The 72,089-nt window shown below is 38.2% G+C and overlaps 1 protein-coding gene across 1 annotated transcript; it reads left to right on the top strand.

Annotated features, from left to right (window-relative positions):
- The first annotated feature begins 34,601 nt into the window (after positions 1–34,601).
- Positions 34,602–66,326, top strand: LOC141405678 (uncharacterized). Its single transcript, XM_073990288.1, has 3 exons — positions 34,602–34,883; positions 54,711–55,494; positions 62,516–66,326. The coding sequence occupies exons 2-3, from the start codon at positions 54,718–54,720 to the stop codon at positions 66,185–66,187; spliced, it is 4,449 nt and encodes a 1,482-aa protein (XP_073846389.1). The 5' UTR covers positions 34,602–34,883; positions 54,711–54,717; the 3' UTR covers positions 66,188–66,326.
- The last annotated feature ends 5,763 nt before the right edge of the window (positions 66,327–72,089 follow it).

Below are 72,089 nucleotides of genomic sequence, written 5' to 3'. Positions count from 1 at the left end.
TACTCTACAGTAGACGACCCAATGGGTCATCTACTCTATAGTAGACGACCCAGTGGGTCATCGAATTTACAGAAGACGACCCAATGGACCATCTACACTACAGTAGCCGACCAAATGGGCCACGTAGTTTACAGTAGACCACCCAATGGGCCATCTGCTCTACAGTAGACGACCAAATGGGCCTTCTAGTTTACAGTAGACCACCCAATGGGCCATCTGCTCTACAGTAGACGAACCAATGGGCCATCTACTCTACAGTAGACCACCCAATGGGCCATCTGCTCTACAGTAGACGAACCAATGGGCCATCTACTCTACAGTAGACGACCCAATGGGTTATCAACACTACAGTAGTCGACCCAATGGGTCATTTACTCGACAGTAGACGACCCAAGGGCCCATATTTTTAACAGCAAACTGCCCTGTGGATGTTCTCAACTGCAATAGACAACAACATGGGCTATTTATTTTACAGTAGACGATCCAGCAGGTCATTTATCCTACAGTGGACGACCCTGTTAGTCATTTGGTCTACAGTAGACGACAATATGGATCAAATGGGCCTTCTAGTTTACAGTAGACCACCCAATGGGCCATCTGCTCTACAGTAGACGAACCAATGGGCCATCTACTCTACAGTAGGCGACCCAATGGGCCATCTACTCTACCGTAGACGACCCAATGGGTCATCAACACTACAGTAGACGACCCAATGGGTTATCAACACTACAGTAGTCGACCCAATGGGTCATTTACTCGACAGTAGACGACCCAAGGGCCCATATTTTTAACAGCAAACTGCCCTGTGGATGTTCTCAACTGCAATAGACAACACCATGGGCTATTTATTTTACAGTAGACGATCCAGCAGGTCATTTATCCTACAGTGGACGACCCTGAGAGTCATTTGGTCTACAGTAGACGACAATATGGGTCATATACTCTGCAGAAAAGGTCCTGTTGACCATCCACTCTGCAGTATATTAATCTATGGATCATCTAAGCTGCCATAGGTGTCCCTATGAACTATATACTCTACGCTTTATGAACGAATGGACCATCTACCCTGCACTGTATTACCCTATTGCCGATCTGCTCCACAATATACGCCCCAATGGACCATCTACTCCACAAAGAATGATCAAGGGGGCCATCTGCTCAACAGAAGACGACTTAATGGGCAATGTACCAATGAGTCAACTACAGAAGAGTAGATTCAATATATGGCCTCCTAAATATTATAGAGAAAACCTTTTGTAACACCCTGACAAGAAATCTGGCCAACGACCACACTTAAAAAGTCTATATTTAATTTAAATAACAACTTTACTTTATAATTTTGGCTGTTATAGAAAATGTTATCCATAATATAACCGCCTTACTCCCCTTCCCCCTTCTCTAACTTCCCGCCATAGAAAATATGCCTCATTTGTTTTGTGGATATTTTAATTGTGGCAACATTTATATGACAATGATCAATAATAATTAACATATATTTTTATCAATTTATTTATGTAGGTTTTTTGTTTTTGGTTTTTTTTTTGCATATAGGTATTATGTTATTGTCGTCGTTGTTGTTGGTATCTTCTGCTGTGCATATAATTAATACCAGACAAACCGCAATTCCAATTAAAAGCAGTTTTTTCTGTTGAAAAGCTTTCGGTTTCAATGGATTGTTGCAGCTGTATTCATCCATTGGTGGTGTTGCCATACTATCGAATATTTCTCTAACCGCACTTGGCTGTTGTTTGTTTGCTTAACACACAAACACACGCACACAGAGACAAAAAAAAATAGTTTATTAATACGATTTGTAACCGACAAAGAAGAAAAATGTTGATGATGATGGCAAAGAAGGAAAGAAATGCAACAGCAACAAGCAATTGCAATTGCACAAACAACAGCAACAACAACAACGAAGCCACCACACACATCAATATTATATAATATGGCATTATGGCGAAAAAAACTATAACAATCATAAACTGATTGAAATGAAATAAAAAATAGAAAAGCGTATGAAAAAAGAAATTAAAAAATTGAATAATTCCAGAAAAAACAACAACAGCAAAGCATTTCATAAGTGCCAATGATGATGTGGTTGTTGATGAATCTCATCTCGGTGTGTGGTAATATTTTTTGCATCAAAACATCAGGCAGCTGGACAGACAGATAAACGAACATAAAATTAGACAGGCTGGCAGACAGTCAATACTCTACTCAGTCAATACGACTTATTCATATGGGTGTTGAAAACTTCACTTCCTTTTCATTTGAGATTGCTCTAGAAAACGCCATATATTTATCCAGGTGGAAAACGCAACCAACAAATTGGGTGTTTTTGCTGTGCTTTAATATGGAACACTTTGTCCATGTTGATGATTTCTCTTCCGTTTGAAAACTAGATTATGTGTTTTTTTCTTTTTGTTTTTCCTCGTCGTACGTGCAGGTGATTTTCTTATGTTGGTCAGTATTTGGTTAATGGTCCGGGTGAGTTGCCTCTTTGGCCATTTGGGAATCTGGTGTAACAGGAAGGAAATGTTTTCTATTTTGGCAAAACATTGTCTCAAGGTGGTTCCACATTTCCTTTTACAACTTTGTTGGCAGGAAAAAATGAATTGGATTAATTTTTATAGAAAGAAATCGTGTAGTAATATAAGGCATTGGGACTTGTATGGAAATGTAGAGTTCAAATGAAGGTTATTGATCCATCCCATCCTGATATAATGTAATATAATAGGCTGCTAGGTAAAATATTAACAGAACAGCTAAAATTCGTTGGAATACTATTATCATTGCGACAGATTGTCTAGTCAACTTTGTACTCCTATTATTCACGAACATCACTTAAGAGCAGTACACATTGTCAGTTTTGAATGTCGATATTTCGCAGTTATCACAGTTATCAAAACATTTTGTGGTTGCATGACGAATGACAAAAATGAACGGCCACACTAGCAAGCACCAACAAAGCTGTCATTCAAAACTGGCAATGTGTACTTAGCTTTACTTACTCCCTTAGCTGACCCATTACAGAACACTTGCTCCATAGGCCGAACTAAGAAAAGATCTCCTATTCTCTCTGTTTAGTGCTTCGCTTTTTGGAATACCGCGTCTTGTCATCTCGTCATCCACTTGTTTGCTTCATCTATTCTTTGGCCTGCCAATTCTGCGTGCACCGCCATGTGGCTCGAATTTTTTCGCCTTTTTAGCGGGTGCATCAGCGTTCATTCTTATTTTATGGCCTAGCTAACGCAATCGTTGCATCTCGATATGTTTAACTATATTGATGTCGTTGTATAGCAGATACAGCTCGCGGTTCATACGACGTCGATATTCACCGTCAACGCAGATCGGTCTGTAGATTTTTCGAAGAATTTTTCTCTCAAACACGCAAAGCACTGCCTTATCTGCTTGCGCAAGTACCCATGCTTCGGAACCATACATCAGCACGGGTAGTATCAGTGTTTTGTAAAGCGTTATTTTTGTTTGACGAGTTGTGGCTTTGTTTTTACAGTGCTTACTTAAGCCAAAGTAGCATCTGTTGTCCAATACAATTCTTCTTTTTATTTCACAACTGATGTCGTTTGTTGTGTTTACGACGGTGCCGAGGTATACGAAGTCTTTTACTACATCAGAATTATAGGAACCAACTTCAAAAGTTGGTCCGATCTCAATGTACCCATAGCGCGTCGACACCATCAGCTTGGTTTTATCGCCGTTTACCGCCAGACCCACTTTAGCAGATTCTCCTTCGACCTTCATAAAGGTATCGGTTTTTTCTTTTACTGATCGTGCCATGATGTCTATATCATCAGCATAAGCAAGTAACATGTGGCTATTGGTGTAGATTGTGCCACTTTTTTTGACGTTTGCCTCTCGTATAACCGTTTCTTCGGATGTTGAAAAGATCACAAGAAAGGCTGTCTCCTTGCCTGAAACCTCTTTTGGTGCAAAACTCTTCGGAGAGGTTCTTTCCTATTTTAACTGAAGATCTTGTGTCAGATAGAGTCACTTTACAAAGCCGAATGAGCTTTGCGGGGATACCAAATTCAGACATTGCTTCGAATACCTTTGAACGTAGCGGACTGTCGAAGGCTGCTTTTTAATCGACAAAAAGGTGGTAGGTGTCGATCTGCATCTCTTGGGTTTTCCCCAGGATTTGCCGCAGGGTAAATATCTGGGCAAGGGTGGACTTGCCAGGTCTAAAGCCGCATTAGTATGGTCCAATTATTTCGTTGAACATGGGCTTTAGTCATTCGCACAATATCCCTGACACTATCTTGTAGGCAATAGGGAGTAGACTTATGCCCCTATAGTTAGAGCATACAGTCTAATCTGCCTTCTTGTGGACGGGGCACAGGCTACTCAGGTTCCAATCGTCGGTTACTCGTTCTTCCTGCCAGATGGTGCTAACTAGCTGATGAATACACCTTATCAGCGTGTCGCCTCTGGTTGTAAACAGCTCGGCTGGTAGGCCATCAGCTCCTGCTGCCCTATTATTCTTCAGCCGGTTTATTGCTTTCTTTACCTCATCTTGGCCGGGTGGAATACATTCAATACCATCTTCTGGGATTGGATCTGTGGTATCTTCGTCGACTTCGCTACTATTGGATACCAACAGTTTGGAAAAATGCTCTTCCCATATCATGAGCACACTATCTGTATCAGTTACCAAATTACCTTACTGGTCTCTACAGGAGGAAGTGCCAGTTCCAATGGCATCAGTTTGATGTTTCACTCTTTGGTAGAATTTTCGGACTTCACTCTGTCTCCTGTACATCTCGATTTGTTCACACTCCCGCTTTTCCATCTCTCTATTTTATCCTGCGGAAAAGACGTTTCTCCTCTCTGCTTTTCTCCCGATACCTCTCTCATGCGCTACGAGTTGCTACTGATTGTAAAGTAGCCCTATATGCCGCATTTTTCTCTTCGGTAGCAGCACGACACTCCTGGTCATACAATGAATTCCTTGGTGAAGGTCTCTGGTATCTAAGTACTGATTTTGCAGCTGTTTGCATCGAGTGGGCAATGTTTTGCCATTGTCCTGATATATTATCGGGACGAGAAGCGCTTTCATTAAGCAATTGCGTCAGTTGAGTGGAATATACTGTGGCTATCTGTTGTGTTTGCAGCTTAGCGATGTCCAACTTTCGTGTTGTGTCTGTCCGTGCTTTATTTGCAACGTTTAGACGGGTACGTACCTTTGCTGCAACGAGGTAATGGTCCGAATCTATGTTTGCTCCTCGGAACGATCGTTCATCCAACACGCTCGATGAATGTCTTCCATCTATCACAACATGATCAATTTGATTTCTTATTATGAATATCGAGATGCTTAAATCTGGTACTGCTAACTACCATGTTTTTTTGCAGCTGCAAAGTCTATCAGCCTCATACCATTGTTAGATGTTTCACTGTGGAGACTGAATTTCCCGACTGTTGGGCCAAAGATATTCTCCTTTCCAATTTTGGCATTAAAATCGCCTAGTATAATTTTAATGCCATGGGCAGGGCAACGGTCATAAGTTTCTTCTAAGCGCTCGTAAAATATATCTTTGGTCTGTTCGTCCTTGTCTTCAGTGGGAGCATGAGCGTAAATAAAGCTGATGTTGAAGAATTTTGCTTTTAATCGAATTGCAGAGGGTCTTTCATTCACTGGAGTGAAGCTGGAGACCAGGTGTTTTAACCTCCGACCAACTACAAATCCGCAACCAAACTCATGCCTTGTGTCATGGCAGCTATAATACAGTGCGTCACCTTTAGGTGATGTGGTGACGCCTTTCCCGTTCCATCGTATTTCCTGTATGGCAGTAATGTCGGCCTTGTACTTTTCAAGTACATCTGCCAATGGCTAAACTGCACCTTCTCTATAAAGGGTGCGAAAATTCCAGGTGCAGATTCGCAGATCAAGGTCCTTAAAACGTTTGCGGGGTTCGTCAACTTTAGAGGGGTTTGTTTTTCTTTTCTTTCGGTTTTTCATAGTAGGCTGTTTTTTCTAGGGGAGGGTTAAAAACCCGACGCCCAAACCCAGGTTTTTAACATTCTTATGGGCGAACGCGCGGCACATGTTAGCTTACTACCTTTAACGGGTGTTAAAGGCAGTTCCTCAGGTGACACCACGGGGAGGTCAGTGTCCACTTTAGATGAAAGAGGGACCAAGATAAATCCTGGGGTTTGCCATGTTAATGCCGGTCAGGACCGCTCCTTGATATCTTCCATCCCTTACGTCACCCATTCACGATCATCACAGAAAGGAAAAAACATTTAGATTTTAAATAACGTATCCCTATTTGTGGTTCACATAAGACATCCTCCTCGACTAGAGGTAGATGTATATTGTCTCATATGTCATCACGAATTATATCTTGGCAAAATATCGACTTATTAGTTTGAGCCTCAATTCGTTCGTTGTCCTCTAGTGTGACGCCATTGCTTCCTTAAGGTACGTGAGAGCAGCTGCAACCTGTAGGCCTATTCTGTAACTTTTATCGAATGAAAAGTTTTTAACATTTCTTTTGTTTTTGTGACAACTACAAAGCAAACAAATGAAATTATTGTAAAATAAACAAGGAGTCATGTTGTTAAAAAGTTACTGAATAGGGGGGCTGAGGTGAGTTCTGCTTGTCATTTGAGAGATCCTTTCTTTATATCTATAACAGGTAGCAGGGTCTAACAAGTTTATCCCCAGCCCATGAATGTACACAAAAAAAGAATGACAAGAGAGGTTAATCTAAGTGTCTTTTATAAGGTCCCGATCATTTTCGTATGTGGAAAAAGAAGAGTTGGAAGCTTCTAGTGTAGATTTTTAGGTGTTTGTGAGGTACGAACAATAAATAGGGGGTCTAATTATTAAATGTGGCCTTTAGAGCAATTTCGTGTAAATTCACCTTTGGTCCCATACAAATGAAATGGAAATTTGGAGGCCCCAGTGGCAATTGTTAACATCATCCAAACTTTGGCAATCGAAAATCCAACAAAACTAATCATTTTAGGGGTAAACATACTGATTTTGTTAACGAGTTTGCTTTAAAATCTGTATGTACCGTAATGTGGGGCTATACCAAATCATTGACATATACCAAACGTTTTTAGTCACCAAACTTCTTCATAAAGGACTCGAAATATTAAATTACGTTCAACTAAGATCGAAAGCAATTTTTGAAAAAGTTTTAGAGCTATCTTGCACAATATCCATTTTAGTATGCTTACTTCTCTTCTCAGGAAGTATTGACATACTCTGGAAAATGATTTCAAAACGATCAAAGAGGAGCTCTTAAACTTCACTTTATCCGAATTTTGTGTGGAAGGCCCATATTCCAACCTGACACATGATAACCAGAAACTCCCTGCGAGAATTATCTTGCGGATTTGCCATTTCGGTTGGTGCCGTCAGAGTTTCTTAGAACTTTTAGGCCAATATCTCAGGAAGTATGGGCTTGCGCAAGAAAAAAGTGTACCGTCGTAAAGTCAGCGGCAATGACAACTTCCTGAAACAAATTTCAAAACGATCCGAGAGGAGCTCTTAAACTTCACTTTATCCGAATTGTGTGGGAGGTACCCGAAGGAGTGGACCGATATAGCCCATATTCCAACCTGATACATGACTGGATGCAATAATATGATGTGCAAAGTCTGCACCAATCAGAAAATCATTGCGAGAATTATCTTGCGGATTTGCCATTTTGGTTGGTGCCGTCAGGGTTTCTTAGAACTTTTAGGCCAATATCTCAGGAAGTATGGACTTGCGCAAGAAAAAATTTGTACCGTCGTAAAGGGAGCCTAATGACAACTTACTGAAACAAATTTCAAAACGATCCGAGAGGAGCTCTTAAACTTCACTTTATCCGAATTTGTGCTGGAGGTACCCGACGGAGTGGACCGATATAGCCCATATTCCAACCTGATGCATGACTGGATACAATAATACGATGTGCAAAGTCTGCACCAATCAGAAAATCCCTGCGAGAATTATCTTGCGGATTTGCTATTTCGGTTGGTGCCGTCAGGGTTTCTCAAGAAAAAAATTTAACCGTCATAAAGACTGCCACAATAACAACTTCCTGAAACAAATTTCAAAACGATCCGAGAGGAGCTCTTAAACTTCACTTTATCCGAATTTTGTGTGGGAGGTACCCGAAGGAGTGGGCCATATAGCCCATACTGCAACCTGATACATGACTGGATGAAATAATATGATGTGCAAAGTCTGCACCAATCAGAAACGCCCTGCCAAATTTGTTGGTGCCGTCAGGGTTTCTTATAAATTTTAGGCCAATACTTTAGAAAGTATAGACTTGCGCAAGAAAAAATTGTACCGTCGTAAAGTCAGCCTCAATGACAACTTCCTGAAACTAATTTCAAAATGATCCGAGAGGAGCTCTTGAACTTCACTTTATCCGAACCCGATCTATATCTGAAAGGAATAATACGATGTGCAAAGTTTGGACCAAATCGATAGTTTTGTTGTCCATTTTAGAACTGAAACTAATTTTGGACAAAATATGACGAAGACCAAATTTTTGACAAAATCGACAGATCCGTTCGAGAGTTATCTTGCGCTGCAACCAGTACTCACGGTGTCATGGGGTTTTTGCAACTTTCAGGATATTTTCTCAGGAAGTATGGACTTCCCCCTGATGAAACTGGTACCGTCGTATGGAGGGCAGTGAATACAAGTTGCCACAGCAAAAATCAAAGCGATTCGAGTGCAGGTCCTAAACTGCACTTTTCTGAAATTTTGTGTGGGAAGTAACCGAACGAGTGGACCGATTTAGTCCATATTGGAACCTCATCTAATTCTGTTGGAAATTTTACGATGAACAAAGTATGGACCAATTCGGTTTCTGCCTTCAAGAGTTATCGTGCGCACAAATTTTCCGAACATTTTCGAACTTTTGTGGGGGAGGTACCGGAAGAAGTGGACCGTGTGCAACAACCAGGCAGACAGACGTGCTGCGCTAAATCAATCCCGAATGGTCCGAAACCAATTACGTTCGAACGTAGTTGAGCTCTAGACACCGTTACATAGACTAGACAAAGTATACCCTCGTCAGCATAAAGACTGGGGGTTGATTCAGTCCTTAATGAGTAACAAAAATGTTAATCGGAAGAGATCCTTGACAACTATAGTTACCGGTACCGACCAATGGTGCTGTATAAACCGCCTCAACCTATTGAGTTCTTTTATAGTCAGAAGATATCTTGAGAGAGAAACCTCTCGATGTCTTCTATAGACAGAAGACCTTTTGAGGTATTCCATAGGCAGAATACCTCTTGAGAACTTCTATAGAGCATTCTGGAGGTCTTCTTAGACAAATAGATAGAAGACCTTTTGATGGTTTCTATAGGCAGAGGACCTATTGTGGCCTTCTATAGACAGAAGACCTCTGGAGGCCTTCTATAGACAGTGTAACGACACGTTTCCCGCCCGTTGCTTGAGTATACTCAGGGGGGGCAGGATTCGTCACAGAAATTTATATTCTGCAGTGACGGAGAGGGAAAGACTTTCAGATTTAGTTTACGAATTCAATCTTTATTTCATTTGTAATAATATTCATTCACAGATACTTCAACAAACGGTTTCAGCTGGCTTCGGTCGTGGACACCTGATAGCGTTTCCGAACGTCCTCCTCTGGAATAGTCGTCTTCTTCCACCGCTTCCCTGGAGTAGCACCGTCTCTTTGCTAACCCGTCGTATGTCCCTCGATACCCGATACCTATTGATGGTTGCTGTGGCGGAACCTGTAGCCACTCGATGCCCTGGATGTATTATGGCGCTGATGCCTGGGACCCCACGGCCCTCTGACTCCAGCTCAGCCCTAATTAGTAGGACCAATCGACCCCCTTGGGGACAGAATGCTCGGATACACTATACGGACCTTACTTTGGAGATACCAATCCGACCTTTTTGGAGACAGGGTACCAATGCGAGCATGCGGTCCTCGGGTGTACCGGGTAAGCACTATTCAGGAGACCGAATCGGCCCTCGACTGCACCAACTAGGTCCTAGTTCATGAGACCTTTCGGCCCTCTTTTGATACTAGATGCTAATGAGACCTTTCGGCCCTCGACTGCACCAACTAAGTCCTAATGCACGAGACCTGTCGGCCCTCTTCGACACCAGATGCTAATGAGACCTTTCGGCCCTCCTTTGACACTAGATTCTAATGAGACCTTTCGGCCCTCGACTGCACCAACTAAGTCCTAAATGCACGAGACCTTTCGGCCCTCTTTTTGACACTAGATGCTAATGAGACCTTTCGGCCCTCGACTGCACCAACTAAGTCCTAATGCACGAGACCTGTCGGCCCTCTTCGACACTAGATGCTAATGAGACCTTTCGGCCCTCCTTTGACACTAGATTCTAATGAGACCTTTCGGCCCTCGACTGCACCAACTAAGTCCTAAATGCACGAGACCTTTCGGCCCTCTTTTTGACACTAGATGCTAATGAGACCTTTCGGCCCTCGACTGCACCAACTAAGTCCTAATGCACGAGACCTGTCGGCCCTCTTCGACACTAGATGCTAATGAGACCTTTCGGCCCTCCTTTGACACTAGATTCTAATGAGACCTTTCGGCCCTCCTTTGACACTAGATGCTAATGAGACCTTTCGGCCCTCGACTGCACCAACTAAGTCCTAAATGCACGAGACCTGTCGGCCCTCTTTTGACACTAGATGCTAATGAGACCTTTCGGCCCTCCTTTGACACTAGATGCTAATGAGACCTTTCGTCCCTCGACTGCACCAACTAAGTCCTAAATGCACGAGACCTGTCGGCCCTCTTTTGACACTAGATGCTAATGAGACCTTTCGGCCCTCTTTTGACACTAGATGTTAATGAGACCTTTCGGCCCTCGACTGCACCCACTAAGTCCTAATTCATGAGACCTTTCGGCCCTCCTTTGACACTAGATGCTAATGAGACCTTTCGGCCCTCGACTGCACCAACTAAGTCCTAATGCCCGAGACCTGTCGGCCCTCTTTTGACACTAGATGCTAATGGGACCTTTCGGCCCTCCTTTGACACTAGATGCTAATGGGACCTTTCGGCCCTCGACTACGCACTCAAAACTTCCTTGAACTTGAGACCAACCAGCCCTCTTGTCCTTGAAACTGTCCAAGATCTATCGACCCTCGGTTATGTACTGGAAACCCAACTGAACTTGAGACCGGTCGGCCCTCTTGTCCTTGGAACTATTCAAGACCTATCGGCCCTCGGTTACGTACTCAAAACTGGTTGATTTGTGAGACCGGTCGGCCCTCACGTAGTTGACACTAATTGCGACCCAACGATCTTTTATAATACACAAATTCCCTTTAGGTGGGCTTGCACTCACCCCAACTTTAGATTTACACTTGGGAGGGGGTATGGTTTCATAAAAAAAATAAGATCACAAACTCCGGGTACTTACGTCTACTGCCGCACGGGAAAATCCCACACCAATCACCAGTCAATCCGCTCACTGTTAATTTTCGTTACCACTCACGTACGACCACGTACCACGCACTTGACTCACTCCGACTTCGATCCGCGCTCGATCACCGTTCGACACTGACTGACCCATCCACTCACAACGTATGTTCTATTATCGTGGTTTGGCCGCGGCGAATTCGCCGCTTCACTGTTGTCGCTCTTTCTCTCTATTCAGCAGTTGAGTACCGCTGCCGCCGTTGGGCAGTGTCCGTTGGGAGTCGTCGTTGCCCAACGGTACCTTGTTTACCAGTTTTGTTATTTACCTACCCATGCTCTTGTGATCAACTGTACACACAACGTTGTTACTCAAAATTCCTTCACCCCCCCGAAATGAGAGAAAACAACGCAGTGATCCTTTTATCCATACGGATATATATTTAGTGCTACAAGAAAAAAAACAACAAAACAAAATGAAAACTAAAGGCCTTCGTGGCAAAAGATGGAATTACGGGGGAAAACAAAACAAAAAACAAATTCACTTCCAGCTGAAGCTCGTCAAGCCAGTTCAAGTGTGGGGCAAACGAGGGCTACCGACTTTCCCCTTCACACCGCTCTCCTCTCCCGGGGAATCACAATGGCGTCTCCTCGTCGGTTTATGTAGATGCGGTATGACTGCCCATCTGGTAAAAATACTACCGTCTTGTACCGGCGGTGTGGCCGATGCACTCCCAGGGCCTTTTGGACCAATGGTTCAAGCTGTCGTATGGTCTCTGCTGACAAATGGGACCGGCACTCGAAGTTGGTTGGTTGTGTCGACACAGATGTGTCGCCATCGCTGAAGACCTGGTCCGACTGAGTAGCAACCCCTGATGCCGCGGACGGGGAGGTGGTATAAAGCGACATCACGGACGTAGAGGATCTGGAGCCCAACAGTAAAAGGGATCGCTCGAATTCCGATGCAGAGCTTATAGGGGAGTAAGAAGTAGCGCGTGGTGGCCAGTCGTTGTTGTGCTCACCGGTTGAAATCGGGGCTAGTTGTGACGTCCGCTCTCCCCCTTCATCGGAGGACACTGTACCTTCCACTGGGACCACTGGTGAATTTATGTGACCGACGTTCTCCTCCTCGATCGACACACGTGGGGAAGGCGATGGAGGTCTTCTCGGGGTGGCAATGGTGTCTTCGTCGCTAGAAATCTCTATTACCGTCGAGATGGGTGACGTCATCGGGCAGTAGGGTTCGCATGTATCCGTACTTCCCATCAGGTACCGGGTAATCTCCTCCTCTGTCAGTCGTTCTACCACCACATAGCACGGGGGAAGTAGGTTTCGTAATGGGGTTACCCTTTGGAGTCTGACCTTCAGGCCCTGTGTCTCGAGTTGGCGCCAACGCTCTTTGTAGAACGCCTTGGTTTTTGGTGTTTCCGTCATCTTTTCCTATTGATTCTTCGTCAACCTACAAGAAAAAAACAGCATTACCGTATGATTGTGTTGAAAGAGGGGTAGAGGGATGGTTAGGATTTTTGGGAATCGACAAAGGGCTTGATCTCGCTGAGGTGCGCACTCCGATATACTTCGGTGTTCACTTCTTTTACACGTACAATAACAGGCGAGGAGAAACTCACTACGACGTACGGTCCCCCGTACTTGGGTGCTAATTTCGCGGCAAAACTCTCCCCGGCTTTAGACAGCGGATGTTGTTTTACCAGTACATGGTCCCCGACTTGTGGTGACCATGTCCGACGTCGCAAATTATAATACCGCCGTTGGTCCTCACCGGCCCTACCCAGATTGTGTCGTACGATCTTAAAGATTTCCTGCAGTTCATTCGCCTTGGACATCGGGTCGCGCTGAGTCACACCAGTTCCCAGTACGACTTCGTCGAAGAGAGCGTTCGGTAGCCGTGGCTCCCGCCCTTGGACCAAATACGCTGGACTGTATCCCGTTGATTCCGACGTACTGGAATTCACCGCCAGCATTATTTCTGGTATCCATTCATCCCAGGTATTATGGCGATTTTTTACAAGCTGGGCCATCATTGTCTTAACAGTCCGATTAGCTCGTTCCGTCGGATTCTCTTGCGGGGTATAAGGAGCCGTGAATTGATGCCGCACGCCAATACCTTCCAAAAATTTCCTCACAATATTACTGGTAAACTGGCTACCGTTATCCGTAACGAAGACCTTGGGAGTGCCAAAGCGTGCTAGAATCCGTTCCCTAAACGATTTCACCACCCCTTCAGCCGTGGCCTTGCGCAGGGGTACTAACTCTGTCCATTTGGAAAACCTATCGAAAAATACCAGGAGCACGGTACTTCCATGTTTGGTTCGGGGTAATGGGCCTACAAAATCAGCACAGACTGACGCCCACGGTTCCTCCGGTACCGTAATAAGCATCTCCCCGGCGGGAGCCATTTGGCTTGGCTTGAACTCTTGGCACAAACGGCAGCCTCGAACAAAGGTCGCCACATCTCTTGCTATACCAGGCCAGTAATATCGATTATACACCCTGTTCGTCGTCTTTCGGATTCCCAAATGTCCCGCAGACGGTTGGCAATGATTTTCCGCTAATACCCGCTCTCGTAGATGTGTCGGTACGCACAACTTCCACGGTGCGGAGTCATCGTCTTTCGGGTGCTTCGCAACGTGCCGGAACAGTTGTCCATCTATGATGGCGAAATCGGCAAACCTCTGTGGATTGGCTTTGACCTCCTCCATTTTCTTCCGCAACCACGGACACGATTCTTTGGCATCGACGACTACCCGCTGTAACAACTCCAAAGGTTGTCGCGACAGTGCGTCTGCGACGACATTGTGTCTACCCTTCCGGTACTGCACGGTGAACTTATACTGCTGCAATTCCAGAGTCCATCGGGCCAATCTCCCTGTGGGGTTATCGATTGCATTAAGCCATTTTAAAGACAGGTGATCAGTCACCACAAGAAATTCATAACCCTCCAAATATGGTCTCATCTTTCGTATACCCCACACAATGGCCAAACACTCCTTCTCGGTGGCCGAGTAGTTTCTTTCGGCGTCATTTAGGGTTCTACTGGCATAAGCTATCACGCGTTCCCCTTCATCGAATTCCTGAGTCAAAACTGCACCTAGCCCGTGGTCGCTGGCATCCGTCTGTAACTTAAAAATCCTTGTAAAATCCGGACACGCAAGAACTGGAGCTTGTGTGAGCCGTGCCTTTAGTATTTCGAAAACCGTTTGTTGCTCCTCTGTCCACTTCCAATGCTTCCCTTTCTTGAGCTGTGATGTGAGGGGATATGCGAGTGTAGCGAACTCGGGTACAAACCGCCGATACCACGATACGACTCCCAGAAATCTGCGTAACTCCTTAATATTTCTAGGAGCAGGCATTTCTTCAATGGCGGCCACCTTGTCTGGATCAGTGTGAATGCCCTCGCCACTGACGACATGTCCTAGGTACTTAGTTTCCCGTTTGAAGAACTGACATTTCTCCGGATTAATTTTTAAATTGGCAGCCCTTAGTCTCCGGAACACTTCGCCCAAATTCCTCACATGCTCATCCAGCGTCTTTCCAATCACGATTATGTCGTCGAGGTATGCAAATGCGTGTGGTTCTAATTCTGGGCCGATTACGCTGTCAAGGGCTCTTTGGAACGTTGCCGGCGCCGAATGTAATCCAAAAGGCATAACCCGCCATTGATACAGTCCCCTTCCGGCAACTGTAAAGGCCGTATATTTCTTGCTCCCCTCCTCCATCGGGATCTGCCAGTAGCCGTCCTTCAGGTCCAAACTGCTGACGTAGCGGGCTTCCCTTAGTCTGTCCAATATTGATGATATTCGAGGCAATGGATACGCATCAGGATCGGTCTTCCGATTCAGGTGTCGGAAATCCATACACAATCGCCACGTGCCATTTTTCTTTTTCGCTAGCGTTATCGGGGAGCTGTAGGCACTTGTAGATGGCTCGATGTATCCGTTGGCTAATAGTTCATTGATTTTTCCGTCGATAACCGTCTGCATTGCTGGATTCCGCGAGGCATATCGCAACTTGAACGGTCTATCATCAGTGAGTACGATTCTGTGTTTGGCCGCAGTCGATAGTCCGTGAAGCTCCCTAAACTTCTGTAACTCTTCCTCCAAAAACTTGTGTATCCTCTGTTGGTCTTCCGGATCATGATCAGTTAATAGCATATTCCCGCCTTGGGAAGGTACATTTATGTTCTCCTCCACGGAAATGTCTTCCGCAGTAGGGTGCTCTGGCCGACAAATGGTGGACGTCAGCTGACGGGCTGCCGTCCAAGTGTTACCATTTCCACTTACCTTCGCTTCGAACCTGCACGTCAACCCCGCACACGTTATTTCTGCATTGCACTTCACAAGGCAATCCAAACCAAGGAGCACATCTTCGGTCGCATCTTTCATCACCAGCAGTCTCTCTCTAATCGTCGCGTTCCCGATACCGATGTCCGTTTCCAAAGCATGATCAATATGTCGTTGAGAGCCATCCGCAAGGGTCACCACTAATCGCTCCGGATATCGCACACTAACATCCGCTATCGAGAGCGCGAACTCCTCACTTATAAAGCATCGGGTGGCTCCGGTGTCAACCGTAGCATCTACCTGCAGGCCGCCGATGTCAATGGTAGCTACTAGGCGGGTGGAGTCCAGGCGGAGGGACGTATTTACTGTCGGGATGGTGTCTCCCCTGGACTCGTAACCCCTCCTTGCATACGAGTCCGTTCTTCGTTTCCCTGGCGACGCCGGCAACACTGGTTTGATCTTACATTTCTACGGCCACACACCCAACAGAATATGACCTGCTCTCGTTGACAATCCCGTGCAAAATGGCCGTCCTGACTACAGCGTCTACAAGCAGTTCTGGGATTTATGGAAGTGACTTGCGGTTGGCTTTCGTCCGGAGTCACCCTGCGATGTTGCTCTCGGGACTGAGTCGGCAAAGCCGGTATGCTCTCCATCTCTTCTGCCATGTCCAAAAGCTCATGTAGTGTGAGGAAATCACGTCTTCTTACATACCACTGGTATTCTGGCAATGCGTTCCTAAAAATTCTCTCCAGTTTCTGTTCCTCGTTCATTTCGCTATGTCTCATGAGATTTTGCATGTGGAGAGAGTAATTTTTAAATGTCTCCCGGGGTTTTTGTCTTCTCTTACGAATTTCATCATCCAGGTTCTCGAAGTAGCGCCGGGGAAGGAAGAATTTTAGTATATCCTGTTTAAAACTTAACCACGTTTTCCAATTCCGATTATTATTGCGGAACCAAATCAGGGCTTTCCCTACGAGCACCTCTGGCATTACTGCCGGCAGTAAATCCTGGCCAATATCGTACATGGTAGCCAGTTCTTCCAATCGCTCCAGGAATTCCCATGGCTCACACTCCCCATCGTACGAAACTTGCCATTTACGGACTTGTTCCGCTATTCCTTTCATAACAGAATTTTGTGGGCTCTGTGATACGACCTGGGTTAGGTCCGTTTGTGTTTGACCTGTTGTGCTCTTCTTTGAGTGCTGCAAACCTTCTCCGACAAATCTTGAGTCCTGTTCATTTTGCCTGTTCAACTGCTCCAACCGACTTTCGGTCTTTGTCGGGGATAGCTCAGTGCCCTCTGGGGTGGTCAGTTTTATCACTGGCGATTTTCCCGGTGAACTTGGTCTGGAGGATGGTTCGTGTTTTCCCTGGAGTATGAGGAGTTTAGCTAGATCTTTCGGTTCATGTTGCTCACCGAGAAATTGAGAAAATCTCTTCCTTAGCTCTTCAACAGTGCCACTTGTGTCGCGATTATATTCGGACAAATATGTCACCAGCTCTTCTTTACGCAGGCTATATGCCCAAGAAACACGTAAAGTGCCTTCCATATTCGACTAAGAAATCAATTTGAATTGTAAACTCCTTTTGTAACAGTTTATTTCACCTCTGCACGTCCCTGCTCGGGCGCCACTGTAACGACACGTTTCCCGCCCGTTGCTTGAGTATACTCAGGGGGGGCAGGATTCGTCACAGAAATTTATATTCTGCAGTGACGGAGAGGGAAAGACTTTCAGATTTAGTTTACGAATTCAATCTTTATTTCATTTGTAATAATATTCATTCACAGATACTTCAACAAACGGTTTCAGCTGGCTTCGGTCGTGGACACCTGATAGCGTTTCCGAACGTCCTCCTCTGGAATAGTCGTCTTCTTCCACCGCTTCCCTGGAGTAGCACCGTCTCTTTGCTAACCCGTCGTATGTCCCTCGATACCCGATACCTATTGATGGTTGCTGTGGCGGAACCTGTAGCCACTCGATGCCCTGGATGTATTATGGCGCTGATGCCTGGGACCCCACGGCCCTCTGACTCCAGCTCAGCCCTAATTAGTAGGACCAATCGACCCCCTTGGGGACAGAATGCTCGGATACACTATACGGACCTTACTTTGGAGATACCAATCCGACCTTTTTGGAGACAGGGTACCAATGCGAGCATGCGGTCCTCGGGTGTACCGGGTAAGCACTATTCAGGAGACCGAATCGGCCCTCGACTGCACCAACTAGGTCCTAGTTCATGAGACCTTTCGGCCCTCTTTTGATACTAGATGCTAATGAGACCTTTCGGCCCTCGACTGCACCAACTAAGTCCTAATGCACGAGACCTGTCGGCCCTCTTCGACACCAGATGCTAATGAGACCTTTCGGCCCTCCTTTGACACTAGATTCTAATGAGACCTTTCGGCCCTCGACTGCACCAACTAAGTCCTAAATGCACGAGACCTTTCGGCCCTCTTTTTGACACTAGATGCTAATGAGACCTTTCGGCCCTCGACTGCACCAACTAAGTCCTAATGCACGAGACCTGTCGGCCCTCTTCGACACTAGATGCTAATGAGACCTTTCGGCCCTCCTTTGACACTAGATTCTAATGAGACCTTTCGGCCCTCGACTGCACCAACTAAGTCCTAAATGCACGAGACCTTTCGGCCCTCTTTTTGACACTAGATGCTAATGAGACCTTTCGGCCCTCGACTGCACCAACTAAGTCCTAATGCACGAGACCTGTCGGCCCTCTTCGACACTAGATGCTAATGAGACCTTTCGGCCCTCCTTTGACACTAGATTCTAATGAGACCTTTCGGCCCTCCTTTGACACTAGATGCTAATGAGACCTTTCGGCCCTCGACTGCACCAACTAAGTCCTAAATGCACGAGACCTGTCGGCCCTCTTTTGACACTAGATGCTAATGAGACCTTTCGGCCCTCCTTTGACACTAGATGCTAATGAGACCTTTCGGCCCTCGACTGCACCAACTAAGTCCTAAATGCACGAGACCTGTCGGCCCTCTTTTGACACTAGATGCTAATGAGACCTTTCGGCCCTCTTTTGACACTAGATGTTAATGAGACCTTTCGGCCCTCGACTGCACCCACTAAGTCCTAATTCATGAGACCTTTCGGCCCTCCTTTGACACTAGATGCTAATGAGACCTTTCGGCCCTCGACTGCACCAACTAAGTCCTAATGCCCGAGACCTGTCGGCCCTCTTTTGACACTAGATGCTAATGGGACCTTTCGGCCCTCCTTTGACACTAGATGCTAATGGGACCTTTCGGCCCTCGACTACGCACTCAAAACTTCCTTGAACTTGAGACCAACCAGCCCTCTTGTCCTTGAAACTGTCCAAGATCTATCGACCCTCGGTTATGTACTGGAAACCCAACTGAACTTGAGACCGGTCGGCCCTCTTGTCCTTGGAACTATTCAAGACCTATCGGCCCTCGGTTACGTACTCAAAACTGGTTGATTTGTGAGACCGGTCGGCCCTCACGTAGTTGACACTAATTGCGACCCAACGATCTTTTATAATACACAAATTCCCTTTAGGTGGGCTTGCACTCACCCCAACTTTAGATTTACACTTGGGAGGGGGTATGGTTTCATAAAAAAAATAAGATCACAAACTCCGGGTACTTACGTCTACTGCCGCACGGGAAAATCCCACACCAATCACCAGTCAATCCGCTCACTGTTAATTTTCGTTACCACTCACGTACGACCACGTACCACGCACTTGACTCACTCCGACTTCGATCCGCGCTCGATCACCGTTCGACACTGACTGACCCATCCACTCACAACGTATGTTCTATTATCGTGGTTTGGCCGCGGCGAATTCGCCGCTTCACTGTTGTCGCTCTTTCTCTCTATTCAGCAGTTGAGTACCGCTGCCGCCGTTGGGCAGTGTCCGTTGGGAGTCGTCGTTGCCCAACGGTACCTTGTTTACCAGTTTTGTTATTTACCTACCCATGCTCTTGTGATCAACTGTACACACAACGTTGTTACTCAAAATTCCTTCACCCCCCCGAAATGAGAGAAAACAACGCAGTGATCCTTTTATCCATACGGATATATATTTAGTGCTACAAGAAAAAAAACAACAAAACAAAATGAAAACTAAAGGCCTTCGTGGCAAAAGATGGAATTACGGGGGAAAACAAAACAAAAAAACAAATTCACTTCCAGCTGAAGCTCGTCAAGCCAGTTCAAGTGTGGGGCAAACGAGGGCTACCGACTTTCCCCTTCACAACAGTGGGCCTCTTGAGCTCTTCTACAGACAGAAGACTTCTTGAAGTCCTCTATAGGCAGAAGACCTCTTGAGGTCCTCTATAGACAGATCCCTCGAAGTTTAAACAGAAGACTTCTCGAGGAGTTCGGTAGACAGAATAGTTCGTCTCTACAGAGAGAAGACCTCTTGAGGTCTTCTATAGACGGGAAACTTCTTGAGTTCTTCTATAGACAGAAAATTTCTTGAGGTCTTCTATAGACAGAAAACTTCTTCTATAGACAGAAGACCTTATGAGGTCTTCTATAGGCAGAAGACCTTTTGAGGGTTTCCTCATCGGGCTACACTAAATCAATCCCGAATGGTCCGAAACCAATTTCGTTCCAACGTAGTTGAGCTCTAGACACCGTTACATGATAAGGTATACCCTTGTCAGCATAAAGACTGGGGGTTGATTCAGAGCTTAACGAGCAACAAAAAATTTTAGTACCAACCATTCATCGGAACAGATCCTTGACAACTATAGTTACCGGTACCGACTAATGGTGCTGTATAAACCGCCTCAACCTATTGAGTTATTTTATAGTCAGAAGATATCTTGAGAGAGAAACCTCTTGATGTCTTCCATAGACAGAAGACCTTTTGAGGTATTCCATAGGCAGAAGACCTCTTGAGAACTTCTATAGAGAACTCTGGAGGTCTTCTATAGACAGAAGACCTTTTGATGGTTTCTATAGTCAGAGGGCCTATTGAGCTCTTCTACAGACAGAAGACCTCTGGAGGCCTTCTATAGCCAGTGGGCCTCTAGAACTCTTCTACAGACAGAACACTTAAACAGAAGACTTATTGATGAGTTCGGTAGACAGAATCGTTCTTCTCTACAGAGAGAAGACCTCTTGAGGTCTTCTATAGGCACAAAGCCACCTCCTGAGATCTTCAATAGACAGAAGACATTAAGAGGTCTTCTATAGACAGAAAGCCTCTTGAGGTCTTCTATAGGCAGAATACATCTTGCGGGCTCCTATAGACAGAAGACCTATTGAGGTCTTCTATAGATAGAAGAACTATTGAGGTCTGCTATAGAAAGTGACCGCTGGTTTGAGCGATAACTGTCGAAGCGGACAATCGATTTGGAGGTCTTCTATAGACAGAAGACCTTTTGATGGTTTCTATAGTCAGAGGGCCTATTGAGCTCTTCTACAGACAGAAGACCTCTGGAGGCCTTCTATAGCCAGTGGGCCTCTAGAGCTCTTCTACAGACAGAACACTTAAACAGAAGACTTATTGATGAGTTCGGTAGACAGAATAGTTCTTCTCTACAGAGAGAAGACCTCTTGAGGTCTTCTATAGGCACAAAGCCACTTGAGGTCTTCTTAAGACAGAAAACTTCTTGAGGTCTTCTATAGACAGAAGACCTCTTGAGATCTTCAACAGACAGAAGACCTTTTGAGGGTTTCTATAGACATAGGTCCTCTGTCCTCATCGGAAGAGATCCCTGACAACTATAGTTACCGGTACCGCCCAATGATGCTGTATAAACCGCTTCAACCTATTGAGTTCTTTAATAGTCAGAAGATATCTTGAGAGAGAAACCTATTGATGTCTTCCATAGACAGAAGACCTTTTGATGTATTCCATAGGCAGAAGACCTCTTGTGAACTTCTATAGAGAACTCTGAAGGTCATGTATAGACAAAAGATCTTTTGAAGGTTTCTATAGGCAGAGGACCTGTTGTGGCCTTCTATAGACAGAAGACTTCTTGAGGTCCTCTATAGACAGAAGACCTCTTTAGGTCCTCTATAGACAGAAGACCTCTTGAGGTTCTTTATAGACAGATCTCTTGAAGTTTAAACAGAAGACTTCTTAAGGAGTTCGATAGACAGAATAGTTTTTCTCTGCAGAGAGAAGGCCTCCTGAGGTCTTCTATAGACAGAAAACTTTTTGAGGTCTTCTATAGACAGAAGGCCGCTTGAGATTTTCAACAGACAAAAGACCTTATGAGGTCTTCTATAGACAGAAGACCTTTTGATGGTTTCTATAGACAGAGGACCTATGTGGCCTTCTATAGACAGAAACCTCTGGAGGCCTTCTATGGACAGAAGGCTTCTTGAACTCTTCTATAGACAGAAGACTTCTTAAGGTTCTCTATAGAGAGATGACCACTTGAGGTTCTCAATAGATCTTGAGATCTTCTATAGACAGAACACCTCTTGAGATCTTCAACAGACAGAAGACCTTATGAAGTCTTCTATAGGCGAAGAAGGACTCTTGAGGTCTTCTATAGGCAGAAGACATCTTGAGAGCTTCTATAGACTGATACTCAAACCGCAAGTTATATTGTTCATCTGCCTTTTTTCGTGCAGACAGAGGGCCTCTTGAGCTGTTCTACAGACAGAAGACTTCTTGAGGTCGTCTAAAGACAGAACTCTTGAAGTTTAAACAGAAGACTTCTTGAGGAGTTCGGTAGACAGAATAATTCTTCTTTACAGAGAGAAGACCTCTTGAGGTCTTCTATAGACAGAAAACTTCTTGAGGTCTTCTATAGACAGAAAACTTCTTGAAGACAGAAGACCTCTTGAGATCTGTAACAGACAGAAGACCTTATGAGGTCTTCTACAGGCAGAAGAACTTTTGAGGGTTTCTATAGACAGAGGTCCTATGTGGCCTTCTATAGACAGAAGACATCTTGAGGTTCTCTATAGACAGAAGACCTCTTGAGGTTCTCTATAGATCTTGAGATCTTCTTTAGACAGAACACCTCCTGAGATCTTCAACAGACAGAAGACCTTAAGAGGTCTTCTATAGATAGAAAACCTCTTGAGGTCTTCTATAGGCAGAATACATCTTGAGGGTTTCTATAGACAGAGGTCCTATGTGGCCTTCTATAGACAGAAGACCTCTGGAGGGCTTCTATGGACAGAAGGCCTCTTGAGCTCTTCTGTAGACAGAAGACATCTTGAGGTTCTCTATAGACAGAAGACCTCTTGAGGTTCTCTATAGACCGATGACCTCTTGAGATTCTCTATAGATCTTGAGATCTTCTTTAGACAGAACACCTCCTGAGATCTTCAATAGACAGAAGACATTAAGAGGTCTTCTATAGACAGAAAGCCTCTTGAGGTTTCTATAGGCAGAATACATCTTGAGGGCTCCTATAGACAGAAGACCTATTGAGGTCTTCTATAGATAGAAGAACTATTGAGGTCTGCTATAGAATGTGAACGCTGGTTTGAGCGATAACTGTCGAAGCGGACAATCGATTTGCTTCAAACAGGGCACATTATATTATTCTATCCCAAAAACGGTCGGGTTCGAATATTGACACAATTTAGGAAAAGTGCAGTTTAAGGGCTCTTCTCGGATAGTTTTTTCATCTGGTTGTCCCTGCAGTCCCTTTATAACCGTATAATTGTTTTCGGACGCAATTCCATACTTCCTGAGATACTGGCCTAAAAGCTCCAAGAAACGCAAATGGAACTAATTAAAATGGAGAATCCGCAAGGCAACTCTGGCATTGAGTTTCTGATTGGTCCAATCTTTACACTTCGTATTACTTCATCCATTCAGGTATCAGGTTTCAATATGGACTATATCGGTCCCGTCCTAAGGGTACCTTCCACACAAAATGGAATGAAGCAATTTGAGGGCTTGTCTCGGATTTGTTTTAATTTTTTTTTTGCAATTTTTTCCCTATTACAACGGTGCAGAACAGTGATGGTAGCATTGGATCTGACCAAAGCATTTGATACGGTCAGCCATGCTAGGCTACGGTAAGCCATGCTAGGATATCTCCGGAACTGTTTAACCTCTACCTCTCTCCAATTCCACGCACTCCCGACGGCATTGAGTTAATTACGTACGCGGATGATTGTACACTCATGTCGTTAGGTCCCAACATCGGTGACAGGCTAAATGCCTATCTCATTGATGTTGTAGAGTTTTTCCACGCGAGGAATATGAAAATATCCACCACTAAGTCAACAGCCACACTTTTCACCACATGGACGGCGCAGATGAAGCTCCCACTGAATGTGCAGGTCGACGGTGTAATTATTCCGACCTCAAACTACCCCAAAGTTCTAGCGTTTACATTCGATAGCATGTATAACTCGTCCCAGCATACTACAGTTATCTGCGATAAGCTGAGAAACAGGAACAAGGTCCTCAAGTCCCTAGCCGGCAGCACTTAAGGGGTGCAGATAAAGAAACCTTGTTATCCACATACAACGCGATAGGTCGGTCTGTGGTAAGCTATGCGGCGCTAGCGTGGTTTGCTAACGTAAGTGATACGCAATGGGATAAACTACAAATCTGCCAGAATGCTGCCGTGAGAACAGCTACAGGATGTCACCTCATGTCTGAAGTGGACCATTAACAGATCCTTCCTGTGCGTCGACACAACAGGATGTTGACGATGCAGTACTTGCTTGGATGCTATAGGCAAGACCACCCAAATCACCATCTGGTGGATTATCGAGATCTGGAGAGAGAGGTCCAAAGATATAAAAGAGAACCTCTAGATCAACGTGAATACCAGGCAGGTTTAAGGGACATTCACACTGATGCGGTTGCAGAGGCTCTGGCAACCTACAGTGCGAATATCGTCCTCGACGATCATCCACCACCCGTGGCAGCAGAAGAACAACAGCTGCCAGGACAAACGAGAGTCGTGTTGACACAACTTAGATCTGGTTGGTGCAGCCGCCTCAATTCTTACTGGGCCAAGATTGACGGCACGCGAAATATCTATCCAGCATGTGGAACCGGTCCGCATACTACGCAGCACCTGTTTAACTGCCCAGCCAACCCGACTAACTTAACTCAACTCTCTCTTTGGACGAATCCTATTCAGGTGGCGTCCTTTCTGAACTTGGAGCTGGAGGCAGAGCCGAATCAATAAAATAAGGATTTACATGTACTTGTAGAAGCTGCTACAACAACAACGTTACAATCTTTTTCCGAGTAAGTCCATACTTCTTGAGATAATGGCCTGAAAGCTTCAAAAAACTCTGCCTGAACAGATTAAAATTGATAGTGTGCAAAATAACTCTCAACATTTTAAAAATGTCTTCAAAACTTAGTTTAACCGTACCTACTGATTACATGTATTTTGAAGCAAACTCGTGACAAAAAATTAATATATTTTATATACGACATACTTATTGTGTTTGCTTCTTTTTTTTGGTCATAGGCTGAGGCTATCTCCGGCAGTTGACTGATATTCTCTTACTTGTCTATAGGGAAATACCTCTTGGGAACTTGAGAACTCTATAGAGAGAAAACCTCTTGAGGTCTCCTATAGACATTAGAGATGTCTTCCATAGACAGAAGACCTCGTGAGGATTTCTGTGGAAAGAAGAATTCTAAGGGTCTTCAAGACCTATTGAGGTGTTCTAAAAGCAAATGACCTCTCAAGGCAGAAAGCCTCTTGTAGTATTCCATAAAGACACCACCTTCTGGGATTCGTACTCGCTTGCACATACAACAAGATGAACCAACAACCTGAGCATCCTGGAAGGATTATACAAGAAGTAATTTACAAAAATCTGAATTCAGTAGTTCTACTAACGAGAAAAAATTCAATAAATTTGGCTTTTCTAACAAACATACCAACTGCAAACAAGCAGACACGATTAATCTCTCTTTCTATACCTTTTCCATCAATCATTTTTCGACATGATTATTTTCCTTCATCCCTCTTAATAAACTCCTACACCACTTAAAATTAATTATATAAATCCTCAACTAATTTAAGTCACAATTAACAAGTTTTTGTTTTTTTTTCAAAATATCCCGCATTTTTCCTCATTTTCCACATTATTTAAACATGGGATTAGTTGCAGGCGATAATTAAAACTGTTAAATAATTTATAAAAATCCACATAATAAATTTTCTTCTTTTTGCGCAGTCAATTCCAATGTCATTGTTGTTTTTTTTTTAATTGCATTTTATTTATGTATTTGATTTTAATCCAAGAAGGGCTTTCTCTTCAACTCAACAACAAACAATGGACATATAAAATTCCTTTTGCTGCAAAAAAGAAAAACCAGTTTCAAAAATTTCCCATCTGCTGCAATTGTGATCTGTAAGTCAATGTGAATACGATGTGTTGTTATTTTGGCGAATCTCGCGCTCATATTATGCATGTGGTGGCATGCCGCATGCCACCAACAACCAAAAATTCATTTCGTTAAGGTCATGTTCAAAATGTTGCAAATCGTAAGTTTAAACGACAGCCAAAAAGTAAACAAACCAACAAATAAAACATGCAACAAAAATCAAAATAAAAACAATGACAATCAAGTTAAGTAAACTTGTTTTTTATGTTTGACGTGGTTATCACAGAGCATGAGGTATTCCCTTACTCACCCTGGGATCACTGGCTGCCAGTTGTACGTTGCTCTTTGAAATAATGCTACGCATGCTCTCTGTACATATGCTGCAGGCAATGTAGTTGAAGCTGAAGAAAAAAAAAAAACAATTGCGCAATTGAGTTTTAACAAAGTCATAATAACCAGCATGGCCTGTTGCAATAACAAGAAAACCAACAACAGCCGCCACCAAGCTCTAAAGCCAAAGTGGCAAATCAACTTTGCTAAACCTTTCGGAAGCTGTTTACTTGCTTCAATTATTTCACTACAATTTCTCTTTGGATGTGGTTGGTTTTTTACAAGGGAATGACTTCAGGCCCGATAGAACTGGGAAATACCTGAGATTGTTTGGAAATATTTTTAAAGAATAAATCCACTTTAAAATATCCGATTCCTTAAAGAATTTATAACACCTTTTAGACTTCGGAAAAATCAACGTTTCCCAAAAACATTCTTTGAAAAAATCCACGATTCCTAAAAATATGCTTTAAAATTAATTTTTTTATAAATAATCTTTACAAATTAGGGATTCCTAAAAATATGTTTTAAAAATTAAAAATTTCTTATAAGTATGCTTTAAAAATTAAAGCTTCCTAGAAATATGCTTTAAAAATAAAAGATTCCTAAAAAATTCTTTAAAAATAAAAGATGAATTCAAAAATATTTTTTAAAACATCAACGATTATTCTAAAAATATTTTTTAAAAATCCACGATAATTAAAAAAAAATATTTTTTTTTTTAAAAATCCACTAATATTACAAAAATATTTTTTTAAAATACACAACTTTTCAAAATTTATTTTTCAAAATATCCACGATTATTCCAAAAATATATTTTTGAAAAATCCAAGATTGTTCCAAAACATATTTTCTTAAAAAATCCACTAATATTTCAAAAATATTTTTTAAAAATGCACTACTAATCAAAAATATTTTTCAAAATATCCACGATTATTGCAAAAATATATTTTTGAAAAATCCACGATTATTCCAAAAATATTTACAAAACGCGATTTATTCCAAAAATATTTAAAAAATTCACAATTTTTTGCAAAAAATATTTTTTTTAATACACGTTTATTCGAAATATATTTTATAAAAAATGCACGTTCATTCGAAAAAAATTTATTTAAAACTCCAGTTTATTCGAAAAATATTTCTATAAAAATTCACGATTATTCGAAAAATATTTTTTCAAAAATCAACGACTAGCTAAAAGAAAATTTAAAAAATCCACGATTATTCGAAAAATATTTTTTTTAAAAATCCACGATAATTCCAAAAAATATTTTTTAAAAAATCCACTAATATTACAAAAATATTTTTTTAAAATGCACTACTATTCAAAACTATTTTTCAAAATAAAACTCCAGTTTATTCGAAAAATATTTTTATAAAAATTCACTATTATTCAAAAAAAAAAAAATTAAACAAAATCCACGATAATTCGAAAAGCAAATTTAAAAAAATCCTCAATTATTCAAAAAACATTTTATAAAAATGCAATGCAAAAAATGAAAATATTTAAAAATCCACTATTATTCCAAAAATATTTTTGTAAAAATCCTTATTATTGCAAACATATTTTTTTTTTTATAATTACACGTTTACTCCAAAAATATCCTTTGAAAAATCAATAATTATTCCAAATATATTTTTCTTTAAAAATCCTTGATTATTATAAAAATAATTTTCTTTAAAAATCCACGATTATTCTAAAAATATTTTTTAACAATCCACGATTATTGTAAAAATATTTATAAAAGCAAGATTATTCCAAAATATTTTTAAAAAGTCAAATATTATTCGAAAAATATTTTTCGAAAAATCCACTACTATTCCAATATATTTTGTTGAAACATTCGCATTTATTCCAAAAATATTTTCTAAAAAATCCTCGATTATTCCACAAATATTTTTTGAGAAATCCAAAAAGTCTAATATTATTCGAAAAATATTTTTTTGAAAAATCCACTATTATTCCAAAAATATTTTGTTGAAAAAATCACATTTATTTAAAAAATATTTTTTTTTTCCATCTTTGTGTTTATTTCAGCTTTAGTCCATATTTTGTTGTATTCAAGTATTTGAATAACAACAAAATGTTTTACAGTGGATATGAAATTGATTAGTTGCGGGCGGAGGGTAGGGAATACTATAGTTTCAGTTGTCACCAAACAACTTCATCAGTTCCCTTTTCCGCCGACTCTGTATCGATAAACAGGTCAATAAGCCCATCCAGCAAATTAAACAAAATGAGAAATTTGCTATATGGCCCTAAAACTGATTACCCTACAATTTGAGGATATGAAATTCTTTAGTTCGACTCAAATTGTAGGGTAATCAGTTTTAGGGCCATATAGCAAATTTCTCATTTTGTTTAATTTGCTGGATGGGCTTATTGACCTATTTATCGATACACAGTCGGCGGAAAAGGGAACTGATGAAGTTGTTTGGTGACAACTGAAACTATAGTATTCCCTACCCTCCGCCCGCAACTAATCAATTTCATATCCACTGCAAAACATTTTGTTGTTATAAGTAATCTATATACGGTATTCACATAATTTGTATAAGGTATCCAAATAACGTTGATATGGTATTTGCATTATTTACACAACATAGATAAGGTATCTATTTTATCCGCAATGCTTGGATAAGGTATCTACGTTATCTGCTTTATAAGAATAAGATATGTTCTTTATTCTTCTTATTTATTTGCTAATTCGATTTTCGAATGTAAGCGACCATTCAATTATATCGAGGTACATTTCATTTACTTATTTATATACATATTTAATTTGATATTATTTAGTACTATATATTTATAAATTATTAACAATTGTCCCAAAAGTGTTTTTGTTTCTTGCCGCATTTAGAAGGTTTGCCGAATTATTATATTTTGTCCATTCTTCTATGTTCTTTAGCCAGGTCATCTCTTTTCGGCCTCTTTTACGCCGACCTTCAACTGTTGCTTTCAGGATTTTTTGCAATTACCTATATTTTACATTTTTCATGATGTGTCCCAGATATCAGGTTTTTTCGTTTTTTGATTGTAGCTATGAGTTCTCTTCTTTGATTCATTCTTGTCAATACTTCGGCATTTGTCACGTGCGCAGTCCATGGTATTTTTAAAACTCTGCGGTAGACCCACATTTCGAAGGATTCCAGTCGTCGTATATCAGCAGCTTTAATAGTCCACGTCTCCACAGCATACATTAGAACTGACCAGATGTAGCATTTTATAAACCTTGCTTTTGTTTCGATGTTTATATCATGATTGACAAAGACTTTCTTATATTTAAAAAATGCATCTTTTGCCATCTCTATCCGACATCGATTTTCCTTGGAGCAATCCCATTGGTCATTAATAAGTACACCCAGGTATTTGAAGGTGTGTACTCTCTCGGCCAGGGTTTCGGAGTCGGAGTCGGAGTCTACGAGTCGGAGTCGAGCAATTTTGCTGGAGTCGGAGTCTGAGTCGAAAAAAATAACTCGACTCCGACTCCGGGCGAATTTTTTTCCACGTTATAGAAATACAACATTAAATTTGGAACAACAACATTTTTTTTAATCATTATTTATTTTAAAAGAAAGGTATAAGAAAACATATATGCAAAAGGGTATATAAGACTAAGTTAAAGGACAATTCACAATATATTTACTATCCTCTGAAGTGCAGTCTATTCATCCTTATTTTGTTGATCCAATTGATTCTTTAAATTTTTGCAAGAAAAGTAAAGTTATATGACAATCGAATTAAGATTGGACCTTTAACCTCTTTCCTCAGAAGTCTTACTGGTCTTCTCACAAAGGTCTATTTGTATTCTTATCTTGTTTGTATGAGAAGTCATTCTTGGTTTCTATTAAAGACATTGTGGTCTCTATGGGAAATTTTATCTGGGGGAGGAAAAATTCCTTTTCGGAATGATAGCTGAAATTTCTGAGTTATGACAGAATGGATTTTTTGATTGACCCCCATCAATCATTGAGAAAATAGCTTAATATCTCTGTTTAGAGATATTGTTTCATCATCTCCATTGGATCGATGGAATGGGTTCAAATACTGATGAAAATATCGGATCTTTCACGACATCCTTTGCATGGGTTCAAATGCTGATGAAAAGATCGAATCCTTCACGACTTCCTTGGCATTGATTCAAATGCTAATAAAAAGATCGGATCTTTCACGAATTCGTCTGAACCAATGCAAAAGATGCCATGAAATCATGTCATCGCATGGGACCCCTTCCATCAAATTTTGCTGGGTAATATTGTTTATTAAGGTGCCGCCCGCAACTAATCAATTTCATATCCACTGTAAAACATTTTGTTATTATTCAAATACTTGAATACAACAAAATATGGACTAAAGCTGAAATAAACACAAAGATGTAAAATTCTGCAGTCCAACAATAAAAAACGCCAACAACAATAATAGGCATCAGCACGGCCTTGTTGATCAATGCGTAATGCAAAAACAACAACTTTCTCGTTGTTTTACCCCCGCTTATTGAAGCAACAATCCTATGTTCGTATTCTTTGCAAAGCAAAGACGACATAAAAACAGTGGTGGATATGAAATTCTTTAGTTCGACTCAAATTGTAGGGTAATCAGCTTTAGGGCCATATAGCAAATTTCTCATTTTGTTTAATTTGCTGGATGGGCTTATTGACCTGTTTATCGATACAGAGTCGGCGGAAAAGGGAACTGATGAAGTTGTTTGGTGACAACTGAAACTATAGTATTCCCTACCCTCCGCCCGCAACTAATCAATTTCATATCCACTGTAAAACATTTTGTTGTTATTCAAATACTTGAATACAACAAAATATGGACTAAAGCTGAAATAAACACAAAGATGTAAAATTCTGCAGTCCAACAATAAAAAACGCCAACAAAAATATTTTTTTTGTAAAAATCTTCTATTATTGCAAAAATATTTTTTGGAAAATCCACGATTATTCCAAAAATATATTTTGAAAAATCCACGATTATTCCAAAAATATCTTTTGAAAAATCAGTAATTATTCCAAATATATTTTTCTTTAAAAATCCACGATTATTCTAAATATATTTTTTAAAAATCCACGATTATTGTAAAAATATATAAAAAACGTGATTATTCCAAAAATATTTTTTAAAAGGTCCAATATTATTCGAAAAATATTTTTTGAAAAATCCACTATTATTCCAAAAATATTTTGTTGAAAAATCACTTTTATTCCAAAAATATTTTTTAAAAAATCCTCGATTATTCCACAAATATTTCTTGAGAAATCCAAAAAGTCCAATATTGTTCGAAAAATATTTTTTGAAAAATACACTATTATTCCAAAAATATTTTGTTGAAAAATCACTTTTATTCCAAAAATATTTTTTAAAAAATCCTCGATTATTCCAAAAATATTTTATGAGAAATATTTTTATTATTCCAAAAATATTTTTTGGAAAATCCACGATTATTCAAAAAATATTTAAAAAATCTATGTTTATTCCAAAAATATTTTTTTAATCAACGTATATTCCAAATATATTTTTTAAAAAATACTGGCTTATTCCAAAAATATTCTTTTTTAAATCAACGTATATTTCAAAATTATTTTTAAAAAAATCCAGGTTTATTACCTTCCATTTTTTTAATCCAGGTTTATTCCAAGAATTTTACAAAAATAATAAACGTATATGCCAAATTTATTTCTTTAAAAAATCCAGGTTTATTCCAAAACTGTTTCATTAACAAATCAACGCATATTCCAAATTTATTTTTTAAAACCTCAATGTTTATTCCATTAATATTTTTTAAAAATCCATGTTTATTCCAAAAAGGTTTTTTTAAATTCACGTTTACTCAAATAACATTTTTTAAAAAATCCACGTTTATTTAAATAATATTTTTTTTTAATCCACGTTTATTCAAAAAATATTTTTTAAAAAATTCACATTTATTCGAAAAATATTTTTAAAAAATCCAATTTTAGTCCACTTTTTTTCAAAAAATGTTTTTTAAAAAATCCAATCACGTTTATTAAAAAAATTCAAGTGTGGTACAAAAAATATTTTATAAAAATCCTCTATTGTTTCAAATATATTTTTTTAAAAAATCCACTTTTATTTTTTCAAATATTTTTCAAATATATATCTTTTTTAAATCCACGTTTATTGAAAAAATTTCAAAAATATTTTTTTTAATCAACGTATATTTCAAATTTATTTTTTAAAAAATCCAGGTTTATTACAAAAATATGTATTTACAAAATCAGCGTATATTCATTTTTTTTAAATCCAGGTTTAATCCAAGAATATTAAAACAAAAATAAACGTATATGTAAAATTTATTTCTTTAAAAAATCCAGGTTTATCCCAAAACTATTTTATTAAAAAATCAAGGTATATTCCAAATTTATTTTTTAAAAAATCCTGGTTTATTAAAAAAGTCTGTTTTCAAAAATCAATGTTTATTCCATTAATATTTTTTAAAAAATCAATGTTTTTTTCATTAATAAAATCAATGTTTATTCCAGTAATATTTAAAAAATCCCTGTTTATTCCATTTTTTTTGAATCACGTTTTCTCCAATTTTTTTTTTTAAATCACGTTTTCTAAAATTTTTTTTAATCACGTTTTCTTAAAAAATATTTTTTAAAAAATCCAAGTTTATTCAAATAATATTTTTTAAAAAAATCGACGTTTATTCAAATAATATTTTTAAAAAAATCGACGTTTATTCAAATAATATTTTGTAAAAAATCCACGTTTATTTCAAAAATATTTTTAAAAAATCGAAATTTATTCCACTTTTATCCGAAAAATATTTTAAAAAATGCTAGTTTATTATAAAAAGATTTTTTTAAATCCACTTCTGTTTCAAAAATATTTTTTAAAAAATAAACGTTTATTTGAAATATTTATTAAAAAAATTTTTTTATTACAGTTTAAAAAAAAAATTCAAGTCTATTACAAAAAATATTTTTTAAAAATCAAATATATTTTTTAAAAAATCCACTTTTATTTCTTCAAATATTTTTCAAATATATATTTTTTTAAATCCTCGTTTATTGAAAAAATTCCAGAAATAGTTTTTAAAAAATATATATTTTATTCCAAAAATATTTGTTATTCGAAAAATATTTGTTTAAAAAATCTACGTTTATTCGAAAAATATTTTTTAAAATTCATTTTATTCGAAAAATATTCTTTGAAATCTACGTTTATTCGAAAAATATTTTTAAAATTCAATTTTATTCGAAAAATATTATTCGAAAAATGTTTTTAAAAAATTCACTTTTATTCGAAAAATATTTTTTTAATTTCGATGTTTATTCGAAACATAGTTTTAAAAAACTCTACATTTATTTGAAAAATATATTTTAGAAATCCACGTTATACGAAAAATATTTTTTAAAAAACAATCACATTTATTCGAGAAATATTTTTTTAAAAAACAATCATATTTATTCGAGAAACATTTAAAAAAAAAAACACGTTTATTCGAGAAAAATTTTTAGAAAATCCACGTTTATTCCAAAATAATTTTTTTTAAAAAATCCATGTTTATTCTAAAAAGATATTTAAAAAAATCCAAATTTATCACAAAAATATTTAAAAAAATCCACGTTTATTCCAAAAATATTTTTTAAAAAATCCACGTTCATTACTTTTTTTAAATTCCTCATTTATTCCAAAAATAATTTTTACGAAATCCACGTTTATTCCAAAAGCATTGTTTAAAAAATGTCTGTAAAAAAGTTTACTTTTCCGATATTTCTTAGGAAAAAGTCCTACAAATCCACGATTACGGACCTTACAGGCCTCCACAAAAAGTATCATTATGTGTGAGTAGCGCCCTTCCCGTCTCCTCGTTACCCATGAAATGTTTGCCAAAAATTTCCTACTCGTCTTGTTTTCTCAATCTTCTGCCGTATTCCAAACAGCTTCTTGGTTGGTTGGTGGCTTTCAGATGATGATGATGATGATGACGGTGGTGACGACGACGACGACAACAAGTTGCTCACAATGATCATGACTACGATGCCTATGAAGATGATAATGATGTTGATGATGGCTGGTGATAACAGTAAGAAAATGTACGCGGTGTTTCAATTTCACTTTCATTCGCTCAGTGAATTGACTGAATAACGGTTGTGTTGCAAAATACACTACGTAAAACTATAGAGATACTCGGGCGTGCCAATATAATCCGCGGTTAAAAAGGACTCAAAACTAATAAACAAAAAATAAAAATTTAATGGAATAAAAAAATTCGTTAACTTTTATTTAAACACATGGACATTGATCTGATCATATGATCCTCTAAAAAGCATAAATAACTGTCAGCTTATTGAAAGCGAAAGACAAAAAAAAATAATAAGCCAAAAAGGATTACTTTCAAATGTGTTTTGTGAGTGTTGAGAGATTTTAATGTGATTAGTGTTACATATTTCTGAAACGTGCTCTAGAAACGTCATTCAAACAAACACTTTGCGGATAATTATTAAAAAAAAATCTTTAATTTTACTTTTCGTTGATCTTCACAAATTTTTTGATGGAATTACAAAAAGGTTGGTTCTCATGAATGCTTGTGTAAATTTGCTATCATCTACAACTAGAACAACAACATATCTACACGGGCATCTTAACCAATCCAATAATGGTTTTAAGGACACAACACAAAGTTACACAAATGAAATACCAGAAAACCTATTCACACTACGAGCTGGAAGCCTGGCTCAGACGGGAGCAGAGGTAAACACCCAACAACAGTTAATCAGTTTAACAAGTTAAGCGATCATTACAAAAACAAACGACTAATTGCTATAGTTATCCATCAATTTAGTTAACAAGATATTAACATGTATACGTATCGGAATATAACGAAGTTATTTAGAAATCTTGATATTCAAACGAGCATATAGATCACCCAATGAGAGATTATAATGTGCAAACCAATAAATAATCATAAATATTCATAATATGTTCAAGGACGTTCTGATAATTTATGTGTGACATTGTTTTAAACATATCCTTCCCTAATTCCATTCGCAAATATCCAAAATCCTTTGAAAATTGGAGCCGAACTTTATGATGCTGCATCACAATTAAGGCACAAAAAGGGCATTTCATGAAAATTTTTTGGTACTGATACAGAATTTCGGTTTGGACTTGACTTACTTACATTAAAGTTACACCGGCAAAAAGTGTGAATGTCCTTCCGAACTTCCAACGACTTCCCTATTATCAACAAATTGGAATAAAAAAATATTTTTTAAATCCAGCAGTGCCACAGATTGTGGACTAAACAAAATATGTTCCTTGATCAAAAAAGTGTCTGATCGAAAAACTGGTTAAGAGTTGGTTTGTCTATGTCCGTACGTCTGACTGGTTGGAGGGCAAGACAGCTCCTGAACGGAATACCTGATTTGGTTAAAACTTCGTAAAACTTTATATCTCCTACCGGCATAGCGATATCTTCATACTTCAGATATTTTGAAGATTTTTGCAACATATTTCATCCGAATCACGGGTAATTCCTCATTTCAAGTTACCGACCGTGAAAATATTTGGAATCAATTTTCCCCACTACATATAATTTCATTTCTTGAGACACTAGATGCCGGGTCATGCTTTGGATAGTTTAAGAACCTGTCGGTCAGTCTGACTATACGGTTGGAACGCCCGATAACTTTCGAACGGATCAATTGGTTTATCCCAAACTTTTCCCTTGTAATATTTTGACCAAATTAAGAAAAAGTTCATAGGCAGTCCACTCCTTCAGAAACCTTCCCAGGACATGTATTTGATAGTTTTTTTTGCGTGTCATATTTTTTTTACCAAAACGGTTGCTGGACTTGGACGATGTCGATATCTTAGGACGAAAGGGTGTACATTTATCAGCACAAACCTAAAATCTTGCTGCTTCTGTATTATTGGTGCTTCGGTGCCACACTCGACTTCTTAGGTAATTTTCTTCAGACTTGTCGGTGGCAAACTTGATGACAAGTCCATCGTTCTTTTGAAAGGAATTATGAAATCTTCACTTTTCCATCTGAATACACTGTGCAACCAAATTAAATGTTTTTGAAAATGATGGAAGAACTGGATTGATTATGAAAGCAGAGCTAAAATATAAGACTCCTGTATCGGCGTTTTTAACGTTTACATGGGAAAGTAATCAAAGTAGGCGGGGCAAATTTCGCCCATTTCTAGCTCTTTTTCTTCGAAATATTCGAGTTAAGATATCTTGGAATTCTTGCATTTTAGGTATATAGTGTCTGGAAGCTTTACAGCAGAGGATGTGCGGGATATTTTTGTTAAAAAATTTTTCCTTCGTGCGGTCTTTTTCGTCCTCTTTTCGAAAATCTTTAAAAAAAAAAATCCTTTAAAATGTGATCATATCAAATCCAAATATTCTACAAAATTATTCGCGATAAAATTTTACTATATTTCTCAGAACACAACAAATCTGTAAATCTTATCTAATCGCCAGGAGTCTATAAAACTGTTAAGGAATCCACGTTTATTTGAAAAACATTTTTTTAAAAATCCACGTTTGTTTGAAAAATGTTTTTTAAAAAATCCACGTTTGTTCGAAAAATATTTTTTAAAAAATCCACGGTTGTTCGAAAAATATTTTTTAAAAAATCCACGTTTGTTCGAAAAATATTTTTTAAAATATCCACGTTTGTTCGAAAAATATTTTTTATATCCAAGTTTGTTCGAAAAATATTTTTTTTTTTTAAATCCACGTTTATTTGAAAATATTTCTTTTAAATCCACGTTTATTTGAAAAACATTTATTTCAAATCCACGTTTATTTGGAAAATATTTTTTTAAAATAATCCACTTTTGTTCCAAAAATGTTTTTTATTTGAAAAATATTCTTTAAAAAATCCACATTTGTTCCAAAAATGTTTTTTATTTGAAAAATATTCTTTAAAAAATTCACATTTGTTCCAAAAATGTTTTTTATTTGAAAAATATTCTTTAAAAAATCCACATTTGTTCCAAAAATGTTTTTTATTTGAAAAATATTCTTTAAAAAATTCACATTTGTTCCAAAAATGTTTTTTATTTGAAAAATATTCTTTAAAAAATCCACATTTGTTCCAAAAATGTTTTTTATTTGAAAAATATTCTTAAAAAAATCCACATTTGTTCCAAAAATGTTTTTTATTTGAAAAATATTCTTTAAAAAATCCACATTTGTTCCAAAAATGTTTTTTATTTGAAAAATATTCTTTAAAAAATTCACATTTGTTCCAAAAATGTTTTTTATTTGAAAAATATTCTTTAAAAAATCCACATTTGTTCCAAAAATGTTTTTTATTTGAAAAATATTCTTTAAAAAATCCACATTTGTTTCAAAAATGTTTTTTATTTGAAAAATATTCTTTAAAAAATCCACATTTGTTTCAAAAATGTTTTTTATTTGAAAAATATTCTTAAAAAAATCCACATTTGTTCCAAAAATGTTTTTTATTTGAAAAATATTCTTTAAAAAATTCACATTTGTTCCAAAAATGTTTTTTATTTGAAAAATATTCTTTAAAAAATTCACATTTGTTCCAAAAATGTTTTTTATTTGAAAAATATTCTTTAAAAAATCCACATTTGTTCCAAAAATGTTTTTTATTTGAAAAATATTCTTTAAAAAATTCACATTTGTTCCAAAAATGTTTTTTATTTGAAAAATATTCTTTAAAAAATCCACATTTGTTCCAAAAATGTTTTTTATTTGATAAATATTCTTAAAAAAAATCCACATTTGTTCCAAAAATGTTTTTTATTTGAAAAATATTCTTTAAAAAACCCACGTTTATTGGAAAAAATATTTTTTAAAAAACCCACGTTTATTGGAAAAAATATTTTTTAAAAAAACCCACGTTTATTGGAAAAAATATTTTTTAAAAAACCCACGTTTATTGGAAAAAATATTTTTTAAAAAACCCACGTTTATTGGAAAAAATATTTTTTAAAAAACCCACGTTTATTGGAAAAAATTTTTTTTAAAAACCCCACGTTTATTGGAAAAAATATTTTTTAAAAAACCCACGTTTATTTGAAAAAAATATTTTTTAAAAAAACCACGTTTATTGGAAAAAATTTTTTTTTAAAAAAACCCACGTTTATTGGAATAATATTTTTTAAAAAACCCACGTGTATTTGAAAAAAATATTTTTTAAAAAACCCACGTTTATTGGAAAAAATATTTTTTAAAAACCCCACGTTTATTGGAAAAAATATTTTTTAAAAAACCCACGTTTATTGGAAAAAATATTTTTTAAAAAACCCACGTTTATTGGAAAATTTTTTTTTTAAAAAAACCCACGTTTATTGGAATAATATTTTTTAAAAAACCCACGTTTATTTGAAAAAATATTTTTTAAAAAACCCACGTTTATTGGAAAAAATATTTTTTAAAAACCCCACGTTTATTGGAAAAAATATTTTTTAAAAAAACCCACGTTTATTGGAAAACATATTTTTTTAAAAAACCCACGTTTATTGGAAAATTTTTTTTTTTAAAAACCCACGTTTATTGGAATAATATTTTTTAAAAAACCCACGTTTATTTGAAAAAATATTTTTTAAAAAACCCACGTTTATTGGAAAAAATATTTTTTAAAAAACCCACGTTTATTGGAAAAAACATTTTTTAAAAAACCCCAGTTTATTGCAAAAAATATTTTTTAAAAAACCCACGTTTATTCGAAAAATATTTCAAACAATCGACAATTATTACAAAAATATTGTTTGAAAAATCCACAATTATTACAAAAATATTGTTTGAAAAATCCAATCTTATTACAAAAATATTGTTTGAAAAATCCACGCTTATTACAAAAATATTGTTTGAAAAATCCACAATTATTACAAAAATATTGTTTGAAAAATCCACGATTATTACAACAATATTTTTTGAAAAATCCAAGCTTATTACAACAATATTGTTTGATAAATCCACGCTTATTACAAAAATATTTTTTGAAAAATCCACGATTATTCCAAAAATATTGTTTGAAAAATCCTCGCTTATTGCAAAAATATTATTTGAAAAATCCACGCTTATTCCAAAAATATTGTTTGAAAAATCCACGCTTATTACAAAAATATTTTTTGAAAAATCCACGATTATTCCAAAAATATTGTTTGAAAAATCCACGATTATTTCAAAAATATTGTTTGAAAAATCCACGATTATTCCAAAAATATTGTTTGAATATTGTTAAATAAATATTAAATATTGTTACCAAAATATTTTTTGAAAAATCCACAATTATTCCAAAAATATTTTTTGAAAAATCCACGCTTATTACAAAAATAATTCTCAGAACACATCAAATCTGTAAATCTTATCTAATCGCCAGGAATCTATAAAAATGAAAAACGGCATGGTATAAGTAAAGAGGTAGATTTAAATGAAAAAAATCTATAGATCCCTTGTTTTTCTTGAATTTCTAAAACTTCAAAATAAAAGCAACAATTGGGTTTGTTTACAATGCATTTTTTGAGCATTTTATAAAAAACGCGAAAAATGAATAAAGCGTTAAGTTTTCTCCACATAATCGAGTTGTGAATATGATAAACTGATTGTTTCCATGCAAATCTCACCAATTTCTTCCATACAAATGGTCTAAAAACAATTTTAAAAATCATTGAATTCGATTGTTTTTAAAATTGTTTGGCATATTATTCAAACACCACACACACATACACAGTTTGTTTATATTGTTTTGAAGTTTTAGGCATACTCGAATGAAAAAAATTAAATTGACATAAAGCTTTGGCTAACCTTTCTTATTAAACCATGAAAAACGGCTTTTAGGGTTAAAGTCGGACTTCATATGAGTTTATTCAAACTTGTCCCACAAAACGTCAAAGACAAAAATATTCTACGTCAAATTTCACTATGGGTCACCAAAGAAATAAAATGTGTATCTACATCACGTATCATGAAAATATCAGTATAAATTTTGCTGAAAAAAACATGACAATATTTCCCAATTTTTTGTTATGGAAATTTGTTCCTTCTTTTTCGAATTGGTACATGAAAGTAATATGAAACTTGGTTCTAGGTAAAAAGTGTCAAAAGAAGAAAAATTCTACACAAAATTTTATTATGAGTTTCAGAATAAACCATATATCTAGGTATACCAGGTTCTTTAGAAAATTAAATAACAAATTTATATATTTTAGTATGAAATTATTTGTTTTAATTTTGGACTGTTAATTTTACATAATTCAATACTGAATCGAAATCTAACAAAATCCTTCACTTTTTGGGATTATTGTTAAAGAAAAAAATGTTCCAAATGAAATTTCATTATGAGTCTCTGAATAAAAGAAATCTGTAACCATAACATATAAGATTCTTAGCAGCCCTTGTTTTTTATATAGGGTTTAGGGCCATATTTTACAAATTTTATACAGATTTTCGTCGTGAGTGGACACTATAAATATCTTATTGATGGTTTTTCCTTATGAACTCATACGGAAGATGTTGCGCGTTTCATTTAAACAGCTTTTGAAATATTTGTGGTGAATATATATTTGAAAAATATAGAAACCCCAGATCGGATGTTGTAAAAAAAACTTTTAACTTAAATTACCTATTTAGGATAAGCCATTGGTTGCTTATATTGTATGTGAAAATACATGGGAGGTCTACGGCTATGGTCCGGTGAAAATATAGGTGTCATATGGGCTCTCACATACACGATTTGGCGTGACCCAAAATAATACAAATGATAAATAAATGATAGGAGTAACTCCTGCTTTGGTGACATTTACAGAATTAACCCTAGAAATTGTCATAAATAGCTATATCATGAATGACCATAAAAAATCCAGTTAGGATATATCCATTTATGTAAATTTCTAGGTTTAATTAATAGTGAAATTTTGTGTAGAATTTTTCTTCTTCTGACACTTTTCGCCTAGAACCAAGTTTCATATTATTTTAATGTATCAACTCGAAAAAAGAAGGAAAAAATTTTCATCCAAAAATTGGGAAATATTTTTAATGTTTTTCAGAAAAATTGATACTGATATTTTCATGATATATATTGTAAATATACATTTCATTTCTTTGGTGAGCCATAGTGAAATTTGACGAAGAATATTTTTGTTTTTGTCGTCAAATCTCTGAAATTATGTTTTGTAGGACAAATTTGAATAAACTCAGATGAAGTCCGACTTTAACCCTAAAACGTGTTTTTCTTTTTTAGAGATTCCTGGCGATTATATAAGATTTACAGATTTGGTGTATTCTGAGACGTATAGTAAAATTTTATGGCGAACAATTTTGTAGAATGTTTGAATTCGATATCATCACATTTTAAAGGAGTTTTTGAAAGATTTTTGAAAAAAGGACCAAAAAGACCTCTTTAATGAACCGCATGAGGTTTAAATTGTTTAACAAAAATATTCCCCATCCTCCTCTATAAAGTTGCCAAAGAAACTTTATACCTAAAATGCAAGAATTCCAAGATAGCTTAGCTCGAATATTTCGAAAAAAAACTAGAAATGGGCGGAAATTGCCTTCCCCCCCACCTTTGGTTACTTTCCGATGTAAACTTTAAAAATGCCGACACATGTGTCTCATATTTTTAGCACTACTTTCATATTCTACTCAGTTCTCCCTGTCATGTTTGTATTTTTTTTTTTTGTCGCACGTTCAAATTCTGGACTACTTCTTCCCAACTCCATTAAGGAAGGTGACACTCATACTGAAGTTGTTATTCCACATGGTATTTATGTTATAGGTATAGCTGCCAGCCTTCCCAAAGTGATTCAATGTCCTTAACTTCCTCAATAAGAAAATCTACCGATTCCTTATACTCGCAGCTAATTAACTTGACCCCCTTGTGTAGAACAGCCGGACCGAGCCATACGTTGCTCTGGTCCAGCACGTCGTCCTGGATGAAAATGTTCCAATGACAATCGCTGATGCCCTCATTGGGATCAGCCTTGTCGATTATTGCTAGCTGGAGATCATATAGAACAACTTGTCGGGCAGTATTGCCAAAATGCTTTGGTTTAGACAAGCATAGTTTCTGCTGTTGCGAAGTTGTCAATATCTTCGCAACCACTGGCTTTGATTTTGGTTTGGTCGATTGAGGACCGCCGACCTTGGATGTAGTTGAGACTTTCACAGTCTCATCAGCCCTTCTCCTCTTATTTGCATCTACGTGGAATGGTTTCCTATTGTTCGTCAGCTCACTCACTTCCATCACCCTTTTGCAATGCTTCGGAGATGAGGCAGCTGAAGAGTCAAGTGAAACCGTGCAGGAGGTTTTGGATACTTTCCTTGTCTATTTTGATTTTTTCTCTGCCTTTTGTGATGGCTTTGGCTTGAGCGAATATATATCCTTATTCGAACAAGAGGGTACCTTGATCGTCAGCTCCTTAGGTGGCTGGATGGGTGTTCCTCCTGTTCTTAAAGTGGAAATTTCGTTGATAAAAAGTTCCTTCTTATTTGCGTGAAAATAGATCCTCACAAACTTGAGGTTAGATCTTATCAGCGGAAATTTCCTTACGCAAACAGTTTTGCGGATCTATATTTACGTGCCTATTGGGGTTCGACAAGCATGGTTTCTGTGAAGAGCTGGACTTTGCATTATCCTTGCTCGCATTCGCACACATAGAAGGTATCGACGAAGATGTACTGACTGAAGATATTTTTGTATCTGTAACAGTTAATTTTTCACTAACCTTCTCCGTCACCGAGGCATACGAATCAGTCGAATGGGTCGACTGTAACAATGTCATCATCTTCACAACCAATGATATTGATTTTGGATTGCTAAATTGAGAACCGCCGGGCGATGATTGTCACAGTGTCATCCGTGCTCTATCTGCCCGCATTTGCCCTAAGTCGCCCTTTGATCTTCAGCTGACTCACTTCCATCACCCATTTGCGCGGTTTTGGTGTTCAGGCAGATAAGAAACAAGTGAAACCATTCCGGAGGATTTGAACACCTTCTTTTCCATTTTTTGGTTTCTTGAAAGCTTGGGCGAATATGTATTCTTATTCGATCAAGAGATTCCCTCGATTGTCACCTTCTTAAGCGGTTTGATCTAAGATCACAAACATGAGGTTAGATCTCATCAGCTGAAGTTTCTTCCGCGATTTTTATATGCGTACCTTTCGCAGGATATAACTGCTCTTTGGTGTGCTTTCTTATCCATTGCTTCTCTGGCTTTCGTATTTTCAGGTCTGCGGTATCAACATTTTCCTCATCTAGTGCTTCTTGCCTGATAAATAACGATCCGACCCCGGTAGGTTCAACAATCCTTCCTGTGGATTGAGTTGCTGGAGTTGGAGACATGGATCTCCGTAATGTCCATGGGTTTATCCTCTTGTGTCAGTGATAAATTATTCCAAATGTCGTCCTCTCTTAGCGGGACGTTTTCCTCAATAAGATTGAGAAGTAGGCTGCTCTGACTGACGGACTGTCGTTTATGTCCTCCAGTTTCGGAGTGTCGTTCCCGCCTCCTAGCTGCAGTCCCTTTCGTTTCTACGCCTGAGATTGAGATGCTGGCAAGAGAAAAGAGGGATTCTGTGTCAGTGCCCATATTTGTAAAAATCAGTGGTACTGAAATTGATGGACTTGTGGTAGTGAAGAGTGGCGGCTGCAAGGCATCCACACCTACATCAGCAAACGATTTATTTCAGGGATTTTTTGGAAACTCAGGAAATGTCTCTTACATTACACGGAGGGAATTTGCATCGAAAATTTTGATGTTGTGGTCATAGATCGAAACGCAGACCTTCTGAGTGCAAGGCGGATGTAAGAGATCATTAACTTATTAATATGTCGCTCGTCCCAAAGTGTACTGTGAATAGTTAATTCACCTCATTGAGCCGCGACAACAACCTTCCTCCTCTTTTCACCGGTTTCGGGGAGCAAGTCCATGCTTCCTGACATAATGCTTCGAGAGCTCTATAAAATCCTACGGCGAGCATCTTAAATGACTAGTGGAAACTTTAATTCAAAGGAAAACTTTAATTCAGCGTAGCTGAGTAAGGTTGTCCATAGGAAAACTTTAATTCAGCGTAGCTGAATAAGGTTTTCCATAGGAAAACTTTAATTCAGCGTAGCTGAATAAGGTTTTCCATAAGAAAACTTTAATTCAGCGTAGATGAATAAGGTTTTCCTCAGGAAAACTTTAATTCAGCGTAGTTGAATAAGGTTTTCCATAGGAAAACTTCAATTTAGCGTAGCTGAATAAGGTTTTTCATGAGAAAACTTTAATTCAGCTTAGTTGAATAAGGTTTGCGATAGGAAAACTATAATTCAGCATAGCTGAATAAGGTTTGCCATAGGAAAACTTTAATTCAGCGTAGCTGAATAAGGTTTTCCATAGGAAAACTTTAATTCAGCGTAGGTTTTCCATAGGAAAACTTTAATTCAGCGTAGCTGACTTTCCGCAAACTTTTCCATAGGAAAACTTTAATTCAGCGTAGCTGAATAAGGTTTTCCATAGGAAAACTTTAATTCAGCGTAGCTGAATAAGGTTTTCCATAGGAAAACTTTAATTCAGCGTAGCTGAATAAGGTTTTCCATAGGAAAACTTTAATTCAGCGTAGCTGAATAAGGTTTTCCATAGGAAAACTTTAATTCAGCGTAGCTGAATAAGGTTTTCCATAGGAAAACTTTAATTCAGCGTAGCTGAATAAGGTTTTCCATAGGAAAACTTTAATTCAGCGTAGCTGAATAAGGTTTTCCATAGGAAAACTTTAATTCAGCGTAGCTGAATAAGGTTTTCCATAGGAAAACTTTAATTCAGCGTACCTGAATAAGGTTTTCCATAGGAAAACTTTAATTCAGCGTACCTGAATAAGGTTTTCCATAGGAAAACTTTAAATTAGCGTAGCTGAATAAGGTTTTCCATAGGAAAACTTTAATTCAGCGTAGCTGAATAAGGTTTTCTATAGGAAAGCTTTAATTCAGCGTAGGAAAACTTTAATTCAGCGTAGCTGAATAAGGTTTTTCATAGGAAAATTTTAATTCGGCGTAGCTGAATAAGGTTTTCCATAAGAAATCTTCAATTCAGCTTAGCAGAATAAGATTTTCTAGAGATTTTGAGCTTAGCTGAATAAGTCTTTCCCTAGGAAAACTTTAATTCAGCTTAGCTGAATAAGGTATTCAGCGTAGTTGAATAAGGGTTTCCTTAGGAAAACTTTAATTCAGCGTAGCTGAATAAGGTTTTCCATAGCTGAATGAGGCTTTCCATAGGAAAACTTTAATTCAGCGTAGCTGTATAAGGTATTCCATAGGAAAACAGTAATTCAGCGTAGCTGAATAAGGTTTTCCATAGCTGAATAAGGTTTTTCAGAGGAAAACTTCAATTCAGCGTAGCTGAATAAGGTTTTCCATAGCTGAATAAAGCTTTCCATAGGAAAACCTTAATTCAGCGTACCTGTATAAGGTATTCCATAGGAAAACTGTAATTCAGCGTAGCTGAATAAGGTTTTCCATAGCTGAATAAGGTTTTCCATAGGAAAACTTTAATTAAGAGTAGCTGAATAAGGTTTTCCATAGGAAAACTTTAATTCAGCGTAGCTGAATAAGGATTTCCATAGGAAAACTTTAATTCGGCGTAGCTGAAGAAGGTTTTCCATAGGAAAACTTTAATTCGGCGTAGCTGAATAAGGTTTTCCACACTTCAGCGTAGCTGAATAAGGTTTTCCATAGGAAAACTTTAATTCAGCGTTGCTGAATAAGAAAGATAATTCCTTTGAAATGTTTCCGCAATCTGGTCATTGAGCTCTTTGGAACATATTCATAAAATCATTAAAAGGAACATGTGTTTGTTATATCTAAACACATGTTAATTTTTACTTTGCCCCGAATCCCTATATGACAATAAATTTACTCGTGTCACATCACACTGATTGATGAACATTTTTCATAAATATCACTTTGCATGACTAAACTGTTTCTGCACTATCTTTGCGATATCAATAAAACGCTTAGCAACTTAATAAGCAAACAGAAACAAATTATGATTTCCCTTTGGCAAAGAAAATTCACCAAAGGAAAAAAATGTCAACGATCATGACATTTAACAACAACATTCAACAAAAAATAAACATTCGAGAAACGAATTTCCACATTTGGAAGGAAAAATAAAATAAATAAATGCAAATATTAATGCACTTGTCATTTCCCCTGGCCTTAACATTGTGCCGAAAATATTTGCAATCACATTCACACACACACACACACTGACAACCTTAAATATACAACCGATTATGTAATGTTTTCATAACTGAATGAAAACCAAACGACAGCAACAACAACAAATAACTTTGTGGTGAAAGAGGGTATCAACGGGCAAGCAAGCGCTCTCGAGAAAAATAAAGGCCGTCCCAGTAAGACAGGCAAAACCACTCTTATGACACTTTACGGTCACTGACACCAGACACGACAAGTGACTTAAAACAAACAAACGCCATACAACACTCACACACTCGTTGTGTCTTGTGGACATATTAGTCACATTCACTTAGGCGGCGACAACAACAGCTGAAGTAAGCAGCGATTAACGAACCCATGAAAATGACTTAAATGAAAACAATCATGCCCCATGCAACAGCAACGTCAAGCAAAACAACTCCACAAAGGTATTGGCCAGTCCAAGAGCAAGAGCAAAAACCCATAAACGACTATCATCCACAAACATTACCTAAATGATTGCAACCATAAATGGCAACTTGCTACACATGCTTGCTCATATATGGAGAAGCGTTACTACAGCTACTACCTCCCTGATCGTTGGCTGTGCTTTTCAGCTAAGCATGTGCCACACAATACCTAGAGATCAACTTCACCACTCATCCAGTACCGGTAAATGTCAACTTTCTGTTAGTTACCGTGGCAAAAATTTCAATTTTGTGTGCGATCTAAGGCCGGAGATAAAACAAGGAAAGTTATGACAGCAACAACAACAACAGCGGGAAAAAACCCAAGTCATTGTCAAAGTCAAATGCTTTGTTTTCGTTTTAGTTAAAGATATTAAAATACAGATGTTTAGTGCTGTTGTTGTTGTTCCTGTTTGTTGTAACGTTTATCGCGATTTTGTTTATCTAAATGTAGTTTTTTTTTGTGAGGAAACTATAAAAATATTTTCATTTTAATATCACTGGAGGAACAAGGGGAGATATCACGATTCATATTATAATTACGATAGCGGGATAATATGTTGGATTATCCTGACAACGAGGGACATTTTCATTGTTTTAGCAACATTGGCATGTAGTCAAATCAGAATACCCAATGCTTATACAATCAGACTTATGCCTATAATAGATATGTACAGTAGGGTGGGGCGATTTGAACACCTTATTGGTTCCTTCGCCTTTCTGATTCCAGGGATTGTACTGAGCAAAAAATACCACTGGACCATATGTCTACGGTGAAAATCGAGCCTCCCGATTTTGACTTGAATTTTTTATCCACAAGACAAAAACTGCCTTAAGGAGCATTCCAATGCTTTTGTGATGTACTAAAGAGTTCTTAATTATTGTCTTGGCTACAATTCTTGTCTTGTTGTTGCATTGAAAATCTCAATGGTTTGGCTGTTATATGCCAAAATATAAAAAAACGTGGATGAAAAACTTCAAAATCGGGAGCCAATCCCTGGAATCAGAAAGGCGAAGGACCCACTAAGGTGTTCAAATCGCCCCACTCTAGTGTACATATATTTTATAGGCAAAAGTGTGATTGTATAAGTATTGGAAAGCGAGCTTAGTTTGATAACTTTTCTATTAAGCTAAGTAATATGTCGGTTTCCATTCGGCCACTTAAAACATAATCGTATTCTGATTTGAATGTACATATGTCAATGCTGCTAAAGCAATGAAAATGTCCCTCTAGTGGACGTTTTTGCTCAATACAATCCCAGTAATCAGAAACGCGAAGGGCCCAATAAAGTGTTTTTTCCTTCAATAGAAATTGCCCCGGTCTAATATACACCCTGCAACGTGGACTTTTTTGCTCAATACAATCAAAGGAATCAGAAATATGTCCCACTGAATTAATGGTCTAAGACCCCACTATGTTTAGACCAAATTCTTTTCAAACAAGTAAAATCTAGCCATTTCCACCCTCCCATGAGTTCGTCTGGCGATCATCCTCGAAGGGAGTAACCCAATTGTTCAGAACTTTGTACATTGTAAAATTTTCTCTAAACTGAAGATCAAATTCGCAGATGAACTCTACACCGGTCCGCTCCACAAATAACCTTCCTCACAAGAGCTCAAAAATGTTCGAAATATTGCCCGAAGATAGACCTTGTGGTCCAGATTACACCGACAATTTTTCTAGAATGGCTCGAACGTTCCACAAATACCGCCCAACTGGCGTTCTTTTAATATTTCGATATTTTCGATAATATTTTAATATTGGACAAAGTGTTTTAGTTATCGAAATAACGTGGATAAGGTTAGGTTATAGACAAAACGTGGATAAGGTACGTACGTTATCCAAATAACGTGGATAAGGTATCAACGTTAGCCAAATAACGTGGATAAAGTACCTACGTTATCCACATAACGTGGATAAGGTATCTACGTTATCCACATAACGTGGATAAGGTATCAATGTTAGCCACATAATGTTGATAAAGTATCTACGTTATCCACATAACGTGGAATAGGTATCTAAATTATCCACATATCTACGACATCCACATAACGTGGATAAAGTATGTACGTTATCTACATGATGTGGATAAAGTATATACGTTATCCACAATACGTGGATAAAGTACCTACGTTATCCACATGACGTGGATAAAGTATTTACGTTATCCACATACCGTTGATGAACGATCTACATTATCCACCTGACGTGGATAAAGTATCTACGTTATCCAATTAACATGGATAAAGTATCTACGCTATCCACATGAAGTGGATAAAGTATTTACGTAATCCCAGTGACGTGGATAAAGTATCTAAGTTATCCACATGACGTGGATAAAGTATATATGTTATCCACAATACATGGATAAAGTACCTACGTTATCCACATGACGTGAATAAAGTATTTACGTTATCCACATGACGTGGATAAAGTATTTACGTTATCCACATGACGTGGATAAAGTATATACGTTATCCACATGACGTGGATAAAGTATTTACGTCATCCACATAGCGTGGATGAAGGATCTACATTATCCACCTGACGTTATCCAATTTACATGGATAAAATATCTACGTTATCCACATGACGTGGATAAAGTATATATGTTATCCACAATACATGGATAAAGTACCTACGTTTTCCACATGACGTGAATAAAGTATTTACGTTATCCACATGACGTGGATAACGTTTTTACGTTATCCGCATGACGTGGATAAAGTATTTACGTTATCCACATAGCGTGGATGAAGGATCTACATTATGCACCTGACGTTATCCAATTAACATGGATAAAGTATCTACGTTATCCACATGACGTGGATAAAGTATATATGTTATCCACAATACATGGATAAAGTACCTACGTTATCCACATGACGTGGATAAAGTATTTACGTTATCCACATGACGTGGATACAATATTTACGTTATCCACATGACGTGGATAAAGTATTTACGTTATCCACATGACGTGGATAAAGTATTTACGTTATCCACATGACGTGGATAAAGTATTTACGTTATCCACATAGCGTGGATGAAAGATCTACATTATCCACCTGACATGGATAAAGTATAAAGTTATCCACATGACGTGTATAAAGTATGTACGTTATCCACATGACGCATATAAAGTATGAACATTATCCACATGACGCGTATAACGTATCTACGTTATCCACAAGATGTGGATAATGTTTCTACGTTATCCACATTATGTTGATAAAGTATCTACGTTATCCACATAACGTGGTTAAAGGATCTACGTTATCCACACAAAGTGGATAGTGTTTCTACGTGGATAAAAATCTAGGTTATCCACATAATTTGGATCAAAAATCTGCGTTATCCACATAACGCGGTTAAAGTATTTACATCATCCATAGCGCGTGGATAAAGGATCTACATTATCCACCTGACGTGCATAAAGTATCTACGTTATCCAATTAACATGTATAAAGTATCTACGTTATCCACATTGCGTGGATAAAGTATCTACGTTACCCCCATGACTTGGATAAAGTATATATCATATACAATTAACGCCGGTAATGTAAAGTAAAGTATCTACGCTATCCACATGACTTGGATAAACTATATACGTTATTCATACGACGTGATAAAGTATTTACGTTATCCACATGACGTGAATAAAGTATATATATTATCCACAATACGTGGATAATGTATCTACGTTATCCACTAGACGTGGACAATGTTTCTACGTTATCGATAATGATTCTACGTTATCCACATTACGTGAATAAAGCATCTACGTTATCCCCATGACTAAAGTATATATTTTATCGGCATAGCGTGGATAAAGTATCTACGTTTTTCCCATGACGTGGATAAAGTATCTACGTTACCCCCATGACGTGGATAAAGTATCTACGTTATCCCCATGATGTGGATAAAATATCTAGCTTATCGAATTAACGTGGATAATGTATTTGCGTTATCTTTATAACTTGGATGTCGGATCTACGTTAGCCACACGACGTGGAAAAAGCATTTAAGTTATCCACATTACGTGGATAAAGCATTTAAGTTATCCACATTACGTGGATAAAGTATCTACCTTATCTACACAACGTGAATATTATCCACATAACAGGGATAAGGTATCTATGTGATCCAAATGACGTGGATAAAGTAGATTTATCGCCGTTACGTGGATAAATTATCTAAGTTATCCAAATGAGCGGAATAAAGTATCAACGTTATCCACATAACGTGGATTATGTTTGTACGTTATCCACAAAACGTGGATAATGTTTCCACGTAGATAAAAATCTAAGTTATCTATATAGCTTTGATAAAGAATCTATATTATCCACATGACGTGGATAAAGTATTTATTTTATGTGCTCCACGTGGATAAAGTATCTACCTTATCACCACGACGTGGATACATGATCTACGTTACCCACATAACATGGATGATGTTTCTACGTTATACACATAACTTGGACAATGTTTCTACGTGGATAAAAAGTCCAAGTTATCCACATAACGTGGATAAAAAATTTACGTTATTTACATAACGCGTTATCTTTACATTATCTACATGACTTGGATGTGCTATCTAAGTTATCGACATAACGTGGATAATATATCTACGTTATCCATATGGCGTGGATAAAGTATATACGCTATCCATATTATGTGAATAAAATATCTACGTTATCCACATTACATGGATAAAGTATATACGTTATCCAAATAACGCGGACAATATTTCTACGTTAACCACATAACGAGGATAATGTTTCTACATTATCTACATGACTTGGTTGTGGTATCTAGTTATCCACTTAACGTGGATAAAATATCGACGTTATACAAATGGCGTGGATAAAGTATATACGCTATCCACATGACATGTATAAATTATTTACGTTATCCACAGAACGTGAATAATGTATCTACGTTATCCACGGAACGTGAATAATGTATCTACGTTATCCACGGAACGTGGATAAAGAATCTTTGTTACAAAGAAAACGTGAGTAGGGTATCTATGTGATCCAAATGATGTGGATAAGTTATCTATGTACGTTATTCACATAATTTATATAAGGTATCCAAATAACGTGGATATGGAATTTGCATTATTTACACAACATAGATAAGGTATATATTTTATGCGCGAAGCTTGAATAAGGTATCTATCTAATAAGGATAAGATATGTTTTTTATCCAAAGAGAGAAAAATAAGGTGGTTCCATATCATTGAGCCCATAGGAATCGTCGTGCTCTTATTAACATAGAAGAAGCTTGTCCCTTTGGGGATTTTGTGGGAACATATCGTCGGTGTCATCCTTAAGTGTTCCATACGCCATTTTTTACTTTTTGAGATACAGGTGGTTTCTATGGTTTTTCGATACGCTCTTTCTGAATTTCTAGTCGGCTTTCTCCTATCTGCTCTAGTTTCCGAGATATCCACTGCTCGACGGGAAAGCACAAACTTTGTTCAGCTATTAAATTAATAGTTTTAAAATTTACAAGTTTAAAAACACATTTCAAAAATCAGAATTTTAATTTTCGATTTAGAAGTATTTAATTTATTGAGGCAAAGATGGAAAATTTGTTTGTCACTTTGTTCAATGTGATTTACAATATTTCACATTTGTGTCATAAGTGCGGATATGGAATAAAACGACAAAAATTCTTTTTTTAAAAAATCTCTATAACTTTAATATTTCAATACATATTCCTCTAAATTTTTGCAAATATGTTCTATATACTATTATTAGTATTTCAAGTAAAAAATATAAATATTTGCTTTGGCCAGCTCCACACAGTTGTGACGCAAAACATTAAAATGCGATTATCTCAAAACGGGTAAATGGCGTATGGAACACTTAAGCATGACACCGACGATATGTACATTAGGGTTATAGCTTTTTTATATTTGTTTGGAAATATCAAAAATACCACCACATAGCCGTGTAGAGCATGAAAGAAATTATCAATTTTTCCCTACTGTTAAAAATTTTTCCGCACCGATTGCATTCAAGTTTTCCATTTCAGTTGTTTTCATTAGGTCTTCGATTTTTATAGCAAATCGTTACTAAATAGGCTATTTCATTTTGAAATTGAATATAATATTCAATATCGGACCATTCTACTTAATACCATTCTACAATAATACAAAATATTGACTAAATTGGGCTTAACTCTAGTTTTGTAAAAACTCTCCGATTTTCTTGAAATTGTTTGCAGTGGTAGATATTGTTGCGCTGATCACGGGAATATAATTTTTTTGGAGACGGACCCGGTTACGCGCTTATTAGGTCAAGAAGTTATAGCAAAAATATCGATTTTTGGGCCCGGCTTTTTCCATAAAACCCTAAAAAAGTCGAAAGAAGGCCCATTATGGGTGCTCAACTAATTCATACCATGTTATAGCTCATACTTTAACCTTTCCAAAATTGTTATATCTTCTTTGGATCCAGAGATAATGACCTTATAATCTTCACATCCCGTTTCTAATGGGTTCATTTCTTTAGAAAATTCTCAAGTTTTGAAATGAATTTTAGAAAAACGTTACATTGATACTTAGAAAAAGTGTCGAATTTAGAAAAACTTTGGATCCCGTAGCCGGTGTTGGACATATCCCAGAGGAGAAAATCTCAAGCCCCGGCCGAAGGCCGTCTACTTTGGAAAAGTGTCGAATTTAGAAAAACTTTGGATCGCGTAGCCGGTGTTGGACATACCCCAGAGGAGAAAATCTTAAGGTAGAAGAATTTTATCACTGGATGCAATGGTTCTAAGGTCAATATCTCTGGATCCAGAGAAGATATTACAATATATAGCACCATTTTGGAAAGGTTAAAGTATTAGCTATAATATGACATAATTTAATTTAGCACCCATAATGGGCCCCTTTTCGACTTTTTGAGGGTTTTATGGAAAAACCCGGGTCCAAAAATCGATATTTGTCATGTCACCACATGTTGGATAGGTATTTTCATAGGCTTTCCAACGATAATCAGTTTGTAAAAATCGGTTCAGTAGAACCGGGTCTAGCGTGTACCGGGTACCCGGACTTTCGGACCGGGTAACCTGCTCCGCCCTCCAAGAAAATTTTATATTCCCGTAATAAGCGCAAAAATACCTACTTCTGGAAAAATTTTTAAAAAAAATCGGAGAGTTTTTACTAAACTAGAGTTGTTCATTAAAATTAAAAATTTTTTAAAGAAAAATTTATGCAAATCCTTTAGAAATCCTTGTCGGTGTGAAAACTTTTTGGTCGAATCGAACTTAGAAACCCGATTTTGTTATCAGTACAATATTTCGCACATGGTACTGGCGTGGTATTTTTTGGTTGTATCCTTAATGTACATATGTATCATATTCTAACAATAATTCTTCGTTAGGCATCTAACGTAGATAATATTGTTTTCTTATATATGAATACCACAATTCCATACATTTGTATATATAGTTTCTCCATCCAATCACGTTAATAAAAGCAGCATATGTACAAACATGCATACACAAGCAAATGGATAAAATATGCACACACCACAACACAATTTCAAATATAAATTATTTAACTTTTCACATTAGCATATGAAACCCCAAAGAATACGATTTTCCCGAAACAAAAAAAAGCAACACAAACTTCTCAATTTTGCAATCTTTCATTGAACATTTCCTTTTTTCCAACTCAACTCACTCTTTTTTCATCTCTCTCTTTCTTCTTTTCTCTTATTACAGAGTGGCAATGTTTCGAAAATTTCTAATACCAACTGTTATTGTCAGTATTCTGCTATTACTAACCACCCTGATAACACTAACAAAAACGGAAACAACATCTGTTGTTACACCATCGACACCCAAACGAACGGTTGTTACAAAATCATCAACGCCAGCACGACCTGTCACAATAGTCCTGGCAACATCAGCTGTAGATTACAACGATACAACAACAAATGTGGCCAATGGAAATACATCAGCAGCTAACAACAACAAAAGCAACAATAATGTCAATAACAAAATCGTTAGAAAACTTAACACCAAGAAGCTATTGAATAATGCACAAGTAACAACAACAACATCGTTGTTGCCCTTACAGCCACCATTAAATGTGACATCAACCACTTTGGCAAGTTTTATATTAAATCAGCAACGTCAACAGCAACACAAAAAACAACGACAACAATATCCACTGGCAAAACATCAGCACAAGGATCAACAGGACCAGCAAACGAAACAAGAAAAATATCATCAACAGCAGCTACAGAATATTTTAAAACAACAGCAACAACGTCGTCAACAGCTGCAACAACAACAGCAGCAACAGCGTCAAAATCGACAATCTGAACAACATGAAACGGGTGGTGGTAGAGGTGGCGACAGTGGTGAAAGCGTTACTGCGAATGATGCCACTGCTGCTGTTGATGTTGGTGATGGTGGTGGTGTTGGTGACACGCAACAATCCCAAAAACATTTAATAAATGTTTCAAATGAATCTGACAGCAAAGAAGAAAATCTGAAAAAGGTAAGAATTTCAATTTTAAAAACTGACACTAGAAAAGCGTTACCTCCCTCGGGGGTAGGGCAATATGCTTGGTGTAGTAGTCGTAGTAAAATACATAGCTTGTGGCATAACAAAGGGATACAAGAAGTCAGAGGTGAATGATTGTCAGATTGGCTTGTTTTTGTTTGTAAAAAAGAAAACAACAACAAAATCGAGCATTGTTGTGGTGTTAACACTTTGAAATGAAAATATGGAACATGTTTTATTTAAATTCGAAGAGAGAAGAATGCTGCTGAAATTGCCAAATATATGTCAAAAAGTTGCACATGTTTCGCTTGTGAGGAGTTAAGCTGGAAAGCGGAAGAAGAGATGTTGTTGGTGTTGGGAAGAATGTGGTAGGTGTAGCTGTTGTATTTAGGTTGCATGATTGACAATTCTATATAAATTGGGTAAGGTATATTTTAAAAAGAGGATAATTTATCTGAGGTATAGATAAAAGTATAAACTGTATAAGCTAAAGTAGTAAAACATCTACATGCTCTGCGGATAGTTCATCAATACTACTGAGTAACTTAGATAATGAAAATGCAGTACTTAGATAAATTTATCTTTTCTCTGTATTAGGATAGTGTGAATAATTATTTTTGTTTGGTATTTAACAGCGAAACTTAGACTTAGATAATTTATCTCTAATGCCAGACGAATGAAAATGATTTATCTCTTGTACCTAGATGCAGAGCATAATGCATCTACAATATTCAGATAACGTAAACAATATAGCTATGACTTCTGTAAAGAGTGCATAATGCATCTGCTGCATCTTAATAAGGGACTAGATAAAACACATACGACATTGTGAAAAACTTAGTTAATGTATCTAAGTTATCCAGAAAACGTGGATAATGTATGTCTTACAATCAGATAGCGTGGATAATACATCTACAGGATCGAGATAACGTGGATAACTATGTATATACGGCATTTAGATAATGTGGTAATGTAAAGACAACCTCTAGGTGGAACAGATAGAACGGAACATCCAAATAGCGTGATAAATTATCTATGACAGTCAAATAGCGTAGATAAAGTATTTACAACATCCAGGTAGCTTGGATAAAGTGTATAGGACATTTAAATAATTCGATAATGTATAGACAACATCCAGATAGCACAATAGCACAGATAAATCATCTATGTTATCTGAGTAGAGTGGAAAAAGTATCTACGGCATACAAATTACGTTAATAAAGTATCTGCGACATTCATATTACTCGGATAATGTATCTGCAAAATTCACATATGATGGATATGGTAACTACGACAGCCTGATTCTCGGATATTGTTTCAACGACATACAGTGGTCGTTAAAAACATCTGTAAACTACAGATAGTTCGGATAATGTATCTACGACATCCAGATAGCTCGTATAATGTTTCTTCGACATTCAGAAGTGGTTATAAAGTATATATGATATCCCGATAGCTCGGATGAAGTAAATACGACATTCATATGGCTCAGATAACTTGCCTACGATATTCAGATAGCGTGTATAAAATAACAACGACTTGCAGGTAGATCGTATATTGTATTCACGACACTCAGAGGTCGTTAAAGTGTACATACCACATCCCGATAGCTCGGATAAAGTATCTACGGCACTCAGATAGCTCGGATAAAGTATCTACGGCACTCAGATAGCTCGGATAAAGTATTTACGACATTCCGATAGATCGGATATTTAATCTACGATACTCAGAGGTCGTTTAAAAGTATTTGCAACATCCAGATAGCTCGGATAATGCATCTACGATATACAGAGTTTACCACCTTTATCTACGACATCCCGAAAAATCAAAGGTATTTTCGACATACCGATAGCTCAGATATTGTATGCACGACCTTCAGACGTCGTTAAAAAGTATGTATAACATACAGATAGGTCGGATAATGTATCTACGACATCGCTATAGTTATTGTATCTACGCCCATAGAGGTTGTTAAAAATTATCTACAACATCCTGGTCGCTCGGATAATGCATCTACGACATTTATTTAGCTCAGATAATGTATCTACAACACTCAGATAGTATGGATAAAGTATCTACGACATCCCGATAGATCCCATATTGTATCTACGACAATCGGAGGTCGTCAGAAAATATCTATAACACCCACATAGCTCGGATTATGTATCTACGACATCCCGATAGCTCAGATATTGTATCTACGACATTCGGACGTGGTTAAAAAGTGTGTATAACATACTGATAGGTCGAGTAATGTATCTACGGCATTCATATATCGCGAATAATGTATCTAGAACTGTCAGATAGCATAGATAAACTATCTACGATATCCCATTAGTTATTGTATATACGGCCAATAGGGGTTGTTAAAAATTATCTACAACATCCTGATTGCTCGGATAATGAATCTGGTTATAAAGTATATATGACATCCCGACAGCTCGGATAAAGTATCTACGGCATTCATATGGCTCGCATAACGTTCCTAAGATATTCAGATAACATGTTTGAAATATCTACTACTTTCAGGTAGATCGGATATTGTATTTGCGACACTCAGAGGTCGTTAAAGAGTATGTAGAACATCCAGGTAGCTCGTTTAATGTATCTACGACATTCATATAGCTCGGGTAATATATATACGGATGGTCAGAGATCGTCAAAAAGTATGTACAACATCCTGATCGCTCGGATAATGCATCTACGACATTCATTTGGCTCAGATAATGTGTCTACAACACTAAGATAGTATAGATAAAGTATCTACGACATCCCGATAGATCCCATATTGTATCTACGATAATCAGAGGTCGTTAGACAATACATATCTATAACACCCACATATGTAGATCAGATAAATTATCTACGAAACTCCAAAAGCTCATATATTGTATCTACGACATTCAGACGTCGTTAAAAATACAGATAGGTCGGGTAATGCATCTACGGCATTCATATAGCTCGAATAATGTGTCTAGGGCTCTCAGATAGCATGGCTAAAGTATCTACGATGTCCCTATAGTTATTTTATCTACGCCCCATAGAGGTTGTTAAAAATTATCTACAACATACTGATTGCTCGGATAATGCATCTGGTTAAGAGGTACCTACGACATCCTGATATCTCGGATAAAGTAGCTTCAACACTTAGAGGTCGTTAAATGGTATCTACAACATCCAGATAGCTCGGATAATGCATCTACGACATTCAGAAGTGGTTATAAAGTATATATGACTTCCCGATAGCTCGGATATAGTATCTACGACATTCATATGGCTCGGATAACATGCCTACGATATTCAGATAGGGTGTATAAAATATCTACGACTTCCAGATAGATCGGATATTGTATTTACGACACTCAGAGGCCTTAAAGAGTATCTAGAACATCCAGATAGCTCGTTTAATGTATCTACAACATTTATATATCTCACATCCCGATAGTTCGGATAAAGTATCTACGACATTCAGATAGCTCGTATAAAGTATCTACGACATCCAGATTGCATTTATAAAGTATCTACGACATTCCGATAGATCGGATATTGTATCTAGGATACTCAGAGGTCGTATATAAGTATTTGCAACTTCCAGATAGCTCGGAAAATGCATCTGCGACATTCAGGTCGTTAGAAAGTATGTATAACAACCAGATAGGTAGGATAATGTATCTACGACACTCAGATAGCATGAATAAAGTATCTACTACATCCCGATAGCTCCCACATTGCATCTACGACACTCAGAGGTCATTAAAAAATATCTACAAAATTCAGATAGCTCGTATAAAGTTTATACGACATTCAGATAACATTTATAAAGTATCTACGGCATCCCGGTGGTTCGGACATTGTATCTATAACACTCAGAGGTCGTTAGAAAATATCTACAATATCCCTATAATTCGAATGGTCGTTAAAAAAGTACAAACAACCTCCAGGTAGCTCGGATAATGTATCGACTGCATCCATATAGCCCGGATAATGTATCAACGACATCCAGATAGCTCGTATAATATTTCTTCGACATCCCGATAAATCGGATATTGTATCTACGACGCTCAAGAGTCATTTAAAAGTATTTGCAACATCCGAATAGCTCGGATAATGCATCTTCGATATTCGGAGGTCGTTAAAAAGTATATACGATATCCTGAGAGCTTGGATAATATATTTCCGACATGCATATAGCTCGGATAACGTATTTACAATACTAAAGTAGCATAGATAAAGTATGTACGACATCCCGATAGATCAAATATTGTATCCATGGTACTCAGAGTTAGTTAAAAGCTATCTAGAACATCCAGACAGCTCGGATATTGAATTCCATGACATTCAGAGGTGATTAAAAGGTATATACGACATCCAGATAGCTCGGATAATGCAACTACGACATTCAATGGCGGTTAAAAAGTACATACGACATCCCGTATAAAGTATCTACTGCATTCATGTAGCTCGGAGGTTGTTAGTAATGTATCTACGACATTTGCTTAACGTAAGTAAGCCATCTACGGCATTCAGGTAGCGAGAATAAGTTATCCACGATGTTCAGATTGATGGATGACATATCCATGACATTCAAAAGTTTTAAATAAAGTATCTACGGCATACATGCAGCTTAGAAAACGTATCAACGACATTCTGATAGAGTGGATAAAGTATCCACGACATCCAGATAGCTCGGACATTGCATCAATGACATTATAAGCCGTTAATAAAGTATATACAACCTGTAGATAGTTCAGAAATTGTATCTACAACATTCTGATATGGTGGATAAAGTATCTAGGGCGTGAAGATAGCTTAGAAAATATGTCTGCGACATCTGTACATGGTGGATAAAGTATCTACGACATTCAGATAGCTCAGAAAATCTATGTACGATATTTTGATAGCGTGGATAAAGTATCAATTACATCCAAGTAATGGATGCATTGCAATTTTGGCCGAAGGAGTATGCTTTTTCGAGCGTCCTCACCCTAATAGAGGCATCGATTGGGGTTTCCTAAACTCTGGACATAGGAATTTCGCTGACATTTCCTTCTTAGCTACTTGAGTATAGTTACTTTCTTCCACACGAACTTGAGGTTAGATGTTATCAGCTGAAATTCGTTTACTCTGATGGTGCTAGGATCTTTATTTGCATACCGATTGCAGTAATTGAATTCCCTTCGGTATACTTTCGTGTCCTTAGCTTCTTTGGATTTGGTATTTTTTGAGGTTAGCGGTGTCTGTGAATAATCCGTCCTATCGATGGATATTTCACTCTTGCCGCTTTTCCTCTCCAGTGTTTTTTTTGCTGAGAAGTAAAGGTTTGTCGGATTTGTCCAACACTAAAACGTCTAGCCCGGTGGAACAAGTCGTTTTAGCACCTTTGCTCCCGGATTCGGTCTAAGTATCATGTCTAGAGGTTGGGACATAGCTCACTGCCGTGTTCATGGCTTCTGCGTCCGTCAGCGATAAATTCTCCCAAATATCATCAGGGATGCTCTCATCTTTCGGAGTTAGAGGGGTACTTTCCTCAATTAGGTTGAGAAGTAACAAACTGTTTTTGTTTAGATTTCCATTTATGTGGTCCAATCCGGAGCGTCGTCCCCGCCCTTAGCTACAGTCTGCTTCTCTGCAACACAAGAGTTTGAGCTGCTGTTGGGATAGTCAGCGATAGTGAGATTGATGCACTTGTCGGAGTGATGGCTGAGGTTGCCAAGGTATCTACAATGAGGTCTCCTTACAACGTTAAGAACATGACAACTAAGCCGAAGAAATGCCACACACTATTCAATCACACACGTACACAAGGGTTCATCAGTAGCCGTCCTGCATGCCCATAGTGTATGGGATACTTAATGCTCGTTGAGGTATCAACGAAGCTCCGTTCAACACCTATTGACACACCGCTAGGCTCGTGCCCGTTTTACACAGTAGGAGATCCCTACCTACCCCGGGCTTCGGCGGAGTTAAGACTTTATTGCATCTATAGCCGCTTATGGCTTCGGAGACCGCCTGTTGATGCGTGGTTTGCATGGAGTTCGCTATCGACAATCGGTTGATAGAATGACGTCTAACATGACTTCACGATAACACCTAAAATCTTGACGGATGTGTTGGGGAGGTGGATCTTGCGTCATAGTGTGATGGCTGGGATGACACTAAAGATAGGATGCCAGCAGAAAATGTCTACTCAGTAATTCTTTTGTCTGACTGACAGCATCCTTGTCTCCTAATGAAGGTGATCTAAACTGGATATTTAGACATAGTCAGCTTCACATTTTGGACACAGCCCGGAGCGCATTTTTCTGGGAATTTTTGCAAATTTCATCATTGTGTGTCGCTGAGAAAGTAAGTTCAGACTGGAGCTGTATAGTTAAGGATTGATGCAATCATCGACTACCCAGTACTATCCCAGTAGTTTTTTGGGAGCCACCCTGTAGTGCAGTGGTAAGCACGTCCGCCTTGCACTCAGAAGGTCTGCGTTTCAATCCGTGACCAGAACATCAACATTTTCGGCGATATTTCAGCCATGAAAAACTTCTCTACAAGTGGTGTCGTAAGACATGACGTTCGGACTCGGTGACAAAAAGTAGGTACCATATCAATGAGCTAATATGAATCGACCTCTCCCATATCATTCAGCCACAATGAATCTGCGTGCACTCATTGAAATGGGAGTAGTCTCCTTTGTCACTTCGGGGATATTGTGAGAATATATGTATGTACCCAAGTATTTTTGGATTATTGACTGTGGGTATACGCCTATCTCTGATGAATATATCGTGCCGGAAATGAAGGTTGACATAGAGATGTTTTTAGGTAATAAAATAAGATTGATTTAGGCCATTCGCAATCTTTGTCTTTAGCTCCTGCATAGCTGTTGTTGCAAGATGGAAGTGCTCTTTCAGGGATGGGAGTGTGGCAATTTTTCGTTCTCCTGATCTGTGCGTTCCTATAAAAGTAGCCTATCTCTTGGCCACACAATACTAACCTCCATAAATTTTCTTTCTCCTTTCAGCTGGAAGACCTGGAAGAAGTCTCAGCACACATTGAGTTAATAAAACCTCTTGCAACATCCACCAATGCCTATATACCCTTCGATTTGGACTACAATGATCCGACGGAGGAGAAATCACGGCCACCGGAACCCAAGAAACAATCCACAATTAATGAAGTTTTAACAAATCTTTTTCCCATAGGATTTTCGGATATTTTTAAATTTAGTTATCCCGCAGATGCAGAAATACAAGAACAGCAACAACAACATTTTCCCGAAGTAATAACAAACCTTCAACCCGAATTTATTCCTGATGCAGTAAGGGAACCCCAAATCCATCCAGTTTATATACCACCAGAAGTGCAAAGATCATTGCAACCAACTTTACCTCCTGTGGTGGCCATAAAATCCACACCAACCCCCTTTAAACCAATGCCCGAGGAAAGTGCAGAACTAGCCAGTTCTATAGAAATGTTGATACCATTTAAACCAATGCCGAGTGAGATACCCAAGGCTAAGGAGTATCATTCGAGGATCAAACAAAGGGGAAAGGTTTATAATGATCCTGTAGCAATTGCCTTTGACAATGATCAAGGTGAGCAAGAAGAGGAAGAGGAAAAACAAAAGGAAGTTAAGACCACAAGTTCCAGCACCAGTACTACTACATCCACCACTCTTAAGCCCACAACAACAACAACGACGACTACTACTGTCGCTCCAACCACCAGCACCACGACAAAAGCTCCATTGCCCTCATCTACCACCAAGAAGTCGCGAAGAAAATCCTCCAGAAAAAGGCCACCTAAGTCCTTTCAATCGACGTCTACCAAGAAACCCGAAGCTGAGATACCAACCGAGCCCAAAAAAGAAGAAAGAAAAGAAAGGCCAAAAGTATCAAAGACGCTCATACCGTTTGAACCAAAATTGGAGGAAATACCGGAATCCCAAAAGGATACAAAGGACAATGGCACGACAATCTCAACCTTTGTAACCATGACCCGAGAGACCAGAAGAGAAACCAGTCCTGGTCATGTGGAAATTGTTGTGGAGAAATTTCTGACAGATCCATTGGCGAGTAAATCTACCTCGGAAGAATTCCGCGATGGTAGCAATTCGATTAGCAAGGAGGAGCTGCTGCGCATAAATCGTGCAGCCAAGGAAGCATCAGTGTTACCAAGCCTCTTGTTAAATCCCGAAGATGATAACTCCTCGAACAGCACCTCGGCTTCCAGTCCTAAGGCTCCCATTGTTATTTTGAATGATAATAACTCTGATGATTTTGTGGATGCACCCCAGGACGATAATCAAATTGCAGAGACCCAGAATTTCGCCCAAGCTGTTTATCAAGATCCTGCTCAGAGTGTTAGCTATTCTGAGGGTCCCACACATTCGGTAAATGTTCACATTATACACGATGATAAGTTAAGGAAGGCCCAGGCAGAGACGGAAAAGTTGTTGGAGAGGGAAAAACAAGAAGAACAGGCCACCCAACCACGTTATCAATCCTATCAAGCTTTTGTGGAACAGGCAAAGCAGATACAAAACTCCCTGGAGGAAGCCCCGTCGAGGAAATTCTTAAAGAATTTCAAACCAGCTTTGTCGCAAAATCCCAACCCCCAACCATTGGTGAAGGGCAACTTTCACTACGAACAAATGCCGGAAAGTCACATCCAGACTGTGCCACCTGCGGCCCAGTTACAGTTTGTCCGACTGGAGAGATTGCAACCGGAATACCAGCCCCACTATGAGAATCAGCATGATTCCTCAGCGTTGCATACCTCAATTACAAATAGCGGCCAGGTTAGTGACAAGGAGGCCTATGAGACAGTGGGTAATGCGGAAAATCCTGAGCCACCACAATCAGTAACACCCTATAATTTTGTGTTTGTAACCATGAATGCTCATGACAAGCGGGAAGAAGAGCATGCTGAGCAGCAACAACCACAACAACCTCAAGAGCAGTACCTTGGGCCCTTTAATCCCCACAAAACTGCTCAAGAATTTGTGTATGAGGCCATTAATGCCCAACCTCCCTCAGCACAACAACACGAACAAGAACACCGTGAACGCGAACAACATGAACCCGAACCTGGCCCCGATCAAGATCATCATGCCCAAGAAACGGAGGAGAGTCCCAAACCCAGTGGCAGTGGAGGATACACCTTTGTGGAGGTCCAAAAATCCATTAACATTCACAATAAGCTCATCACCGAGAAGGATGGACGCCTCATAGAACAACATGAAACCATATATCCCGAGCAGAAATATGTGGAACGCTTACCAGCAGAACAGCATCCGCAGCAGAAGCTACATCCTCCGCCACAACCACCACAAAATTATGTTTCTTTATCCGATAATCCCATACATGTGGCCCATGAGGAATATGAACAGGCTGCCTCCTTGATTGAAGAACAGCACACCCTGGATCCAGGGCAATCTTTAATCGATATTGGACCTATACAACAATCAAATTTGGTGCAAGAGACTCACATTGTGGAAACACCCTCGGGCAAGGGAGGTGGTCAATATGTTCAAGAGGCTGAAGTACACCACGAAGAGCAGTTACAACATCATCATCCTCACGAACATGGACATGGAGAACCACAGCATCACCAAAATCATCACGAAGAAGAGGTACATCATCACACCGAACATCATCATGAAGGCGACCATCCCCAAGAACCCCAGCATCATCATCATCTCCATCCATATGGCCCACCTTCCGGACCCCCAGTACAAATTCCCTATGCCCTGCCACCGGAATTCCATACGCCTTATCAGGGACCCCTGTACTTGCAGGAAATCATTGAGAAACATGTACCCATACCCTATGCAGTACCAGAACCGGTGCCATTCCCAGTACATTTCCAACATTTCATCGATCGTCCTGTGCCCATTGAGACCATAGTTGAGAAACCCGTACCATATCCTGTAGAAAAGGTTGTCGAAAAGGTGGTGGAGAAACATGTACCCGTTGAGGTGGAGAAAATCGTCGAAAAACCGGTTGAGAAGATTGTCGAGAAATATGTTGATCGTCCAGTGGCCATACCCATTAAAATACCTGTGGCCTTGCACATACCAAATCCAAATCCCATTTACTCACCCCTCCATGGCCATGGTCATTTCCCGTCCTCATTTGGTCCCAGTTCACAAGATTCCTGGCCATCTCAACCATCATCCACATTGGCCCGCATACCCGCCAAAATATTACGGGCTTATTATGCCAAGATGATAAAAAAGCTGGTGCCGCAAATGACCCAGGCCTATAAGTCATCTCCGCTGGCCTCCAAACCCAAATATCAAACCTCTAAACCCACCACCAAATATCCTACGAAAATAAGTGATGTGCGTTTTGATCTAAAGCCACCACCACCGCCACCACTAGGTCCCAGTTGGGATGTGGGAGCCCGTTATCAATATGACTACAACACCCTTCCCCTCGATCTCTCAGCATCACATTCAATAGCCGTTTCAGAACACACAAAACATCCCACAGTTCCCGGTTCCAAGGGTAACTATGATGAATTCCAGAGATGGCGCAATGGTCATAGTTTAAAGAGGAGTCCTGATTTCGGCATGAATTTACACATGGAATATGGTTTCAAGCCGCCCCTGGTACCCTCTGTGGAAATTGATGATAAGGGTGTGCCTTTGAAAGCTGCCGCTGACTTGACCAAGGGTAAAGAGGAATAATTACAACAAATAATTTTAGTTCTAAGTGACAAATCACCTATGTTTGTGGTGCATTTTTTAAGGAATTTAGAAATTACGATTTTTTAATTAATTTATAACGAATTTGCAGTTTTATTTTTTAAAACAAAAACAAAAAACACAGTGCCAAACCGAATTAACCGAATTTTATAAATTGTTTTTCTCATAACGTATTTTGTTGTTGTAATAAATGAATATTTATTAAATAAAATTTATTAAAATAAGAAGATAAGAGGAGGGAAAATTTGGAAAATGTTTAATGCAGCCAACTTTTCTTAGGCAAAAGGTCTCAAGAAGACACCTTTCCTTAGGAAAGGGTCCCAGGAAGTCACCTTTCTTTGGGAAAAGGTCTCATGAAGCCACATATCCTTCAAAAGAGGTTTCAAAAAATCACTTTTAATTGAAAAGAGGTCTCAAGAAGCCACATTTCCTTGGAAGCAGGTGTCAACAAGCCACATTTTCTTGCGTAAAGGTCACAAAAAGCCATCTTTCCTTAGGAAAAGGTTTCATAAAGCCACCTTTCCTTGAAAAGAGGTCTCAACCTTTCCTTTACAAAGGGTCTTAAGAAGCACCTTTCTTTTACAAAGGTCTTAAGAAGCATCCGTTGCTCTACAAAGGGACGTAAGAAGCACCCGTTGCTTTACAAAGGGACGTAATCAGCACCCCTTGCTTTACAAAAGGTCGTAAGAAGCACCCCTTCCTTAACAAAGAGTCTTAAGAAACAACTTTTGCTTTGCAAGGGGACTTAAGAAGCAACCTTTCCCTTATAACGGCTCTTTAGAAGCGCCCTTTGCTTTACAAAGGGTCTTAAGAAGCGCCCTTTGCTTTACAAGAGACCTTAAGAAGCACCCTTTACTTTACAAGAGGCCTTAAGAAGCACCCTTTGCTTTACAAGAGGCCTTAAGATGCACCCTTTCCTTTACAAAGGTTCTTAAGAGGTCACCTTTCTTTTACAAAGGGTCTTAAGAAGCACCCTTTCGTTAACAAAGGGTCTTAAGAAGCACCCTTTCGTTAACAAAGGGTCTTAAGAAGCACCCTTTAGATAAGAAAGGGTCTTAAAAATACCCTTTCAATTAGAGAGGATCTTAAGAAGCACCCTTTCCATTAGAAAGGGTCTTAATCCATTAGAAAGGGTCTTAAGAAGCACACTTTCTATTAGAAAGGGTCTTAAGAAGCACCCTTTCCATTAGAAAGGGTCTTAAGAAGCACCCTTTCCATTAGAAAGGGTCTTAAGAAGCACCCTTTCCATTAGAAAGGGTCTTAAGAAGCACCCTTTCCATTAGAAAGGGTCTTAAGAAGCACCCTTTCCATTAGAAAGGGTCTTAAGAAGCACCCTTTCCATTAGAAAGGGTCTTAAGAAGCACCCTTTCCATTAGAAAGGGTCTTAAGAAGCACCCTTTCCATTAGAAAGGGTCTTAAGAAGCACCCTTTCCATTAGAAAGGGTCTTAAGAAGCACCCTTTCCATTAGAAAGGGTCTTAAGAAGCACCCTTTCCATTAGAAAGGGTCTTAAGAAGCACCCTTTTCATTAGAAAGGGTCTTAAGAAGCACCCTTTACATTAGAAAGGGTCTTAAGAAGCACCCTTTCCATTAGAAAGAATCTTAAGAAGCACCCTTTCCATTAGAAAGAGTCTTAAGAAGCACCCTTTCCTATAGAAAGGGTCTTAAGAAGCACCCTTTCCATTAGAAAGAGTCTTAAGAAGCACCGTTTCCATTAGAAAGGGTCTTAAGAAGCACCCTTTCCATTAGAAAGTGTCTTAAGAAGCACCCTTTCCATTACAAAGAGTCTTAAGAAGCACCCTTTCCATTAGAAAGGGTCTTTAGAAGCACCCTTTCGATTAGAAAGGGTCTTAAGAAGCACCCTTTCCATTAGAAAGGGTCTTAAGAAGCACCCTTTCTATTACAAAGGGTTTTAAGAAGCACCCTTTCCATTAGAAAGGGTCTTAAGAAGCACCCTTTCCATTAGAAAGGGTCTTAAGAAGCACACTTTCCATTAGAAAGGTCTTAAGAAGCACCCTTTCCATTAGAATTTCCATTAGAAAGGGTCTTAAGAAGCACCCTTTCCATTGGAAAGAGTCTTAAGAAGCACCCTTTCCATTAGAAAGGGTCTTACGAAGCACCCTTTCCATTAGAAAGGGTCTTAAGAAGCACCCTTTCCATTAGAAAGGGTCTTAGGAAGCACCCTTTCCATTAGAAAGGGTCTTAAGAAGCACCCTTTCCATTAGAAAGGGTCTTAAGAAGCACCATTAGAAAGGTTCTTAAGAAGCACCCTTTCCATTAGAAAGGGCCTTAAGAAGCACCCTTTCCATTAGAAAGGGCCTTAAGAAGCATCCTTCCCATTAGAAAGGGCCTTAAGAAGCATCCTTCCCATTAGAAAGGATCTTAAGAAGCACCCTTTCCATTAGAAAGGGTCTTGGAAGCACCCTTTCCATTAGAAAGGGTCTTAAGAAGCACCCTTTCCATTAGAAAGGGTCTTAAGAAGCACCCTTTCCATTAGAAAGGGTCTTAAGAAGCACCCTTTCCATTAGAAAGGGTCTTAAGAAGCACCCTTTCCATTAGAAAGGGTCTTAAGAAGCACCCTTTCCATTAGAAAGGGTCTTAAGAAGCACCCTTTCCATTAGAAAGGGTATTGGAAGCACCCTTTCCATTAGAAAGGGTCTTAAGAAGCACCCTTTCCATTAGAAAGGGTATTGGAAGCACCCTTTCCATTAGAAAGGGTCTTAAGAAGCACCCTTTCCATTAGAAAGGGTCTTAAGAAGCACCCTTTCCATTAGAAAGGGTCTTAAGAAGCACTCTTTAGATAAGAAACGGTCTTAAGAAGCACCCTTTAGATAAGAAAGGGTCTTAAAAAGCAGCTTTTCCATAAAAGGGCCTACAGAAGCACCCTTTGCTTTACAAAGAGTCTTAAGAAGCACCCTTTGCTTTACAAAGAGTCTTAAGAAGCACCCTTTGCTTTACAAAGAGTCTTAAGAAGCACCCTTTGCTTTACAAAGAGTCTTAAGAAGCACCCTTTGCTTTACAAAGAGTCTTAAGAAGCACCCTTTGCTTTACAAAGAGTCTTAAGAAGCACCCTTTGCTTTACAAAGAGTCTTAAGAAGCACCCTTTGCTTTACAAAGAGTCTTAAGAAGCACCCTTTGCTTTACAAAGAGTCTTAAGAAGCACCCTTTGCTTTACAAAGAGTCTTAAGAAGCACCCTTTGCTTTACAAAGAGTCTTAAGAAGCACCCTTTGCTTTACAAAGAGTCTTAAGAAGCACCCTTTGCTTTACAAAGAGTCTTAAGAAGCACCCTTTGCTTTACAAAGAGTCTTAAGAAGCACCCTTTGCTTTACAAAGAGTCTTAAGAAGCACCCTTTGCTTTACAAAGAGTCTTAAGAAGCACCCTTTGCTTTACAAAGAGTCTTAAGAAGCACCCTTTGCTTTACAAAGAGTCTTAAGAAGCACCCTTTGCTTTACAAAGAGTCTTAGGAAGCACCCTTTGCTTTACAAAGAGTCTTAAGAAGCACCCTTTGCTTTACAAAGAGTCTTAAGAAGCACCCTTTGCTTTACAAAGAGTCTTAAGAAGCACCCTTTGCTTTACAAGAGTCTTAAGAAGCACCCTTTGCTTTACAAAGAGTCTTAAGAAGCACCCTTTGCTTTACAAAGAGTCTTAAGAAGCACCCTTTGCTTTACAAAGAGTCTTAAGAAGCACCCTTTGCTTTACAAAGAGTCTTAAGAAGCACCCTTTGCTTTACAAAGAGTCTTAAGAAGCACCCTTTGCTTTACAAAGAGTCTTAAGAAGCACCCTTTGCTTTACAAAGAGTCTTAAGAAGCACTCTTTGCTTTACAAAGAGTCTTAAGAAGCACCCTTTGCTTTACAAAGAGTCTTAAGAAGCACCCTTTGCTTTACAAAGAGTCTTAAGAAGCACCCTTTGCTTTACAAAGAGTCTTAAGAAGCCACCCTTTGCTTTACAAAGAGTCTTAAGAAGCACTCTTTGCTTTACAAAGAGTCTTAAGAAGCACCCTTTGCTTTACAAAGAGTCTTAAGAAGCACCCTTTGCTTTACAAAGAGTCTTAAGAAGCACCCTTTGCTTTACAAAGAGTCTTAAGAAGCACCCTTTGCTTTACAAAGAGTCTTAAGAAGCACCCTTTGCTTTACAAAGGGTCTTAAGAAGCACCCTTTGCTTTACAAAGGGTCTTAAGAAGCACCCTTTGCTTTACAAAGGGTCTTTAGAAGCACCCTTTGCTTTACAAAGGGTCTTTAGAAGCACCCTTTGCTTTACAAAGGGTCTTAAGAAGCACCCTTTGCTTTACAAAGGGTCTTAAGAAGCACCCTTTGCTTTACAAAGGGTCTTAAGAAGCACCCTTTGCTTTACAAAGGGTCTTAAGAAGCACCCTTTGCTTTACAAAGGGTCTTAAGAAGCACCCTTTGCTTTACAAAGGGTCTTAAGAAGCACCCTTTGCTTTACAAAGGGTCTTAAGAAGCACCCTTTGCTTTACAAAGGGTCTTAAGAAGCACCCTTTGCTTTACAAAGGGTCTTAAGAAGCACCCTTTGCTTTACAAAGGGTCTTAAGAAGCACCCTTTGCTTTACAAAGGGTCTTAAGAAGCACCCTTTGCTTTACAAAGGGTCTTAAGAAGCACCCTTTCCTTTACAAAGGGTCTTAAGAAGCACCCTTTGCTTTACAAAGGGTCTTAAGAAGCACCCTTTGCTTTACAAAGGGTCTTAAGAAGCACCTTTTCCTTTACAAAGGGTCTTAAGAAGCACCTTTTCCTTTACAAAGGGTCTTAAGAAGCACCCTTTGCTTTACAAAGGGTCTTAAGAAGCACCCTTTGCTTTACAAAGGGTCTTAAGAAGCACCCTTTGCTTTACAAAGGGTCTTAAGAAGCACCCTTTGCTTTACAGAGGGTCTTAAGAAGCACCCTTTGCTTTACAAAGGGTCTTAAGAAGCACCCTTTGCTTTACAAAGGGTCTTAAGAAGCACCCTTTGCTTTACAAAGGGTCTTAAGAAGCACCCTTTGCTTTACAAAGGGTCTTAAGAAGCACCCTTTGCTTTACAAAGGGTCTTAAGAAGCACCCTTTGCTTTACAAAGGGTCTTAAGAAGCACCCTTTGCTTTACAAAGGGTCTTAAGAAGCACCCTTTGCTTTACAAAGGGTCTTAAGAAGCACCCTTTGCTTTACAAAGGGTCTTAAGAAGCACCCTTTGCTTTACAAAGGGTCTTAAGAAGCACCCTTTGCTTTACAAAGGGTCTTAAGAAGCACCCTTTGCTTTACAAAGGGTCTTAAGAAGCACCCTTTGCTTTACAAAGGGTCTTAAGAAGCACCCTTTGCTTTACAAAGGGTCTTAAGAAGCACCCTTTGCTTTACAAAGGGTCTTAAGAAGCACCCTTTGCTTTACAAAGGGTCTTAAGAAGCACCCTTTGCTTTACAAAGGGTCTTAAGAAGCACCCTTTGCTTTACAAAGGGTCTTAAGAAGCACCCTTTGCTTTACAAAGGGTCTTAAGAAGCACCCTTTGCTTTACAAAGGGTCTTAAGAAGCACCCTTTGCTTTACAAAGGGTCTTAAGAAGCACCCTTTGCTTTACAAAGGGTCTTAAGAAGCACCCTTTGCTTTACAAAGGGTCTTAAGAAGCACCCTTTGCTTTACAAAGGGTCTTAAGAAGCACCCTTTGCTTTACAAAGGGTCTTAAGAAGCACCCTTTGCTTTACAAAGGGTCTTAAGAAGCACCTTTGCTTTACAAAGGGTCTTAAGAAGCACCCTTTGCTTTACAAAGGGTCTTAAGAAGCACCCTTTGCTTTACAAAGGGTCTTAAGAAGCACCCTTTGCTTTACAAAGGGTCTTAAGAAGCACCCTTTGCTTTACAAAGGGTCTTAAGAAGCACCCTTTGCTTTACAAAGGGTCTTAAGA

Source organism: Musca autumnalis, unplaced genomic scaffold (genome assembly GCF_047663935.1).
Source record: "Musca autumnalis isolate F117 unplaced genomic scaffold, ASM4766393v1 scaffold_5, whole genome shotgun sequence".
Lineage (NCBI taxonomy): Eukaryota > Metazoa > Arthropoda > Insecta > Diptera > Muscidae > Musca > Musca autumnalis.
This window is presented reverse-complemented; position numbering and strand designations above follow the sequence as displayed.

Bases quoted from the DNA above. Each gene is read 5' to 3' on its own strand.
- LOC141405678 (XM_073990288.1), top strand. From the start codon at position 54,718: ATGTTTCGAAAATTTCTAATACCAACTGTTATTGTCAGTATTCTGCTA. The intron at 55,495-62,515 runs GTAAGAATTTCA...TTCTCCTTTCAG, and splicing joins AAGAAGAAAATCTGAAAAAG to CTGGAAGACCTGGAAGAAGT.